Source organism: Durio zibethinus, chromosome 5, assembly GCF_047325235.1.
Source record: "Durio zibethinus cultivar Kanyao isolate XHJ-2024 chromosome 5, ASM4732523v1, whole genome shotgun sequence".
Taxonomy (NCBI): domain Eukaryota; kingdom Viridiplantae; phylum Streptophyta; class Magnoliopsida; order Malvales; family Malvaceae; genus Durio; species Durio zibethinus.
The window spans coordinates 20,069,706-20,141,794 of record NC_143166.1 but is presented as its reverse complement, the minus strand read 5'-3'; the positions used below and the strand labels follow the sequence as shown (position 1 = coordinate 20,141,794).

Sequence of the window (72,089 nt, the reverse complement as noted above, 5' to 3'; positions counted from 1 at the left end):
TTTCATTCTAAGATTTTACAGAATACATATTTAGTAAAAGAAGATAAAATAAAATCAAAGTTAAAAAAATACAAATATCTATTATTTGAATAGTTAAAATTAATTAAAAAATAAGAAAAGCAATTTTAATAATCATTGTTTGGTTAAAAATAAAAAAAAAATTCATTATAATATTTTTCTAATTATATCTTAAAATGTTTCATTTATCATGTGACTAATTTAAATTTTAATTATTTTAAATTAAAAAATAAAAAATTCAATAAAAGAGATTATTTTTTTAATTAATCCAAAAATAATATAGGTTTGGAATTAATTTTATACAATTATATTCTTCAAAATTAATTCCAATGAAAAAAATTTAAGAATCTAAATATATATTAGTAAATAAAATTAATTATAAACTTGTATTAATATTTCTATACAAGTTTAACAAGCTTTTATAAGCATAATTTCTCTAATTATATGTACTTTAAGTACATATATTTTTTTCTTTTTTTTTCAAAATTTATGAATAATAAAAAACTATCAAAATAAATAAGACCCAACATATATTAAAAAAAAAACTAAAAGATATGATTATTTATTCTTTATGGACAATATTAAGTTACATAAATTTGATAAAAAAAAAAGTTAATATTAGGCTCCATTTATTTCGTAGAAAGTAATTTTTGAAAAATGATTTCTAAAAATTATTTATATTTTTTAAATTGAAAGAAGTTTTCTATTGTTTGGATAAGTTAATGAAAAATATTTTTCGTTGTTTGGTTATTTTTTAAAAAATCTATTTTTTACAAATAATATTAATATAACAATTAAAATATTAAAATTTATTTATTATTAAAATATATTAAAATTTTTATTATTAAATTTCCAAAAAAATGTCCTTATTTTTCATTGACTAGTAAGTTGTTTTTCATTGACCAATCAATTTTTAACCAAACAAACACATGAAAATATGAAAATAATTTTTTAAAAGTCATTTTTCGCAAAACAAACGGAACCTTAATATAACTTGTCAAGTTTATAATACATTTTTGAAAATTGAGAGTATGAATTTATATTTAAAAAATTTTTGCTCATTTCCTTAGATTTTCTCCCAATTTGAAGTAATTAAAAATTGAAGCTTTTTATGGAAAAAATGGGATGCTCAACTCCCTTTCCATTCTTTTATTTTTATTTAAAATGAAAACCATATAAGGGAGAAGATGTTAGAAAAATAAATAAATAAATAATAAAAAATAATAATTTTGACTTTAAAGTGTGAAGAACACTTTCTTAAAGGCAATTATACCTATAGGATAAAAAAAAAACCTTAAACTCTCCGATTAGAAGTAATGAAAATGATTATACTAAAAAATCTATATATAATAAATGAACTGACATAAAATTTTATTCAAATGGTTATAATCATTTGTATAATCAAGACTTATATGAATAATAATCTATTCATATTTAGATAGTTATGACCATTTGTTATATAATAATTATTTCTATTCAAATATAATTATAGGCACAACATTTTATCCAAAAAAAATTTCAAGATTGAAATGGGTTTCAATTGTAAATTGGGTTTTAAATCAAGAAATGAATTTTGGGCCCAAAGATTAAAATCCTAAAATTTAAATTTAAATTTGATTTTTTTTTAATTTTAATTTTGATTTTGATTTTGATTTTTAATTTTGATTTTTAATTTTGATTTTTAATTTCTTGAGTCAAAGTCAAAAAAGTAAAAAAGAAAAAGGTCAAACAAAAAAGTAAAAAATAAAAAAAAATAAAAAAAAAGAAAAAAATGGGATTTTGAAAAGAAATCTTGGTTCTGGTTTAGCATATTCTGAAACTTAATGATTTAATGATTTTAGGAATTTCTTGGGCACCAATTCATGCAAAGAAGGAAAGATCACATAGAATATAAAATCACAAAAAGATTTTAGATTCAGTGGAAGTGATTATTTTTTCCAAAATGAAAGGGATTGAATCCCTATAAAAATAATTAGTGATCATAGAGGAGACACATAAGAAGCAATTGATAGACAACAAGTAATAAAGAACACAACAAACAATCAAGCAATAAAGCAATCAACAGCAATCAAAATTTTCTTGGTCTCTAGTTTTGGGATTTGAGTTTTCAATTTTTGGGTTTTAAGTTTCTAGGTTTGTCCTTGTTTCTGGGAATCTAGTGTGGGAATTTATTTTGGGAGTTTGAATTGTTGTTTTCATTTCTAGGTTTGATTTTTTTGAATTTTGGGTTTTTTTGGGCCAAAGGAAATTTGTTTGAATTTTGGAATATTTAGTTGAATTTTCTAGGATTTTTGGATTTTTCTTGTGTTTTTTGGAAATTTATAAGTTTTTCTATTGAATTTTTTTATGATTGTTTGAATTTTTTGCTAGCATTTACAGTGGGGAAAAGACAATTATCGATTTTTGGTTCTTGGTTGCTTTTAAAAAATTTGAATTTTTTAGCGATTGATTAAATTTTTTGGCACTGAAATTTGCACTTTTAGCCAATTTCTGGGATTTCTTGTTGGATTCTAAAAAGGTATTTTTTTTGGTTGAACACTTAGAGAAAAGGTAGAGGATTTTTCACTTGTAGAGACAAAAGAGCTTGGGCAAGTCTGAAGAAAAAGTCAAATTTTAGCTTTTATAGAACCATAAAACGACATCATTTTGAAGGCTGCCTAACTCACACTTAGACCTGAAGTAGATCCGCACACAAACCCAGTTGGAACCTAACTTGATTATAGGTTTTGGCTTTACTTTTTCTCTTATTTTCGATTTTGGTTTGTATTTTATTTTTTATTTTTTATTATTTATTATTTAATTGTTATTTAATTATTGAAGAGAAAAAAGAAAAAAAAATTGGTAATATTTTACAATTTATTTGCATGAATTTAGTTTGCTTGCACGATTATATTATTACTTGCATGATTTATATTATTATTTATATGATATATTATTATTTTCATGATTGTTCATATAATTGCATGATTATTAATATTTATTATTTGCATGACTATATATTTATTTGTGTGATTTATTAATATATTTGCACGATGGTGATATTTGCATGATATTTTATATTATTGCATAATATTTTATTACTATCTAATAACATGATTATATTATATTTGCATGATTAATATTATACTTGCATGGTTAATCTATTTGTATGGTTATTAATATTCTGCATGATATTTTTGAATGGATATTTTGGTATGATTTGTGCATGGTATGATTTTTATATTCATTGCATAATATCTTGGCATGATTTTTTTATATTGGTTTAATTATTGCATAATTGCATGATTTAATTCTTGATAAAATTTTTGTATGACCATAATTTATAAATAAAAGGGATTGGAATTAATTTATTTGCCTATAAAAAAAATCATCTTTGATAAGGCTTAGGTAAGATAACACAAAATTAATTTGGTATCAATTTTGGGCATAAAGGGATGCTAAATCCTTTTCTACATGTAACCAACTCTCGAACCTTAGTTCTATTAATGTAGACCAGAACCTATTATTTTAGAGACCCTTAATTTATACTTATAATAACCTTAAAAATGATAGATCCACATAGGTGGCCAATCATACATAGATAAAAAAGATTGCTAGCGATTCCATAATTTTATGTCTAATAGGTAAGTTCTTTCAGCCTAAATGTTATGATAGTTTGGTGACTCCATTGAAGACATTAGAGAGTCAAGCCATTAGTTAGTTGTGTGCTATCTTAACCCTTGCTTTGATGGTTTATTTTGTGATTATTTATAAATTTTCATGTGCAATAACCTGTTTGTTTTGTTTTTCTATTTGTTTGTTTTGCATATTCTAATTTTTTGTACCAATTTATTTGATTATTTGGCATGTCCTTTTACACACACCACTCTTGCATTCATGCATAAGTTTTATCTTTATTAGGATGGAGCAAGTACCTACACTCTCGTGAGGTGATAACCTCCGTGTGAGCTAGCAAAAACTCTCACTCAAATTGAATTATAATCGTGGCTGAGGGAACGATGATGTAGGGAACAATTTGGGAGCCTGTAGATTGTTAAACCTTTGAACCTAGCATGTACATAAACCCTTAAAGATCTAAACCTAAGTTAGAGCACTACTTTCCCTTTTGTTAGAAAAACCTATATGGGACACATGATGGGACAATTATTATTATTTTGCTTGTAAATTTATAAATTGTTCATTGTATATATTATGTTGACTAACCCCTTTTTCTTTACTTTATGTGTGTGCATGCATCACTAAATTTATCATAAAAAGTGATTGTCACAAAACAATCGTAACAAAAGGAATCTTAATTATATCCATGGAGAACCTATCAAAGTTCTTTGTGTGCCTGAAAATGAAGTCTAAGGAAAATTAGCTTAAAAAAGTGATTGCTTGCCAACCAATTATGTGTCTACTATGCTCGCCAGAATTCATCTCAATCTCAAACAGAATGATTTTAATTATTTGGTTAGTATTTGGAACCAATGAGGTATCATTGCCAAAGAGGCCTTTCAAAAGAAGTTTGGGGATATTGTATTACTTCTCCCAATCCCTATTAATGATTAGCTTATTAAAGCCATGGTTCAATTTTGTGATCTTTTATATCACTACTTTGTTTTTAATAAGGTTGATATGGTGCCAACTATTGAAAAATATTCAACTTTCCTTTACTTGTTTCTTCTTAATCCTGACAAGATATATTGAAAAAATAAGAAGATTGGTTACTGAAAAAAGTTGCTTAAATGATGGCCATAGATGTCCAAACTGTTGATACTTGGGTAAAAGGAAAAGTTGAAAGTACTAGTATTCCCTAGTCCATTATTTGTGACTTTATATATAAGTATTTCAACATTAAAAGTGGAATTGATCTGATGGCATTAGCTCTATATAAGATGATGGCATTTTCAAAAGTAATTGGGTATATTGATGTTTTAGTGATGGATTTCTTTGGTCAACTTGGTTATCCAATCAATTGCATTGCTGCAATCTTGGCTGAGACCATTAGATCTTTGAACCATGGTCATCAAAATAAAAGAAGGGCATTTTACTAGGTGTGCTAAATTGCTAACCATTTGGATGAAAAGTCAAACAAAAATAATTAAGGTAAATTTTGTAAACCATACTTCATTATAAGCACTCCTATCAAAGAATTCGATGAGAATGAATGACCTGTGAAAAAATCCAAGGAAACATGGTTTTCATTTCCATACAAGCTCACTAGCCAATATGTGATATCGAGAGCCCTTTGGATGCCTTATGGACTAGTGCTATACGATTGTGAAGATAAGCTTTAAGTTCCTTTCTTAAGCCTTTAGCGCATAGTGAGTGACTCTTCCATGATAGTGCAAAGACAATATGGTTATGAACAGTTTACTCCAGCCACCTTTGAACTTACCAAGATGGAATTCTCATAAGCTAAAGTTGATGCCTCCATGAAGATAGCCAAAGCCCTATAAGCTTGGAATTTGCTTTGAAGGGAAGATAAGAGACGGTGCTTAAATAAAGTTACCCTTATATACTTTGTGTGGCATATTGGGTGAGGTAAAAACATCACACTTTCTGAAGAAACAACTCTGAATGGCCAAACAAAATCACCACATTTTTATCTTCTATTGGTAGTGAAAACTGCTAAAAGAAAGCTTCAAGTTGAAAAAGATGAATTAGAGCTTGAAAATAAAAGGTTAAAAATAGAGCTAGAAGAAAAGATGGACATAAAAATGCAAGCACTTAGACAAGAAAAGGATGAATTGAAGAGTTTTTTTTTTATCTCAACATAACACAGTCCTTTACTAATTATGAGTTGGCCCAACTTTTCAAAGAAAATGGACAATTGTAAGTAGAGATGCAAGAAAAAAAAAAGCACTCATCGAAGCACAAAAGCACATCCAAGTGCTCAACAGGATAGAGGTTGAAATTGGAACACAAATGGGTGTTGTAAATGAAAAATATAAGTAGAGGAGAAATATTTAAGAAAGCATAACCAGTTGGAGTGCTTGCTTGATCAAATCACTATGGCTACTTACAAGGCCAATGACATGGTAGAAAAGGTTGAAAAATGAAAAACAAGGATGCCACCAGTGGGAGCACTTGGCCACGAACTACTAGATTTCCTTAATGAAGTGCAAAGCCAATATTGACATTTCATGGATGTAATATTGAATTTGGTTAGAAATAACTTTTAATTCAATAAAGATTTTTTTTGTTAACAATTGTTATATGGTAAATCCTCCTTATTACATGCATGCATACATATATAAAATTGGGATTGTTTCATAAGTATTTTTTCGAAGTGCATGATAACATGTCATCTTAAATTTTAAATTGTAGTAAATCAAGGTTCAAAGATAGCTCAATCTTCAAGAAATCTAAGGCACTACAACACTAAATACCAAGCAAAGATCATGGAAAAAGAATTAGCTTTTCATATTCAAAAGATCGAAAAAACATAAGAAAAGATGAAGGGTAATTAGAAAATATAGTTGAATTACTAAAGAATCTAAACAAAAGGAGAGAACTGGCTAAGAAGATTGGTTATCCACTATACCCACCTAGTTTTGGCCCATACCAAGCTTAAATATCTCAAAAGGCCTAACCTTAAATGCCATTCATAGAAGGATATCCTTATATACATTCTAGCATGCCCTTAACAATTGCCCATACTCACTCTTAAGGATACATGCCCCATATCCCTAATATAAAAGCTCCTAATTAGACTAAACTTCTTAATTTGGATGATTTAAAAAAATAAAAAAAGCTAAAAAATACCCTAAATCTCAATGAAAGATAGATTTAATTAAGGAAAGGCTTCGAGTTATGAGGGGATGGATTTTTATGGATCAATAGATGTTAATGAATGATGCTTGGTTCCTAACATGGTGGTTTCACCATAGTTCAAAGTACCAAAATTTGAAAAATATGATAGAGCTGCCCTATAACATATATGGCATTGTACTATCATAAAATAGCAGTGTACGTACATGATAAAAATTTACTCATCTATGTTTTCCAAGATAGTCTTACTAGTTCAGCTATTAGATGGTATGACCAACTTGATAGGACTTGCATCTATGAGCAGAAGGAATTAGCAAATGCCTTTTATTGCCTAATGATAAACATAACATAGATTTGGAACCAAACCATCTATCTTTACAAAGCATAAAGAAGAAAGATACTGAAAGCTTTAGAGAATATACTATGAGATGGAAGGATGTTACTGCCCAAGTTTAACCACTGTTCATTGAAAAAAAGGCTATAGTTCTATTTGTCAATGCTCTTAAAGTCTTATACTATGAAATAATGATTAGTAATGCCATTAAAAATTTTACTAATATAATGATTTCGAGAGAGATAATTGAAAATGCCATTAAGAATGAAAAACCTGACGGTGTTAATACAAAGAAAAAGGTTATACAAAAAAAAAGGAACAAAATGCTAAAATTTGTGAGAGGCAACAGACTAAAGGCTTCATCTCATCTTGACCTTATCTGATGTACCCATCATATTACCTTTCTATAAACTAACTTTTACAAAATCCTTATCTCTAAACAATTGCCATTCAATTCGTTACCCAACCATTGAGCAATCAAACAAAATTAAGGAATAATCAAAAGAGAATTCCAATCCTAATTTCTGACCTTTTGCCTTTGCTAATAAAGCACCAATTCCTCACCTCTGAGCCTTTGAAAACAACTATAAATCTATCAACACGAGCTATGATCCGAATGGTAAATTCGATTATCTCATAGGCCAATTGAACACTTAACTAAAAAGTGTAGACAACTGAAAAATAAGATCAAAGATCTCATCAATAAAGGCACATTGACCATGAAACTTATAAAACAATGAAAATCTGTAAGAGCTCGTATTGATCTTATCCCAATGTTATATACTGAGGTATTTTCGAAGCTTGTTAAAAATCACCTAGTCATACCTATTTAGTTAGAGCCTCTAAAGTTGCCCTATCCCATATGGTATGATATCAATGCTACATGTGATTATCATAATGGTAATGTGGACTATTCCATAGAAAGTTGTCTTGCTTTCAAGCACAAAGTGCAAAGCTTTGATTAGAGTAGGTGTGGTGAGTTTTAACAAGCTAAATGGGTTGAATACCATTTTAATCTTTTTATTTATCTTTCATCATTTTAATAAAATAACAAATGCATTTTCATTACATTTCTTCTTTTATTCCATTACCTTTTATATATGCTTTTCTTATTTCATGCACTCCAATGTTTTGAATAACGAATGTTTAGATAATCATAATAATAATTCAGGATTCAAAGATGCATCCAAAAATTTCAATTCATTGTAATCTAATAAGTGCTTTTATTTAATTCGATATCGGGTTGAGATTTTGTTATTGAAAATTTGGCAAACCGAAAATGGGTTTAGAATGTTCCATCATGAAAATATATTTATATATTATTATTTATTTTATTTTATATATGTATATTATATTAATCAAATTATTATTGAATATCATAATTTAATAAAATACTATATATTTATAGATAATTAAGATGCCATTTATTAAAAAATAATCCATACAATAAATTTTGTGAATTTCTTGCATGGGTAGAGTATTTGCGTTGTAATTTACTTTTTTTTTTTGTGGTTTTAAAATCTTTTTAGGGTTTTTTTTCCATTTTAAACCTTTTTATTTTTTATAACTTTTTTAAAAAAATGTTAATAGATTTGACGTTGATAACAAAACCTTATTAGATAGGATTCAATTTATCTTGATCCAATAAATGCATTTTCCTTAAAATCTGAGATCAAATCAAATTTTTTATATCAAGTCTGAATAAGATATGGGTTTAGGGCATCATATTCCATCCTAAATATGTAAATATATATTTTATTATTTACTTAAATTTATATTATATGTTATATTAATAAAGTTATTATTTAATATATTATTTTAAAAAACATATTTATACATAATTCATATGTAATTTATATTAAAAAATAATATTTTTATTATCATTATACTTAATAAAAATTATTAAATTTATTTTTTGCCAATTCAAATCAAATATGAATTATATATTTTAGACTTTAAAATTCGTTGAAACTATCACGTGATATTCGATTGAGTTTTTTTTTTCCTCATTTTTTTAAATCAAATTAATATCAAACATTTATTAAAAAAATGCCAAACATAAATTTTTTTTCCCATAGGCTTCTATCTTCAAAATCAACAACATTTTTATCTTTTCTTTCTTTTTTTTCTTTTTTCCTTTCTTCCACCATCAAATCAAAACTAACCAAACCACATTTTGACATTCAACACATAAACAACTCTCTTTTCCAGCCAGTATTTTAATCCGACTTGTTTTTTAGCTATTCATATGTCATAGCTTCCCACCTCTTCAACCCTTTTTTTTTTTAATAACTGTCTTTTATCTCCAAAAATTTTTCTTCCTTTATTCAATAAAAAATGACTAACGAAAGTAGATTTTTGAAATAATTACAAAATAAGGTATTACAATAAGATTATTTATCAATTAATGTCATAACAAATAATGATTAATGAAAAAATGTCAAAATTTTTAATTAATAAAAAATATACACTCATATTTAATTGAAAATAAAATTATAATATATGCATACTAAACATATTATATTTATATTTAAAAAATTATATAAAATTATCGTATAATAAATGAATGTCAATAACCTAAAAAATAAAGATAAATATGTATGTTTAAAAATTATGTTTGATAGTTAATTTATTTTAATATTTTTTCTTATATTTAATAATAAATATAAAATTGTAATCTTTTATCAATTTATAATTAACAACTAATTGTACATATTCTTTTCTATTAATTTTTTTATATTAAAATTTTCTTTTAATTAATTATTTTTATCATAATACAATATGTAATAAATATTTTAAATATTCAAATTCTTTTTTTATTAATAATATAAAATAGTAAATATTTATATTATTTACCCTATTTTATAATTCTTTTTAAATATTTATTTTATTTGATGTTTTCTTTTGTGTACATGTTTCATCCCCATTTTACTTATTACATCATAAATATTCTTCAATTAAATCAGCACCATGATAGATATATAGAACGACCAAGGCTATGAGAGTAGAAAATGGAAGAAAGTTGGTGCGTCATGTGGTACTCAAATCTTTCTTTTGTTTTTTTTTTTTTGGCTTTATTTACTCTTTCATTTAATTTTTCATTTTGTCTTCTTTCTTCTCTCGTTTCTTTTGTTTTGTGTTCTTTTTATATTTGGTGGGTAGCTTATTAACTTTTCATTTTTTCTTGTTTATTTTGTCCTTTGTTTCTTTTTCAAAAGTTAGATAAACAGTAAGAAAGAAATTGAAAGATCAGGAATAAGGTGGGCAACCCACCCACCTCTGACGGGTTCCAAACCGACTGAGCCCATAGGATCGGGTTTTTTTTTTGAAAATCAGATTTCAGATCGAGTCGGGTCGGGTAATGCTAAGAAGAGGTCGGGGTCGGGTCAGGTTCGGGTTTTAAACAAACTCAACCTGACCCGATCTGATATTATATAAAAATAATTTTTTAAATTAATTTTTTATTTATATATATTTATATAATTATATATTTAAATATTTATAATTTAAAAAATAATATTTTATATTTAAAAAATAATATTTTATTAATTTTAGGTCGGGTACAATTTATACATTATCGGGTCGGGTCGGGTCGAGTTCAAAATGAAAAAAATTTTTAAAAATTTGGGTCTGGTTCGGGACCAGCAAAAATCTGCCCCGACCCAACTCGTTGCCAACCCTAATCGGGAAGTAGATAAAGGAGAAATTAAAAAAAAAAAGAAGTAAGAAGAGGAAAAGGGGAGAGAAAGTGAGTGAAGTTGGTTTTTGATCTGGCCTTTTTCGTCGAAATGGTGATTGTTAGGGAATATCAATTTCCTGCAACGCAGAATGTGATGTCTATTAGTCGATGATGTAACCGAAGAAAAAAAAAGAAAAAAGTAAAAAATAATCACTCTATTTTAAGATGAAATGACGGTTATAAGTGTGATTTCATTTATTTTTCCTCTTTTATTGCTTTTTTGTATTATATTTATCTCTTTCTTCTTCTTTTCACTCAAAGATTCAAAAATGGGTTTTTTTAGAGTTTTAAAGTTTCCATTTTCAGTGTAATTGTTGTAATATGAGTAAGGGTGGGGATTTTTGTTAGATTTTTTAAAAATTTAGAATAACGTTTCTATTATGTTTTTTTCTTCTCTTCTTTCAAATAAAAAAACTAAGTTTGATTTGAATCTCCCAACATCAAGCCTAGGTCAACAGGAACATGAAAGTTTTTTTTTTATTTAATTTTACTTACTTCTTATGATGCTTAATTTATTTGTATGTAAATTTGATTCCATACAATACTAAGGGCTATCACAAATATTGGCAGATGAATAACTTCTTTTAAAGGAGAATTTGAGCTTGATAGGTTTGTAACTTACAAGTATGTAGCACAAACAATTACTTAGAAGTTTGAACTTAAAAGTTTGATAATTAATGTTGATTTTCTAATGCAATAATTAATGGTGTTATATGTTGCCAAATAAAATTAGGAGAAGGGAATGTGGAAAATGTAGAATTTTAGACAATACCATTATAGTTAATGGCCCTTTCATCTCATATTTACAATGGAAATAAATATGTTATTGTGGCAAATATAGCTATAAAGGTTAAAGTTTTTGGGAATATTATTCCAATCTAAGGAGAATGGATGGATGCCAATTTAACTCGCATAGAGAGGTAACCCACCTTTTCTAATATATTGTTTGTCTATTATTTTGTTCACATTGCTTAAGATGTTAAATGATTTGGTTTGAATAAATTGACAGTAAGATCACTTTAAAGAAATTTTGCTTTGATTTATATGTAGGCCATAACATAATAGTTCATCCTCATCTCCTTCCATCCTTATATGTTGATAGTATGAATTTTGGCATATAATTTCACAACTCATGACTCAATGCTTGTGGTCTTTATTATTCCTTTTTTCAAAATCTAGGTTTGTAGAATTTTAATCTCACTAAAATAGTACTAGAGTGGATTCTTTTTACTCAATGTCTGTCATAATATATAAAAATGTAAATCTATAGTTAGATTTAACAAATTAATGGAGTTGCCAGTAATCTTTTTTATCTAGGTGTGATTGGCCACCTAAAGAATCTATCCTTTTAAGGAGCTCCTAAGCTTGACTAAGGTCCTTAAAAGAATAGGTTCGGGTCTACTAACTAGAATAGGTTTTGGGAGTTCAGTTACATGTGAAAAAGGCTATAGCACCCTCATATGCCTATCCAAAGGATGGTACCATTTTATTTTAAATTTATCCTAGGGTATTGAGTCTAAAGTTTTAAATTTTTATGTTAACTATTGAAAATAATTTATAAGATTCTTCCATCAATCTGGTAGAATTTCTAAAAATATTTCCTCACTTCAAGAGTATTCAAGGATTCCATTTGTTTCCTTGAAGATGCTTCATTGTCGGAAAAAAGTTTAATTATTTTTATTTTATTATTTTTTTGTTGAAAATATATCTAATTATTTCACAATTTGAGCCAAATTAGAATTGTTTTTTGAAAATTTAAAATTTTCACCATTTGGGCCTATTTAGAAATTCTTTTTATTTTTTTTTGAAAAGAAAATAATATGACAATTAATTTTCTTGAAATTTCATTTAAATTCTTCCACAATTTGAGATAAATTTAAAGAAATTTCTTACATAGAGATTTCTTAAGAGTTTACCATTTGAAATTTCTAAAAATTTCATCCATGGATAATTATCAAATATTTTCAACCCAAATTTTTATTTTTTTCATTTTTTTTATGAAAATAAATATTAATTATTGTTATTGAAACTTTATCTAAATTATTCCACAATTTTGGATAAATTTAGATAAAATTTTTCACCTAAGAATTTTATAGAAATTTATCATTTGAAATTTCTATAAATTTCATCATTGGATAATTAATACTTATTCTAAAAAATATTTTCTTTTTTTATTATTTTTTTTCAAATTTAATAAAAAAACTAAAGAAACAAACACATAAATTAAATATTAAATAAAATTAAAAAAATACCAAAAAAAAGAAGTAGCTTGGCTAGAGTGGCTTAGATCGGCTTGGCTTCAGATTTAGAAAATGGCTTGGAGGCTCAGCTTGTGGCTCGACTTGACTGGAGCCAAAGGTAAGGATATGGGTTGAGGTGGGTTAAGGACATGGGTTGGGTCACCTAGTGGTAAAACACATGGATCCTGGGCTGAATTAAAATACCAAAATCACATCATTTTGGAACTACTATAAAAGGTAGCTCTCAACTTTTTCCTCAGATTTCCCCTTCCCTTTCTCATCTTTCCCCTTATTTTCTCTCTTTTTCTCTCTAGAACAGTTGAACTCTGATTGAATCTTCGTCAAATTTTGAAAAACGTCATCGGAATCTAGGTTGGTTAATCTGAAGTTCATCAAAAAATTTAATTGATGTTGGAATCTGTGCCAAATTTTGGGAAACCTATCGTAAAGTTCAATCGAAGTAGAAAAACTCGCCAAAAAATTCAACTAGGGTCAAAAATTTTTGTCGAAATTTAAAAATTTTTCAAAAAATTTCCAAAAAAAATTTTTTTCCCTAAAAAAACTTCAAAATTTTTTTCTTTCTTTTTGCTTGCAGTATTTCTGTGTGTTTGTGCTTCTGTATGATCTTTTCTGTACCTCTTGCCTTTGATCAATGTGGGTATTTATAAGCTGTGATCAGAAGCATTTTTTATCGATTCTAAGTCCTCAATTGATCAGAATTTTGTATTATCATAAAACCATTAGACTTATCCTATAAGAATTAGGTCCAACTATGATTCTATCTAGCCCTATTCACAACAAGATTCTTTACTTTTTTCTTTCTTTTTTTTTTCACCATCATTATCTCCTAAAATAATAATAATAATAATAATAAAAAATAAATAAATAAATAATCAATATAAAATTCAAAATGATAATGAAATAAAACAAAAAAAAATATGAATAAAAAAATCAATAAATTATTAACCCTATCGGACAAGACTTAATTGATTCAATCCTGGATCAAATTAGGTGTCTATAGTTGCCCTTTTTTTTGCATTTCTTATGCAACAAGAATTGTGCAAAGACGTAGACACCCCACATATGATCACCCTAATAAATTCATCTTTTTTTTTTTGAAAAAGTAAACAAAGTTTTTCTAAACAGAGGTTCAACGACTTTGGAAAATAAATAAAGCTCCTCTAAACAGAGGCTCAACAACTTTGAAAAATAAAAGCTCCTCTAATCAAAGTCTCAACAACTTTAAAAAATAAAAGGCTCATTGACAATCATGTCTAAAGGAGTCATAGATCAAGTCTAATGAAATGGAAACTCAAAGATTCATAATTTGAGTTCAAAATTCAAAGGTTCAGATTCACAAGAACCTTTCAACCTCGCAAGAATTCACTAAAATTTGATTCTCAAAATTTCAGTCTCACAAGAATTTAATTCATAAAATTACATATATGCAAGAATTCATATTTGTAAGATTTCAAGATTCGCATTTGCAAATTGCAAGACTCATATCCAACATTTAAAGATTCTCATTCGAATTCAAAGGTTCACCTAAATTTGGGATTCGTACCTAAAAAGTTTAAAGCTTTTCATTTGAATTTTGGAGATTCACATTTAAAAGTTCAAAACTTTTCATTCTAGTTTGAAGATTCACATTCGATGAACTTTAGGGTTTCACATCTCAAAGATTCTCATTTGACAATCAAATATTCATATTTGAAATTCAAATATTCTCATTTGAGGATTTCTTAAAGATTCTTATTTAAGACTCAAAGATTCTCATTTGAGAATTTCTTAAAGATTCTCATTTAAGACTCAAAGATTCTCATTTGAAGATTTCTTAAAGATTCTCATTTGAGGATTTCTTAAAAATTCTCATTTAAGACTCAAAGATCCTCATTTAAGGGCGCCTTAAAGATTCTTATTTGAAGATTTCTTAAAGATTCTCATTTAAGACTCAAAGATTCTCATTTGAGGATTTTTTTAAAGATTCTCATTTAAGACTTAAAGATTCTTATTTAAAGATTTTTTAAAGATTCTCATTTAAGATTAAAATATTCTCATTTGAAGATTTCTTAAAGATTCTTGTTTAAGATTTAAAGATTCTCATTTGAAGATTTCTTAAAGATTCTCATTTAAAGATTTCTTAAAGATTCTTATTTAAGACTCAAAGATTATCATTTGAGGATTCACAATTTTATCTTAAAAGACTTTAACCAAAGATTCAAAATTTCTTTCTCATATGACTTTCAAACTCAAAATTTAGTATGTAGTGAATGTCATGATCAATGATGCAAATGATTTCTTAATGATGCAAGTGCAATAATTGAGATCCTTATAATATTATATTCTCAACCATGATTCAAATGTTTATTGGATAATACAAGCCAAACCAAAGTTTCAAATTTTCTCCAAACAACAATGCAAATGTAATGCATGTAATGCGGATGTCAATGAAATTCTAATGTGGTAACATAAATCTCAAGACTCCACTATTTTGAGCTTTTTAGCACTAGCCATTTAGAACAACTTTCATTAATTGATACTTGATGGCAATTCACAGGCTTTTCAACACTAGCAATTTTAGAACAAATTTTATCCATTGATCCATACTATTTCCATCATAATTCATATGCTTTTCAGCACTAGTCATTTTAGAATAAATTTTATATTCTGATCCATGTTATTTTAATCACTTGATCACCATTAATAGATTTCTCAGCACTAGCTATTCCAAAATAAATTTCATCCATTACCCCATATCATTTTCATCATTTGACCACATCTCACAAATTATGTCAACCAATCCATCAACATACATGTGTCAGTGCTTTTTTTTTTGCCCCCTATCATCTTGGATTTTTTTAAAAATAAATGCAAGAATCTTTTATGCACATTATCATTCATTCATTATCATTTCAAATCATGACAAATACAATGCAATCATACATTTTCTTGATTCATTCTAGGGATGTAAGAATAAAAGAGCACAAAGTGAAGCAGGGAAAATATAATCAATGAGAAATGGATCTGGTATAAAACAAATAGATAAAGAAATGAATTCAAAGCATATCAATAGGGATGGTATTGAATGATACCATAATGTCCAAACAATGAATACTTAGACAACTCTTAACATTAATCCATAATTTTTTAAAAACTCATTCCAATGACTTTTGGAGTCATTTTGAGCTCATTGAGCTTTATCCCAACTTTGAGAGATCTTTGGATGTCTTTTACCTTTCATCCATGTGAACTGTTTATTCAACTCTCAATTTAAAGATTTACCCAAATTGCCCTTTTAGGTTTTCAATTTAAGTATTCCTTTTCTCTCCTTTCCATTTTTTTATTTTTTCCATTTTTTTTCTTTTACCTTGTTCTTTTTTTTCTCTTTCTCTTTCTCTTTTGTCATTTATTTATTTATTTATTTTCATCTATTCATGATATCTCTCACACATCAATCTCTAGAGCAATGTAGTATGATTCCACTATTCCATCATGATCATGTCTTAGCCCAACTATGATCATTCAATCGAGCATTCACATTTGATCCAAAAGGACTTTTAAAGGTTGTAATGTAGGTAATGGTGAAGGGGTCATTAAAAAAATGGATATAAGCGGCTCAAAACTTGTGTTTAAAGGGTTTAGAACTAAATGATCATTCATCATTTGATGTAACTTGGCATTTTACATCATTTCACTACTTTTTCCTTTTTCATTCATCTCATTTCTCATAAAAAGATTCTCATTACTTTACCTCAAATCATTCATGGCATTCATTTTTCTTCTTTCTTGCTTTTTTTTTTTTTTGCTTTCTGTCTTTGAGACCTTTTACTATCTTTTGCTCTTTTTTTTTTTTCAAAAATACCCCTCAGTGTGGAAGGTGATCCCTGGTTGGAGTTTTGTAGAAAAAAAAATCGTAATAGGCTTAAAGGGATAGCAATGAATGGTTTTTCAAATAGTAAAAGAAAGATGATCATTTTTCATCTCAAATATGAATGCTTTCCTTAAACATCATCTATTGAACAAAAACAAGCTCATGGATTTTTATAAATGACTGCACATCTTTAAGACATTTCTATTTCACATCAGCTTGCTTCTTTTTGCTCAAATAGTCTTCATAGATCAATGTGCATAAGTTTTCAAAATTAAATCCCATAATTATTATCATCATTTTCTAAACATTCATCATTTGAAATTTAAAAATGGGAATAAAAAGATGTGGCAAATAGCAAAGTATGGAATAATGACTTGGATGAAAGAGAAAATGTAATGAAATGCATCAACTTGTCTTTTATTGAAATGATAACAAATGAAATCTTATTGTATTAAAGAATTCCTAACATTACTATGAAAGAAATCTTAAAATGATAATCAGCTTCCAATCAGCCTTAACACCCTTTTTAAAATTATGCCCCTATGCAATTAGGTAAAAGATTTTTATTAACATCTTGTCCCTCTAATTTGTTGAAGCTCACTAAGCATTTTCAGATCAAACTTTGCACTTTATGTTTGAAAGTAAGGCAGATTTCAATAGAATGACCCATATTTCTATTATGATAATCGTATGTCGCATTAGCATCATACCACTTTTGATAGGGTGGCTTTAATGGTTCTAAAATAATTAGAGATACCAAGTTATTCTTGACCAGTTCTGGAAATAATTCAGTATAGGTCATAGGGATAGGGTCGATGTTCATTCTTTCTTGGTTATCTCGAGATCTCTTTAAACCACTTACTTGGTTGTTAGGCTTTGAAGCTGATGTAGGTACTTGAAAGGCTTATTGGTAAGTTGGTGAGTAAGCTGATTGTGGATATGGTTGGTAAGGGTAAGGTGAGATATTTTTCACAGTAAGATAGTATGGGGAGTAACCTTGTGGTGGATAAGGTTGATATCCCCTAAACTGTTTGTCAAAGCTCACGGCTTGAGCTTTAGTCTCTTTTTCTATGGTGTCTTCTTGATTTCTTCTCTTTTCAACTTGTCATTTTTAATGGCATTCTCAATGATTTTGCCTGAGATCACCATGTCAGCAAAATTTTTTGTTGCATTTCTTATCATCTTTTCATAATAGGGAGATTTCAAAGTGCTGACAAACAATATTATGGTTTCTTTCTCAATCAGAAAAAGTTACACTTGAGAAGCAATATCCCTCCACCTCTGGGCATACTTTTTAAATGATTTAGTAACTTTCTTTTTCATATTCTGTAAAAAAAAGGTGATTTGGGGCTAAATCTATTATATGTCAGTATTGATTAATGAAATCATGGGTGATATCACTCCAAGAACAAATGCGGGTCCTATCCAACTAGACATACCATCTAGTAGTGAGCCAGTAAGGTTATCTTAGAACATATGCATTAATAGTTTTTCATTATTAGCATGGGTTACCATTTTTTGATAGTACATGGTAACATGGGTTTTTGGGCACTTTGTACTATCATATTTTTCAAACTTCGACACTTTGAACTTTTAAGGAATAACAACATCCGAAACTAAATAAAGCCTAACAGCATCCATTGAACCATAAAAACCAATGCCCTCTATGGTTTGTAACCTTTCCTCTAGGAAGTTCATCTTCTATTCAGCTTTTGAGGCTTCTAAAGTCTCTTTTTCCTTGGGCTTTAGTTTTTCTTTCTTTTTTGGATCATCCAAATTAGGGACTAGTATTGGTTCTATAGCTTTCTCAATAAAGACAGGATTTACAAAACTTTGATACTACTCTGGATTTGAAGCCGATGGCATTCTAAGGTATGTATATCTTACTGGATATATGAATTGCTATGGTGGTGGATTTTGAGTGGACTGGGCTTGATACGACCCAAAACTAGGAGGGTACAAAGGGCTAGTCACCTCTTGTGATTGATGATCATGCTGGTTAGCATTTTCTTTGACATTATTTCCCTTGTTTAACTTATTCAAAGCCTCTAGAATCCTATTCAATTCCCTTTCAAGCTTCTCTTGGTTTTTTTTATCCTTTCAAGAAGATTGAAAATTTCTTGTTCCATCTATCTGGTTCAAGCAATTATGTTGTATTAGTGAATTGGGTTCTTGCTTAGTGAAGTTATCTTTGAACCTTGAATACCACAATTACGATAAAAAATGATATGCTATGCTTTATGTTTGGTATGTTGATGCATGAATGGAATGTACATTTTCATGGATGAAATCTTATATAAAAATGATGCAAATGCACAGTGTTACGTATGACAATGAAAATAATGCTTGACATGATAATGCAAATGCACAAAGTCAAACAAACAAAATAGTTAGATCACAAACTATTCATTCTTGTATCCTAACTTCAAGTTACATCTATCACTGGGTAGGAAGAACTCTATCCTAAAACTGATCCTCTTAGGTATTGATTATATGCAGGGTTAGGTGACTTTGACCACTAAAGGTTTCCAAATTGTTCCTTACATCGTATTCTATCACAAACTAGTAAGGCATTCCAATCCTCACCCATCATAGGCTATCAATGAAAATGATTCAATTTGAGTGGAAGTATTTCAATAGCCATTGTGGAAATTATCATCTCACGAAAGCGTAGGTACTTTACTTCCTCCTAAAAAAGACGGAGCCCAGGTATATAGCTCATGTAATATAAATGCATGTGATAATATGTGTGAAGGAACATATAGGTTTCATGCCCTAAAAATCAAGTGAGAAATAGAAAAGGAAAAATGTTAGTAAATAAATATACACTTTACAACCATTAGATTAAAAGATAGGATAAATTCAAAATTTATGGCCTGACTATCTAGCACTCTTCAATGGAGTCGCCAAACTGTCATAACATATAAATCTATAAATCTATAGCTAGACTTAATAAATTAATAGAGTCACCACCGATTGTTTTTATCTAGGTGTGATTAGCCACCTAAGGAATCTATCCTTTTAAGGAGCTCCTAAGCTTGGCAAAAAGTTCTTAAAAGAATAGGTTCGGGTCTACTAACCAGAACAGGGTTTAAGAGTTCGGTTGCATATGGGAAAGGTTATAACACCCCCACATGCCCATCCAAATGATGGTACCATTTTATTTTAAATTTATCCTAGGGTATTGAGTCTAATGGTTTCAATTTTTTATGTTAAATTTTGGAAATAATTTATAAGATTCTTCCATCAATCTGGTAGAATTTCTAAAAATATTTCTTCACCTTAAAAGTATTCAAGGATCTCATTTGTTTCCTTGAAGAGGCTCCGTTGTTGAAAAAAAGTTTAATTATTTTTTTGTTGAAAATATATCTAATTATTTCACCATTTGGGCCAAATTAGAAATATTTTTTTTTGAATTTCTAAATTTTTCACCATTTGAGCCTATTTAAAAATTATTTTTATTTCTTTTTTTTTTTCTGAGAAGAAAATAAGATGACAACTATTTTTCTTGAAATTTTATTTAAATTCTTCCACCATTTGGGATAAATTTAAAGAAATTTCTCACCTAGAGATTTATTAAAAATTTACCATTTGAAATTTCTAAGAATCTCATCCTTGGATAATTATCAAATATTTTCACCCAAATTTTTATTTTTTTTATTTTTCATTATTTTTTTATGAAAATAAATATTAATTATTGTTATTGAAACTTTATCTAAATTATTCCACCATTTGGGATAAATTTAGACAGAATTTTTCACCTAAGAATTTTATAGAAATTTATCATTTGAAATTTCTATAAATTCCATCATTGGATAATTAATACTTATTCTTAAAAATATTTTTTTATTTTTTATTATTTTTTCAAATTTAATTAAAAAACTAAAGAAACAAACACATAAATTAAATATTAAATAAAATAAAAAAATGCCAAAAAAAAGAAACGGTTCAAATCAACTTAGCTTTAGATTCAAAAGAGGGCTTGGAGGCTGGCTTGCAACTCGTCTCGACTGGAGCCAAAGGCAATGACACGGGTTGAAGCGAGTCAAGTGCTCAGGTAGCCTAGTGAAAAAAAGTGCGGATCCTAGGTTGAATTAAAATATCAAAATGACGTCGTTTTGGAGCTACTATAAAAGGTAGCTTCCAATCTTTTTCCTCATATTTCCCATTCCCCTTCTCTCTCTTTCCCCTTCTTTTCTCTTCCTCTCTCTGTAGAACTAGATGAACTCTAGTTGAATCTCCGTCGGATTCTAAAAAATATCACCGGAATCTAGGTTAGTTCATTAGAAGTTTGCCAAAAAATTCAATTGGTGCTGGACTCTATGCTGGATTCTGGGAAACCTGTCGAAAAGTTTAACCAATGTCGAAAAGCTCACCGAAAAATTCAACTAACATTGAAAATTTTCATCGAAATCTGAAAATTTTTCAAAAAATTTCAAAAAAAAAATTTTTTCCCCAAAAAAATTTTGAAATTTTTTTCTTTTTCTCTGCTTGTAGTATTTCTGTGTGTCTGTGTTTCTGTATGAGCTTTTCTATGCCTTTTGCCTCTGATCAATGTGGGTGTTTATAAGCTGTGATCAAAAGAGTTTTTGATCGATTCTAAGTCCTCCATTGATCAGAATTCTGTATTATCATAAAACCATTAGACTTATCTTATAAGAATTAGGTCCAACTACGATTCTATCTAGCCCCATTCAAGGCAAGATTCCTTGCATTTTTCTTTCTTTTTTTTTTCAATCTCCTAAAATAATAATAATAATAATAAATAAATAAATAATCAATATAAAATTTAGAATGATATGAAATAAAAACAAAAATAAATAATATGGATAAAAAAATCAATAAATTATTTACCCCATCAGACTAGGCCCAATTGATCCTGGCCTAGACTAAATTAGGTGTTTACAATGTCTATGCTCATTCCATACTCCCTATCTTGCATAGCATTTTACTTTTACTTTATATTATGTTTTTTATGACAAAATAGGCCACAAGAGTAGTATCATAAAATTATTGTAGGCCTTTAAAACTTCATTATTGTTTTATAAATGACAATCTACCTGTGCCTTACTGTAAATGATTTTGGCTTACTATGTATGACCTATCTCATTGTCTATTTGCTCCAAGGCAATAAAATATGTTTCCATAAATTTTTAAAACTTTTTATGTGTTTTGGCCTCTGTAGGGCCAATTTCTTTAAGCAAGAAGTTAGATTTTTATTGTCTGATCTCATCGTGGAGATAATTTTAAATATTTTATTCATGAGCACACTTAAACTCAAAAGGCTTCTTTTTGTTTTCCTCTATACACAAATAATAATTTGAAATTATCAAAGAAAAGGAAACATAATATGAATCCAGTTTCATAATAAATAATTATATTAGCTTTTTATCCCATTTTGGCCTAAGAGTGAATTGGGTGTGAAAGTTTTACCGTACATAACATTTGTATTATTCAACTCTTATCATAAAATGGAATTCATTGACTATGTAAAATTTTCATTTTCTTAGTGAACTTCATATACTTTCCAAATTGATTCAGGCCACTATCAAGTTTATCAGTGTTTGTTGAACTAAAAAGAAAAAAATTAGATACTGCAATCAGCCAACAAAGAGTGTGACCACTTAAGTAACCTAATGTAAACAGCAAACAAGGAAAAGTTTTAGCAAATACTTGATAATTAATCGATGGGTTCAATGTCTTTGATTTAGCTTTGAGATCTATTGTTTCGTCAATTGTTTATATATTTATTATTTCATTACATTACAGTTTATACATATTTTATATGTGATTGTTAATTGTTTATATATTTATTATTTCATTACATTATTGTTTATACATATTTTATTTGTGATTGTTATGTGTTTTAAATTATACATATGTATATATTTATTGAAGATGCATGTTAATGTAGTATTAAGTTAGATAAATAGGGTTACAAGACTTGAGAAGTTTGGAGACAGAAATGAATTTATTTATGAATTCAATGGATTTGATTGAACTTTACGAGTTGCTTGCTGTTTGATATTCCACTTACCAATAATTTAAATTTTTGTCTTTTAATTTCCTAGATGTGATAAGAGTTGTTAGATTAACAACTCCTATAATAAAAGTTCAGTGGAACAACATGCATTTGGCAAACAAAATATATATATATTCAGGATTTAAGGTAAATAACGAAAAAAACAATGTTTATGCATGTTTCATGCTTCATTTAAACCACCTTTTAAAAGTTGCTTGATTTAAATGATTCTTTTAAGAATCTTTTGTTGCATCATTCCATTTGCAAATAGTATTTTGCAACATAAAACCTGATCATTTGCTTTGTTCTAGAAAGAAACCAGTTGTTTTAGCTTAATAAACTCAGCATATGAACATAATATTGGAAATTTATATCATAATGCCTACCCAGCAACATTTATTGAAAGTAACAGAAAAATTGTATGTTATTCTATATCAGGAAAACAATCTTTAAGAAAGGCGCTAGGGCTAAAGAATGCTTTAGCAAATGTCCATATGTTACCGATTAGCATTTTTGAAAAAAAAAGTAAATAAAAAATGAAATTGTTAATTTATTTTAAGATAATTATTGTTTGTAGATGTCATTTTCTCTTTGAGGATTATTCCATGTTTCAGATGACAAGAAACAAGTAAAGATCATTATGGTAGTTTCAATCATTTTTGAAATAATTATCTTGGGCATAGTATTCTGTCTTACACTGCAAAAATATGGAAAAGAGGCAAGAATATATTTTTGACATCGCTGATTTTGTTTTTCTTCAAAGTTTTAAGTAGAAAGTTGTATTTTAATTTACATGATGAAGTGGTGAGGTGGGAGTTTAGCGACCTTTAAAAGAAATAAAAAGGTATATGATTTTTTTGACATTTGTCTGTTTCAGTATTAGCTTATGATAAAGAACAAAAATCACCATATTGCTTTCAGTCATTCCTGGCATGATTATCTTGGTCATTCTTTTGTGCTGCATTATGAAGAGAATATGAAAAAAAAAAAAAAAAAAAAAAAAGGTAAGTAAATGAACCTTATATTACTAGATAATCATTACATGTATTTTCAAATACATTTAGACTTGAAGAAAATTTGAAGTGAATTTTGTGATGGTTATTATATCTGATTGTTAAGTTTTAAGCACTTAAACAAACTGAAATATCTTTGCTGATACCTTTTCATTCTAAGTTGACCTTTGGTAGAGCATTAGAAGTTTATAGATTTAGATTTCTATTCAGGGTAAGAAATTGTGTAGGCCCCTACTTTCACTATGGAGATTAAGAGAAAAAAGGAGAATTGGCAAGATGGGTGAGTTAACAAACTTTTTTCTTAAACGTTCAGTTTCTTGGCTAGTTGATTTTCTTTAAAATCATTTGAGAAATCATAAATAGAGCTTTAATCTGGATTGGGTTTTTATATTTTATTTTATGAAATCCATTTGCAAAGTCTGTTTTATGTTAGTGTACCTTTATTATTATTTTATTGTTAATTGTTGATTATTAATATCAGAAGATTTGTAAATTTAGTGTGTGCGTGTGTCAGTTGCAGAATTCATCATTTCAGTGGCCTTTTTCACCAAGAACGTGCCTTTTAAATCATATTCACAAATCTCCTAGAGATGGTCGCATACAATTGATTCCAGCATATATTAAACACGTAAAAAACTAACTGTTTTTCAAAAACTTTAACTAATAAAAAATATTGTAGCACATTAAAACACGTAAAAAACCACTTACGTCTTTTTCTTATAAAAATGAAATAACAAAAAATTTGCTTCGCGGCAAAGCCGGGAGAAATTCTAATAATAATAAAAGCTTTTTTATGATTAATTTAAGAGAGTAAATAGTAAATCAACTATTTAATCGTTAAATTTAAGTATTTTTATTATATTATCGTTAATTTTGCCTTTAAACATTTTTTGGATTTGTTATATTTTTATATTTAAAAGTTATATTTCATTCCTACTGTTTCATATTTGTATTAAAAAATAATTATCATTAAGAATTTTGTTTTTTTTTTTTAAATAAGAAAAAAATGCAATTAAAAATAAGAGTAAAAATTTTAAATAAATTATTTCTATAATTCAACATTTACCATTATCAAACAATATATTTATATTTAGCATTTAATTTTTCACTAAAAATATCAATCAATTTTTATAATTTAAATTCACTACTTATAAAATTTAGTACTAAAAATTCTGTACTTTATTTTTTAAAACTTAATTATTTAATTTATCAAACAACATCCATAATAAAAAATGGAAATTAAATTTGTAAATAATTTTCAGCATTCGGATCTTGCTTATTTATTTGCATTTGTGGCTTTTTTTTTTTAATTTATCAAAGTAAATGAAAATCTAATCAATGATGGAATTTAAAGGAAGTTGCAAGGGAAATTAGTTTTCTTGGATATCCATTTGCTCAAAATCGATTTCAAAAAATTAACCTAAAAAATCAACGGCAAGTCAAAAGCATTAGAAATCTTGAGCTGGCTTTGAATAGGCTTGTCAATGAATCAAGCTGTCTGCCCAATTCGCAGTCTTGACCCAACTCGAACCTTGGCAGCGCTATCATTGAAGCTTGCGGACGTAGATTTTTTTTTTTTTTGGCCTTTGGACCTTGGCATGCTCTATTGCTCGAGTATTGGATTAATTCATTGTTTTCAATTTGATGACTCTTTAGGATGAACAATATAATTATATTATTAGAATATGTTTGGTATATAAAATTATGATAAGATAGGATAAGATAATATTATGAATAAAATTAAATTAAATAATGTTATCGTATTTTATATTTAATGTATGTAAATATTATCCGAGAATAAATTTTTTATATTGGTCAAAATTATTTTTCTTTAAAATTTATATAGTTTAAATATATTAATGTAATTTTTAAAAGTATAATAAAATATGTAAGATTAATAGCATGGATTAAAAATAAGAATTGGTATTTGATACTGTCAGTGTAAAATTTTAATTATGCAAATAAGTTAAAAAAGTGACATATTTTTTAAGGTATATTTAAAAAAATAAATGGGACCTTTAAAGTATAATCTAGGATTAAATAATCCTATATTAAGATGATGATTAATTTTTTTTACAATTCAATTCCTTCTTTTACATACAAATTAAACATGAGATAAGATGATTATTAACCTATCATATCCATTATCCTATACATCAATTGGATTATATTAAAACAATTAAACATATTGATGTGATGGATGGTCAATATACTACTACATTTGCTAGACCATGACAATATTTAAAATTTGAGATAAGATGATTATTAACCTATCATATCAATTATCCTATTCGTCAATTGGATTATATTAAAAAAATTAAACATGTTGATGTGATGGACAGTCAATATACTAATACATTTGCTAGACCATGGCCATATTTAAAACTTATCAATAATTTGGAGGGATAGATAATTAGGAGGGATAGATAATTACACATTTATTAGACCTTAAAAATATTTTGGACTTGATATTTTAAAAATAAAATTTGATTCTGCCTTAAACTTTTATAATATAGATTTGAGGATGAACACATGGAATTTTTTGTATTTATTTTGGTTTTGTGTATTTTGGTGTTTGATTTTCTTTATATTTTCAAATTCTCTCTCTCTCTCTCTCTCTATATATATATATATATATATATAAGGCTTTGCTTTGCTTTGTAGGTAGATATATATATATATATATATATATATATATATATATATATATATATATATAAGGCTTTGCTTTGCTTTGTAGGTAGATAGAAAAATGGAAAGATGAAAACTTGGAAGAGAAGAAAAATGAAAAGATGGAAAATATAATTTTTTCTTTCCATTATTGAACTTAGTTGGAAAGATGGTAAAGTTGAACAAAATGTAATTTTCTTTTCATCTATTATTTTGATAAGAGTTAAAAAATAAAAAGAAAAAAATTATATTATTTATTATTATAACTTTTTGTAAATTGAGATGAAAAGGAAAATTTTAAATATGATAAACAATCTTGTAAATATATAATCTATATTTACACCTTCCCTTTTTCTTTCATCTTTTCTTTTCAATTTGAAATAATCTGTATTTATGAATAAGTGTGGACAAGGGTCATCCTTTTTATTTTCTTCCCTCTCATTTTTCTTTTCTATCAAACACCCTCAAAATTCATTTTCTTTTCACTTTTCCATTTTCATCTATCCATCATTCTACTTTTTCACTCTACCAAGCACACTCTTAGTGTATTATTAAATTTACTAACACTTGTCTCCACTCTTATGATTTTATATATATATATATATATATTTCATTAATTACATTTTTTCTTTTTATTTGTGATCTGTATCTTTTGACGAATTTTAATAAAGGAGACAGTTGTTTTGTTTTGTCAATAATTATATATGTAGTATATTGTTAGTATGTTAGATTTTTAATTTGAGTGTTCAGATTCAATTATTGGCAATTTTAAATATAGAAAAATATAAAATTATTTTGTTTAATTATTTATGTCTAACCCTGCCTCATAGCAATGGTCACTTGCTAGTTTTATTTATGTCGAAAAGGCAAAAGAGAGAAATCTATCTAAAAGCTCTTCATGCTAAGGTGGAAATATTTCCATCGTCACACTGGCAACCAAATTTGTTTCCAACTGCGCGCACTTTATTATTCTTAGGTTCATTGCGCTCTAGGACAATTGGAATTGCAAGAATCAGTAAAGACAAACAAAGCGGAGACAGTTGGACTGGGCCTAAAGATTTTAATGGATAAGGTTGGGGCGGGGTTTAGGTCAGATCTAGATATTGCATTAGTATTTTTATGGACTCGTCTGATAATTGGACCTCATATTCAGCCCATTCCAGCCTCTATTAACCGAACTTCAGGTTTCTTAGATAATCCAATCCTCAAACAGCCGCGGATGGACCTCACTGCTTGGTGGTTAAGGTGCTCGTAGTCGTTTACATTGTTTGGAAATATTTCATATTTCCTTGAACATGTAAGCAACTAAGGGAGTTTAAAAAAAATGATTAAACAAGTGACGGACAATTATAATTTTCACAAGTGAGCTTAGGGTATAGTAAAAATTTTAAAACGAATAATCCACTGAAATCTTATTATCAAGTCACATATCCTTTAGGATATAATAAAAAATTTTAAAAAATAAACAAACAAATAGGACATACATAGGACAATCTTTTAACTATTTTTATAGAATTAAAAAAAATTCTATTATCAGTATCTAAAAACAAACTCTTTTTAAGCTTTAAAGATATGTTTTCCTCGATATAGAAGTTCATTTGGATAGGTTGGTTAAGGTTAAGATCATATGGGTTCAAGAACTTGACTTTTAAAGTCAAATTAAGTTAGGTATAATCGATCATTTGAGTCGAGTTAGATTTTATCTACTTTAATTAAGTTATTTAATATTACATTTGTTAATTTGTAATATATTTTCAGTTTCTATTTTATATCATAAAAATAATACTAAAATAGTAGATTATATAAAATATATATTTTTAAAACACAATAGTAGTGAGTGAATTCAAAAATTTAACTGTTTGATTATTTTTAAAAAAATCATCACTGTTATTTTTTCTAAGAACGGTTGATCACTAAATTAAATATATCTGTATTGAAAATCCTTAGGTTCCTTAATGCATGATAAAGCATTATCGTGATGCTTATTCAAGGGATGATGTCAACTAATTATATGTTATTTTTTATAGTGTCAAAAAATGATCTTTTATTTTATATTTACTTTTAACTCCTTTAACTTCTTTTATTATCACCATTTTTTCTTTTATTCCATTATTTAAATTTTAGAGATTTTTCAAAGGTCTTGCCAACTACCAACACGTTTGGTGAGATCTAAAAGAATTTCACAATAAAAGTATTCAAGAAAATTATTTATTTTTTAAAAAGAGATTATGTCGTTAAATTCATTCAATATATATTTTTAAAAAAATGATTGAAACCTTTTATTATTTTTCAATTTTTTTAAAAAATTAATTTTTGGTGGATTTTCATTCGTTTATTATTTTTTTATGTTATTTATTCTTTAAGTTAAACTCTTACTGATTTTATTAAATAACAAATGAAAATGCTTATCATGAAAAATTTCCTAATTCTCTCATCACTTGGTTAAAATTTAGAAACATATAAAGAAGTGTCATTTGTCATAACAATTGACAACCAAAATGCATGCAGTGCCACATAATAGAAAGTGATAAAGCAATCGTAGTAATACTAGCAAATGAAAATTTTTAAGATAACTTGAAGATAAGGGTACTATTCAACACGAACTCACGGTGGCATAATATACAAAGTTTTTATAACCAAATAGGATAGACGATTGATTTTTAAAAAATAAAAAAAGAAAAAAGAAAAGTTGGCATATCAACACGTACATAAATGGATATTTAATTAAAGGTGGAAAATTTTTATTACTAACATGTAGATCTAAACTATTACAATACGCAATGCTAATGTGGCGAAAATTCTTAATGATTGATAAATTGGTTCATCCTGTGAGTGAAAACATATTCTATGCACACTATTATTTTCTGTACAAATATGCGAGGTGGTTTCAATTAATCATCTTTGGTTTCAGTACTCCACTGGAGCACGCTAGCCTTTTTGTTGTCCAGACACAGAGAGGATATTTCTTTAATTAATTAATTTATTACATTGTAACAAATTAGACAGCTGTGGCAACTGTCATTTACTCCAAATGATATATTAAATGCTTAAAAGAGAACGTAAAAAAGCATACATCATATGTATGTTTATGCCGCATCATCAGGCATAGACCCAAATGCTCCTTCAACAACACTTCAATGAGGCTAATCACATCAAAATTCACTCCAAACAAACACATGTTTCTTACTTTCCCAGAAGCAAAGAACATCATTACAAATTTATGTTTTACTGATTCTTTTTTTTTTTTTGGTGTTGGACTTTTGCTTGGTATGAGCTCACCAAACATCCAAGCAAGTTTATCATGGTTTAATGTCATACTTGAAGAAACAAAAATATTAAAAAACAAAGCAAAAAACAAGAGTGAAAATCTCTAATAACCTCAACAAATCTCCCACCTTCCGGGACCACAAACCTTCTACCAATCTCCATCTTTGCTAACTTTTTATTTTTATTTTTAATGATTCTCATTATTCCAATTTTATATACGTCCACCATACCTATAACCTTCCTACATTAAGCATATTATCTTTAAGAAATTTTGAACATTAGTCTCTACAGAAACCAACCAATATGATGACCACCGGCTCAAGTTTTACCTGGTACTGGGCTTGAGGTGGCCCATGAACTTCTCCTGTTCAGTAAGTGCATGCCGAAAATGGCATCGATGGCCATAGGGGCAAACATCACCAGCAAGGACCATCCTGCAAACCTCAGTCTTATAGCGAGGGTGGCGGATTACAGGGCGAAGCTCTTCAATACCGTGAGCAAACTGGCAGTGATCTCCATAAGGACAGGCACCAGTCTCTTGCCATTTGTTGCAGAGTTCAGTCTTGAACATGCCTTGGTTGTACACTTCCAGTTCAAGTGGCTCTTCCTCCTTCTTCCCTCCTTGCACGTACACCTTCTGCTGCACGTTCACCTAAAAAGATTTACTCAGCCCTTTCATTAAGTACTAAGAAGAAGATCATCAACTGTAAACCTATTACTATTAGTATAAATAATATTTTCATTCCACATTCTTACGGTGGCAACAAACGGTTGGCCATACAAACAACAATATACAAATCTGACACATTTAAAGGGCCAATGGATTTAGCGATAGGAAATAAAAGAGTTTGATTTCTGACCAGACAGAAAAATGTGAGGCCCAGTTCATTCTCTTTTAACTGTCAAATTAAACTAAAGCAATGCAATAATCATCTTATGGTGCTAAAATAGAGGCCAATCACCGAGTCCTTTCAACTGTGCTCTCCCCAAAGCCCCTAATGATAAGAAAAACTAAAAAAAAAAACAGATGTCGTCCTCTGATATAATCGCACTCGGCGTCTAACATGATTAAGTTTAGTTAGTTCGTTGCTTCATTGCCAAGCCACAGTGCTAACTGCTAACGAAGACTTTCATTAAAAAAAAAAGGAATACTAAAAAGAAAATAAACATAGCTCTAGGAATAAATAAATAAATAAATATTTATACATATATACACACACACATATATATATATATATATATATATTACAATTACCAATTTACATTTACAACAAAGTAAGAAAAAAATTTAAAAGAAAAAGAAAAATAAACTCACCGCTCCACTGAGCTGAGACGCATTTCCAGGCCGAGTTGGTCCCCGAGTTTTTCCACGATGACTCGCTCCAGCTTGATTCATCATCTTTAGATATCCATTTGACCTAACAGATATGCTCTTAGGCAACATAACCCTCTCCACATCCACCGCACCTTCCATCACGCTTGTTGGACTCTCATCAGATACCTCTTCCTCCCCTACGCCTCCACCACTGAGACAAAGTCCTCGTAACGCATTCACCAAATCGAACGGCGTCGTGTTGTAATCGGACGATGCGAAGTGGTTCTGCACAGAGGCTTGGATCAGTGCGCTGAGTTGCTTGTTGAGATCGCGGTTGACTGACCGCAGAGAGGTATTCTCTTGGCGGAGTGCTTCGGCTTCTTTTGCAGCTTCGCGGAGACGTGTGAGGCAGAGGTTATGGCGGTTGATCATGTCTTGATGTTGTTGCATGAGAAGGCGGGGATGGTACAGAGCGAAGAGAGAGGCGGCGGCAGAGGCAGCGGAGGATGAGGTGGTGGAGGAAGAGTAAACTCCATCGCTCTGGTCATCGTTCTGTTGTTTGGCTGCGAGGTCGCCATAGACAGTTGAACAGTTGTCGTTTTGCATTTGCGAATGAATGTTCTGAAGCTTGAAAAGGCTTTTACAGAAAGCAGAAAATGAGTGAAAAATGAAGAAGTCTCGAATCAAAGCCCTAGAAAACAGCGATTAAGTGAGTAAAATTCATTGCAATCAAGCAAATTTGACTTTCACCTGAACCTTCGGAGAACACCTCTGGTTTTCTTCTGAGAGCAGCGAGAGGGATTTCTTTTTGTTTTGTTTGGAGAGAGAAAAAAAAGGGAGAGGAGATAATTTGAGAAATGGAGGAAGAACAAGAGTGGTTTATACAAGAGGGAATTGGAGGGAAACAAGTGGGCCACAGTGAAGTGAAGAGAAAGAAAGAAAAAAGAATTCTGAAAACCGTTAAAACAAACGCATAACAGAATTGCCCTTTGTCCACTTTTACACCTTTTTACTCAGTTCGCCCCTCGATTACAACCGATTATAATCACTCTGTTGAGGACATTTAAGTCATTTGATTAATCTGAATTATTTTCTAATTCTCTGGGCTGGAAGATGAAACGTCGTGGATCATGTGGACCGTTTGATTTCGATCAAGATATTTTGAATGGTGTACGAGCTTTAATGGAAATAACACTCTTAGTACTTTATAGAGATTCATCGTAGAGAGAGAGTCCAGCTCACGTTTGTGAGTTAACCCCGTCCGCAATCACATTTGCGATTTTGCATGCAGCAGCAGAGAAAAAAGCCCCTGCATTGCAGCAACGCACGATTCAGATCATAATGAAATGGCGTAAATATCCTCTTGGTTTGATTATATCTGCCAGGGTTAACCCCATAAGTGTTTTTTTTTTTTTTTCTTTCCTGGAGTTTTTGACATGGAGCCGGACCCTGTCCCAGCCTAGAGCAAGGGAGGGGGTGATCATCGTCAGATCATAATCGTTTAAATCCAACGGTTATTATAATTTTCTCAGCTATAGGACCCAATTTAATAAATATAAATCATTCCAAATTTAAAATTTCATGACATAAATAAAAAAACAAATATATACATAAGGGACCCCATTGTTTTACCTTAAATGAAAGGAATTTATATAATAAATTTAAATTTTATTAAATAATGAAAGAAATTTCATTTCAATTAAGTTGAGCTAATAATCATATATTTTTTTTCTTTTAACAAAGTTTTCCATTTGAAAAGGAAAGGAAATTAGTTACTGTGAAGAAGATATATGAAATGCTAAGGCCCGGTTGCTGTTAGAGACGCATTTCATTATATAATAATTTGCTTGTAATTGAAGTTAATTGATTGTAAGGAGTTTTACAAAATTTTCAAGAAGGTCATTTGGGAAGAGGGAAGCCATCATTCTTTTCTAAGAGAGAGAGAGAGAGTTTGCTTCATTCTCACAACTATAACTACCTCTTTTTGTCCAATTGTTCTTCCTTAGGCTATATTAGATCTAATTTCAAACTCTTTCGTGAATTTAAAAAAAAAAAAAAAAAAAACTACGAAATCTTCCAATCAAAAACTCATTTATGCTATTGTCATGGTTGTTAAGTTAGCCATACATTTCTTGTGTGTAGACCCTTAATTTTTAATTAACATTTAGGTTTGTCTTTCATTTTCATTTCAGTTCGGCCATGCCAATGCTTGCGCTCTTTGCCCACGTAGCTGTTGCTGGGCATTTATCAGGCAAAGGGCCAAACGGCGTCCCTCCAGTGAAGTTTTGTGAGATGAGAAGAGGATTATGGTATTTTTCCTAATCACCATCCCAAGTTTCAATTATGAGAGTGTGGTCCATTCCATATTTTATTTACTCATCAACCTGCTAACTTGACGGATGACACAGCTGCTCTATAGCTAAAAAACGTTAGCAGGATCTCTTATTTCACATCAAAAGCTGGTGTCCAAAATTTTTTTTTTAAAAAAATCCAATTCTTTTGTAATATATACGACCAACAAAACTCAAAAGTTTTTTTTTTTATATATTTTATAAGAATTAAACTCAAAGACCATAAATTTGGGTGGCTGTCACAGATCAGATATCCAATTTAATCAAAGGGTTTTTCACCAAATACTTCCTTGAGATACATACACATTAAAGTATCACTCGCATCAGCACGAGTCTTAAATCATTACAACTAACAACCAATGCACATATTCGGGTGTTTGTTAAGGACGGTATTACTTCAAAGACAATTAACAGACAATATCAACTTCCACAAGAGAAGATGCTATATCTACAGCGTTTTAGTATGACAGTTGAAGTTTAGAAAACCTTTTAAAATAAATCTGGTATGCAATTTTCATGAATACAAAAGCCTTTTTTTTTTTTCCTGTTAGGATCAGAGCTATAAATAGATTGCACTGAAAGAATTGGTCGAGTTTAAATAGAAGCGTGACTAACATGTGGAACTAACTGAATCTAGAAGTGGTACTATGTACAATATAAATACAGAGGACCTAATAGCTCCTTGTCACATTAGCATTGTCAGAATCATAGCCCTACGTCTTAGGAAATCGTCCTTTTACCCTCTTTCGCACATCAGCTCTAGCTTTCCGAGATGCAGATTGAATTTGTCTTTCATGCCTGAACATAGGTGATGCATCTGCTATAAGAAAGACTAATCAAAGAGATAGCTAGCCCCTTTATCTGCCCCTTTTATCTTTTGTGGGGTGGGGGGCAGTGGCAATATGTCTATCAGCATTTATTTTCTGGTGCATCACCATATTTAAAAGTTGGTAACTGGGCATGTGCATGTTTGCAAAGCCCACACACTTTTTGTACAAGACTTGAAGCTTGAAAAAACTAGGAATATCACTTACTAATTTTCAATAGAACACTGGTATATTTTGCTTCCACTGAATTCAAGGCTTCAATGCCCCAAAATACTTTGTCCACCAGTGAAGATATAGAGAAAGTACTGTTGTAATGGCGTCTTCACAAATTTTCAGGTTCAAACTTGATATTAATTCTCAAGATTAGCACATATTTCAGGTGACCTGCTGGTGTTTTAGCTTCTTATAATATCATAAAGCTACAACATTATAAATTGTAAGATAAAGTGATCAAGAGGTCATTTTGCAGTACAAACTTGTGGTAACCTATTTCTGGATTTACCTGTTAGAGGGTAGGATTTTGAAATTTTTTGAAGTGCTCAGGAAGATGGAAATAAGGCTGAGGCTAAAAACCACAAGTTATTCATTTTGGTTCCTAGTGGGTGCAGCAACTTTTAAGTACTAGGGGGAAAAAAAAAAGTCCACTGAACTTGTGGAAACAGCAGTGGAAGAATATAAAATCTGCAAGAAAAGAGAAACCTGATACTCAGAGTCGGGCCGCCTTCTTTTCTTTGTACCTCATCATGGCATTTTCTCTGGCTTCTGAATGCAAGCTGTCTAAGTCAGCTGAAATGCATGATGCTTCCCCCTGTGCGATAGGTGAAAATCTAGTATCAAGACATTCAGTACCACTGCTTTCAGCACCAAACCTTGAAACAGAGAAGGACATTGTTGAATTAGATGGTCGAATTGTGCAAGGAGAACCAATGATCCCCTGTAAGTTATGAATGTGGTCAGAAGGATCCATATTAATTTCTGTGTGAGCATACAGAACCACGTAAACAGATGAGGCCACAGAAGCATCCTGGCTTGAAAGGTACACATAAATGAAAGATTTAAAGGTACTTCAAAATTTTCTGCTCTAGTTTCAACTTTCCACATGCAAAGCAAATATAAGTCGGTATAAGAGAACGTAAACTTCTATCTGATTTTGAGATAACTTGAAGATAAGGTGTACTCTTCAACTTGAAAACACAGTTGCAGAGGTTTTTCTCTGCAATAAAAGTTGTGTGCATGTGTGTGTCTTTCTCTTTCTATAAATATAAGAGGAATTCTTTAACATGGACGACACATAGTGAGAGTACACAAAAGTATACATTGAAAGTCAGGTAGTATGGAAAATAATATATAATTACTTTTATTCAAATTTCTGTTCTATTTTTATAGTGTCAATGTTCTTTTTCTTGAAAAAAAATATGCTGAAAAAAGTGTTAACCTGTCTGTCCGTCTAACAATTCCTTTCTTTACAAATTATTTTGAAAAAATAAAATATTATCATTCACATAATACACAACTTAAATTATTAACTGATTATTTCTTCTACTTATGTGTTTAGTTTGGAAATAAGAAGGAAAAAAAAAAAAAACCAAGAAAACAGATGTGTTTAGAATTTAATCATTATTCTTGTAAGACTGAACAACAATCTCTCAATGTAGCTTGTTGAAAAAAATTATCTTTAGACTCTTGTAGAAGCATGAATAGAGTAATAGTTGTTAAATGTAAGTATTTGCATTTCCCTTCAATTTACTGGATCTTTGAATGTGATAATTCTAACATTTTCAAATCCTAAAGTAATAGCAGGCAGAGGATATCCATGTGTATTAGTAGGGTGTCCATAGACACCTCCAAAGATTAGAAAACAAAAAAATTCCAAGGAAAGTTTTCTTTTGGATACCCCAAAAATTTTTCTTATATTCCCTTTTCGCTGACAGAATTGATAAATCCGTTGGTAGTTCTTTAGTGGATAAATCCTGAATACCTCCGGAAAAAATCCTAGATCCGCTACTGATAGCAGGGTAGAACCATGCAACTTCTTCTGTTAATTTGTATTTTCTTTCTATACATATTTTCAAATTCTTCAGTGTCATTCATATGAAAAAATGTGGTTAAAAAGTCTAATTGCTCTTGAAGCTTCTTATACCTTTATAAAGGCCTCCTAGCAAAATATCTGCATTAGCAAGTCATAAGATAAAAAGAGTGCCATGATCCTAACCTTCATTGCTCTAGCATTACCATTATCTGATTTATTGAAGGACATATCCTTCTCCATATATGAACAACAGAAATCTTTATCACCAAGTAGTGCCCTGGTTGGATCTTGATCACCACCGAAAAGGTCTTCAAAGTTCCAGAAACTTAAATCAATATCAGGCATGTTAAAATCATCTTTGTAAAAAATGTCTTCATAAACTCCAAGGTCTTGCATATTTTGAGACCATAACTGCGAAATTCAATTAATGAACACAGTTCACTTCAAAGACTGATCATGTTCAAAACTCATACTTGTCGTCACTCCTACAATATAATCGTTACTATTACACGAACAGGAAAATCTTTTTATATGTACAAGGTAAAGACCACAGAATGAGAAACTAAAAAAAATTTGAGACCACAGTAAATGCTTAAAAGTAACCATGCATGAGAAGACCTAAACCCAGATCAAATTCCATAAGAACTTTCTGCCTCTTTGTTGTACAGCAAGGAATTTAGTATTTGCTTTTTATGATTATTTTATTTACAATAATTCTGTTTCTGTAATTGATAGTCAGACCTTTTCCCCAATATTTATTTACTATTCTTGTACCCAGAAAAAAAGCAGTGGTTATCTTTTTGTTTGTGTTATTATACTCTTAAATTCTTGTTGCTTTCAGGAAATCAATTTCACAATCTCAATTATATTGTTACAAGGGTGACAAAGAAATAAGAAAAGTGTCCATAGCATTAAAGTGATAACCAGAGCAGCAGTAATTTTGTGCTTATTAACATCAAAGCCAGAAAAAGTTAGGCTCCATTTGGTTGATGCTTTTGATATATGGTGTTTGCTATTTGCCTTTTGTTTTGTATTCATTTTTTTAATTTTGGCCTTTTGCTTTCTATTCATTTTTTTCCAAATAATACAAAAAAAAGTAGCAAAAACATCAAAGAAACGGTGCCTTATGACTTAGGGTAACTTTCAAAAAGCAAGAAATTAATTTAAATTGAAAAGAAGTTATTTGTTCTAGAATGGTTATTGCCCAAATTGTTATTAGGAGTTTTAATGGTCTATTTATATTTTTTTTCCCTTCCCATAACAGTGTCCAGCTTACGGAAACAACTTATGCATGAGTCACTCATAAACAAAAGCCTGCATCTGAGTGAATTGAAAGGGTCCAATGGCTCGGCCAAATTAATAAACCATAGCTTGCAGTCAACATAACCGCAATTCATCCTGGGTTTAGAAAATTGCCTCAAGTGATCACATATGTGAACTAAGTAACTTACTAACATGATATGGAATTTAACAAGAAAGTAGGCTACAACAGAACTATAACAGTCAAATAGCTCAGCACTAGTCTGATACCCAGTGCATTTGCCAATCATAAAAGAAGACTTCTTTCTGTCGTCAAGGAACTCCTATGTTCTATGAATGATGTATTAAAGTTGAACATATGGCTAATGATCTACAATTAACAATCCATTTTGATAATTTGTGATCAGTGGAACAAACCTGACTACTATGAATTGGACTTCTGCATTGCCAAAAAGATTCTCCATATAAAGGCATCCCATAAGATGAATATGACAATAAATTCTCCAGATAAGTAAATGACAAAGGCAGAGGATCTGCATGCAATTCCTCGAGTGAATTGTCACTTATGGTGGAGATTGGTACCAATCTCCTGGACTATTTTACCATCAGGATTTTTTGAACAGTTACATATTGAAGAAGATGTGTCAGCTTGTTCCAGGCCGCCAATAATAGGTAAATGGCTATGTCCCTCAGTGAGCTGAAGCTTTTCAGGTCAAAAATCTGTTGAAGAATAAAGGAAGTGTTTTACTGACATTGACCTTTGTTCATAACCTGCAATAAAACAAGGACACACTAAGAAGAGTAATAAGCTTCGCCCTTAGGAACCATGAAGTGAATGTTTTTAATAAATAAAATTATATTACATACCCTGAATAGCTTGAGGTTAATTTACTAGAATTAATAACAAACTCCTGAGATCAGCAAGAACTCCAAGTTTGAACTGACCTAATTGTTATCATGGTTTAAATCATCTGAATACATTTCGAAACCTACCAATTACCATTGGTTGTAATATGCCTTATGTTATCTGAGCAAGAAATGAAAAATCTATTCCACATCCAAAACTAAAAAAATCAAAGTGGATCAAACACTTTATAAATGGAAAGATCAACATGTGGGAGAAAAGAAAATAATATTTGAAAATGAAGAGAACAGTAGTTGAAAAAGAATGAAAAGAAATGCATTGCTATAATGTTGAACATTTCTGGTATATGATGTATCAACTATGCACTGGTCTTTTGCTACTGGTATATATTTGAAAATGAAGCCCTGTCATCATTGCACCACAAGCTAAGCAGCAGCAGAGTATATTATGGCTAATTTGTTTCAGTAGGTTTGCAGAATCAGCTCCTCCTCTCGATGCTATCACATGGCAGGCACCTCCATTCAATGCACTAACTGATAAACTGATTTGCTGACTAAATAAAGGACAAGTAGCTACTAGCTAGAAATACTCAACACATCAATTTTGATTAGGCCCTAGGTAGAAAACAAAAATCCCTTCTATGCCAAAGGCTGGCGAGAACCCTTCAAAAATTTTCAGTTGCTATTTCAAAACTCATTTTTCAAGTCATTCCATTTTTAGAGTGATAAATCTGTCTTTTTTTTGCAAGCTTTTAGGTACGATTCTTTTAATACAATTTTAAGTTTAAGGCAGGACATTTTGAAAAGCTATATAAAGGGTGAACTTCAGGCTATCTAATTTAAGTTGTTCAAATATTACTAGTTGACATTGCTTTAAATGATTCTGACCAAAGCGGTATATTGGAAGCAATTAATAAGTAATCTGGGCAAATAGCTTTATCTTTCTAACATATGTGAGTGTGGCATTAAAACTTATAACTGATAGTCTAATAAACTAGTTCAGTGTTCAGGATGATCCTACAGGTTTACAGAAAGACCTAATCTACGACTTAGAAAATTTTAGACAAAACTCTACTAGATTTGAAATTTTACTAATTATTAAGCTAAAACGCATAAATCTTTAGGAGGGAGGAACTTTTTGATATCTAGGATCTTTACCAATACTTGGGATAGCTAACAATGGGTTACATAAGCTTGCCGCACATTGCTGACATCATGTTGGGGGAAACTCTCGAGTTGTCAATAAAAATGTCAACGGTGCCTGCATAATAATAGCTGATTACCAATAGAGCAGTTAAACAGAATAGTAACAAATTATATAGATCTACTTGAAAACTAGTAAATCCTGCCAACTAACCTTGATATGTTGACTGTTTGATCCAACATTACGTCCTGCTGCAGGGATTGAAGTCACACTGGATTTACTTGAAGAGACTCCTTTTCGGGAACAAGACTGTCTTAGATTACCCAGTTTAACTGCATTGGGGATCATAGAAACAAGCGAATTGGATAAAGAATGATCTTGAATAACGTCGTTTTCAACCTCATTCAATTCAAAACCACACAATGCTGCAAAATCCTTAGCAGAAGGGCACCCTAAATAACTACTAACTGCATGTCTCTGGTGCTGGGAAGAAACATCATGGACACTTTTGTCACAACCTCGACACATGAACAGCCAATGATCCAAACACCAAACATAAGATGGGCGGTATCTGCATGAGTCACATAGAAGGGTACGAAGATGTCTGTTGGAAAGTGCGTTGGCTGAATGGACCTTTGCATCACAGGAAAGGCACAGATGTGCTGCATCAGCTTTACAATCAACAACTGGTCTTGAAGTTGTGCAGAATTCACAGATTTTCTCCATTTCAAAGTAAACTCCAAGATCCCAAAGTGTCTTCTCGTAAATATTCAAATTATCACTTCAAATTCATGAGCTTGATAATTGAGAAAAAGATGCTGTTCTTTTGATGAAGCAATCTCCAGCTACACTTTCCAGGATCTACAAAAATTCAGGATAACAACTGAGACATCTAAATGCTTGCATATGTAATCTAAGAGCAAAGACACCTTACAGTATGGAAGTTTCAAATAAAATAACCAAAAAGACCGGGGAACAGAGGATGAGATGATTCTAATTTATGGTTATGCCTGATAAAGAATGACCAGCATAAGAGCATATTTCAAGCGTCAAAGAGATCCCAAATACTAGAAATGCTTGCTTTCCTTCAACTTCTAAAAATCGGCTAACTTTGGACAAAAGCCAGTGGCATCCACTGATTTCTACTTTAACCAAAGAAACGTAAAACTTGTCACTCAACAAGAAAAACCTCCTGACCCCAGGTTTGGGTAGACTTCATAGGTTTGAACCATCACACTTTTTTTTGTTTTTTGTAAAAATAAATAAATAAATAAATATTGCAATTATAACTTCAAGAACTTTAATTTCTATTAATTCAAACAGCAAAATGGAAAAAATAAGAATCACCAATCTGACAAATTCAGGAGAAACTAATTAGAATTATTCTTTTTCGATCAACTCTTTTTTTCTTTTTTTTTTAAGAATTCTCCCTAATCCTTAAGCAGAATCAAACCTAAGCACAACCAAGTAATCTTTAACAAAAAAGAAAATCTAAATATAAGAACGCAGATAAACCTCAAATTTAACTCTATACATTTATTCAGCTGATCAATTATACAAAGAGATCTAAGAGGCAAAGATCCAAATTTGACAAATCCATGAACGGTACAAGTACCTTCGGCTAGTTTCCCAAGAAAAAGAAAACAGGAAATTGAAATTCCAAGAAAATTCTATATAAAAGAGAAAAAAAATGGTCAGCCTTTTGAGTTTGAGCTTCCGTTCTGATTAATTCTCATTTATCTTCGCATTTCTTTCTTTCTTCCTGTTTGGTTTGGTTTGCTCTTTCTTTCTCTCTCCATCTATCTGTCTTTACTTTGGGCTGACGTGTACGTTGAGAACGTTAACTTTTGCTGACGTGGATATAACACGTCGTCGATTGCGGGACCTACCAACGTTATCTATGTGCTGTTGAAGCTGTTTAATTTGGCGTTTCCCATGTCATGTGATCCAGAAGTTACCCGTTAAGCAATCGTCCATTGACGCGTGTTCGAAGGTTTCTATGCAATTACGGCTGCGAGCTACGCAGCAACAAAAGTACATACGCCCTTTGCGCAAAATATGTCATTTATTCATTTTTATTGAGTTAATTTTTTTTTATTTTAATATATTTAATATTAAATATTAAATATTTTATAAAATTAAAATTTTATGAATTTTAATATTAAAAAATAAAAAATCATAAAATATAATTTTAAAAAATAAAAAAAACTTTAAAAGTTAAAAAAATGAAAAAAAAAAGAATAGAGAGAGTACTTTTTAATTTTCTCTCTTTTTAAAATTATTAAAAATTAAATAACCATATTATTCTCTATAATAACAATTATTTAATACATCATCCATACAATTTTAAAATAATCTTCATCATTATATATAAAACTCAAATATTTTACAATAAACAACAAATTTTTTTTACATAAAATTTAAACTTATATATCCTAATTTTATTACATAAAACACTATAAATTTTTTATTGTCCAACATTTATTTAGATTATCAACTTTTAATTATAAATGTCAAGTCGTTTTTACATAAATTCTAAATTTATATCATAATTTTATTACATAAAACATAATAAACTTTTAATTGTCTAATATTTATTTGGATTATTGATTTTTAATTTTCTAATATTCATTTTCTTTAAAATTATTATTTGTTAAAATTTATTTAAGTCTTTGATTTTGTAATATTTATATATTTTATTTTTGATTTTCTTGTGACTTATAATTTTAATCTCTTTAGGGTGAAAATTATATGAGTATCTTTCATGTCTCAATTACACATTTTTCTCTTAATTCTTATAATAAGGGGATGAGATTTGTTAGATAAAAAAAAATTACACCAAAATATTTATGATTATTTTTACTTCATTTCACTATATTCTTTTGTTAAATACAGGTATTGAATGATAATGATTTAGTTATAATAATAAAACTTTTTTTTATGTATAAATTTTTGCTTTTAAAAGGCACATATATATAAAAAGGAAAAGTGAAAATATTAATATCAAATACTATAAGGTTCATAAATCTTGCTGTTGAATTTTTTTTTACTTTATTATTTTTAAATTTAATATTTTTATCAAAACAATAATTTAACTTGATTAAGAAAAATAAATATATTTATTTTCTTGTATAATAATTGCTTAAAACATGGGCTTCAAAAGAAGATTTAATAAGAAAATTTTTATATAATTTTTTCTTCTAAAAAGATAAAAATGCATATAAAAACTATTTGAAAAAGTGTTTATAAAACATATGAACTTGAATGGAAGCTAGGGGTTTAATATAACGTTAATAAATCCTACAAATTATTTTCTACATATTGTTAGCTTTATAGGTTAGATGGTGATCCAAGAGGAGGGTGAATTAAATTTCTCTAAATTCTTCCCAAATAAATGATTTCAATATAGTTGAATGAAAATTAAAATAATAAGCACTTTTGATGAAAATATAATGCAAACAATAACAATTAATGAATCTAAAATCAAATATAAATAACAATAAATTATAAGGAGATAGGGATAAAGAAATCAAACACAATGATTTATCAAGGTTCGATCCTTCTACACAAGGCACCTACGTCTCTCTTCTTGGTTGTTTACACCAAGGTTTCAATCCACTATTCTTGAATTGAAAATACAACCTATCTTTTTCTTTCTAAGGCTTAAGATAGAAACCTCTACCCTTTGTAGTATTTTACCCAATTTAACTACAAAGCTCTCAAGAGGATACCTCACCTCTTATTCTCTTCCACTCTTATATATTAAAGACAATTTTACAAACAACAGAACAACCTCTCTAAGGCTAAGTGTTTGCTAAGTTTAAGTGCAAGAAAATGATGAATGAACAACAAATAAAAATTGGATACAATAAATACAAAGATATGGACTTTGAAGCTTTAAAAACTCTTGATTCTTTGAGAGAATGAAAATATAGCTTGTTGGCTTTTGTTCTCTTGATTCATCAATCTTCTTGGTGTGTTGGAGTGCCCAATTTATAGAAAAATTGAAGAGGTAATCGTTGGAAGTGTTTGGGAGAAGAAAATAGCCGTTAGAAGCACTAAAAAGTAGACATTGAAGTGTTTTCGCCCAGAACCGATCGATCCTTTCCATGAGGGGATCGATCCTGTTAGTGGCTGGGTGGTTATCTCATATTCTGCACTCTACTCACTAATTTGATCATATCTTGAGTTATACAAATCCAAATCACAAACCGTTTGAAGATTTAGAAACTAGACTTAAAGTGCTTTCTATCCAAAGTTCATCACCTAATTCACTATGTACGAATTATAGTGAATTTTTAAAGTTATGCCTTGTGCAGTTTTTTTGATAGCTGCAGAGTGTCTAGTAAAAATTCAAAATCTTTTCTTAGAAAATTTGGATTTTGATTTTGTTTGATCCATTAGAAAGTAGACTCAAAGAACTTTCTAACCATATAAAATTCAAATATTAAGACTTTGTGAATTAATACAGAAAAATAAAATAAGGTCAATGTTGGAAAACTTTGTTTTTGTAAAACAGCTTTCTTAAGTTAATCTATTTCTCAAAACCAATATTATCAAAATTGTATTAAGTCCAAAATGAATAAGTTCACTTTAAAAACAACAATTGGACTTTCATTTAAGCTCAAATAAATAATCTTTAAAGATAGATTTGGTTTAAGAAATATGACACTAAGAAAGGTTTGTTTAAACTTTGAAAATCATATTATTTAATACCAAAATATAAAACTTAAGAACATGTACTAAATAAATCCTTTTTCAAAATCTTGATCAAGTTTATTTAGCTTTAATGTTTTGTCATTTCAAAATAAGGATCAATTCAAGGCTAACAATCTCTCCCTTTTTGATATGACAAAACTTAAAGATAAATTTGCTTGAAGAAGAACTTTTTTTGAAACATTTAAAATTTTGAAAGACATTTTGGAAAACTCCCTCTTAATTTATGCATCCTAATGCAATGGCAAAACTCCCTCTCAATTTATACATCTCAATCCAACACAACTTAACAAACATATGCTAGTCAAATATATGAAATAAGCACAATCAAACATATGCATGTCAAGCACAAGCAAATTTGTTTATATGATATTTCTCCCCCTTTTTGTCATACTAAAAAGGCATGAGCATATTAATGAGCAAATAAACACAAAGAGGCATCATTAACAAATATATTCATAAAACATTTCTTCTCCCTTTTGTTTATGCTTTATATACCAAATGTTTAAGCTCCTATATCAATTGCAATAAGAAGAAATATCTTTAAATTCTCTCTCCCTTTTTGTCATTTCAAAAGAAAAAGAGATCAATTCAAGGCATGGGACAAAATGCTTGATACTAATAATATCAAGAGTATTTTGAATGCATGTAATCAAGTATAATATGCACAATGAAGTTCACACACATGTATTCAAGCACAAAAGCATAAGTGTATCCAAATTTGGCATTTTAGCACAAGTTATCAAATTTATTACATGAAATTTATGAGCAAAGGATAATGAATGATATGCAATCTACTCATAAATCATGTTATCATAAGATGTGCTTAGAACCTAAAACATCAATAGCAATTAAGCATAAATTCAAGCACATGCATACAAGCTCATACCAATTGTTAAAGATATGTCATCAAGAAACATACCAATTGTTATCACAAAACAAATCAAGCAAAATTGTATTATAAGATTTCTCTTCATTTTCAAAATAAGGATTAATCAATTTAAGGCATACACAATTTTGCATGAAAGGTACAAGCTATATCAAGGATAGGCACATAAATAATCATTTATGAAAGTAAAAAAAAAAAATCTTTAGCAATTTTGATACCAATTGTTGCCAATTGTAAGCAATTTTATTCAACAACTTTCATAGAACAAACATACTTTAAGCATATGAATTATTTATTCAATACATGCATAAATGATAATAGTAATCTTTCATAAGCTATCCTATCCAAACGAGAACCAAAAGCTCATATCATAAGTACTAATGAGCAATGAGGTTCAATTATCATCATGTCATAACAAAGATTATATAAGCATGATTCTCCAAACATGATGAGCACATATGTTATAGCAAAGAAATAATGAAAGCATAATTATTCAATTATAATCCAAATTATTTCAAAATTCAAACATATTTTTCAATCAAAACCATACAAGCATATGCAAAAGCATTTCAAATCACATATAGCAATATGCCAATAAAGATACAAACATTTAGACATAATGTGGTACATGCTATCTCAATGATCTCAATCAATGAACATGCATATAAATTTCAAATTTGTAAGTTCATAATCCATGAGTCAAGGCAATTTAAAGATAAAAAAAAATCAATATATTCAACTCATATCCATGTCCAAAAATTCAAAGAAATATTCATGCAATAAAAACTATTAATCGAAGCAATCAAGAACTAGGCATGAATATTAATGAAGGTGAATTAATCAATCCAAGCTTTTAAAAATGTTAAAATAATATCTACCAAGTGGCTTGGTGATTAATTTGTGCAATGTGTTCATATATTTAACAACAAAATCATATATTTGCACATATTAAAGCAAGCATGTATATGTACTCAAACTCAGACATCATATCATAAAGTTGATACATTTACCTCCATCCATGTCAAGCTTTGTTGTTGTGCTCATTTGGCTTTGAATTCTCCAATCCACTTTATTTGAGCAAAACTAGGCTTTATTGATGAGGATGACATGCTTTGCTTGCTATTCTTGAAATTCCAAAAATGTAGGCCCATTCATGTTCATTTCAAGTTCTCCTAGCATAGATTTAGAAAATTTTCTTGATAAAAGATTTTCATTAAAAGTATCAAGAAAATCAATTGATAAAAATTATACCAATTGTTAGAAAACAATTCTAAATTCTAAGTCATTATAGGCAAAAGAAAATTTATTCACTAAGCACAAGTTGCCAATTGCAAGGGAGATATATACTTAAGCTAGAGGCCATATATCAATTTAAATATCAAATAGCACAAGAATGGCACTAAAGCAAAAATTCTCATGTAATGTGCAAAAATCAAACCATTTAGATCATTCATGAACACAAAATAGACATATTCAATATTCATGTATATTTAAGAACTCACCAAAGAATATGCCAAAATAAATTTTAGGCCATATGAAAACTAAAAACTTAAGGAAGACATATTTATCATAAAAAAGATATTCAAGGCATAGAAGCACAAATATGTCTACACAAATTATAGGCCATAATCAACAATGACTTAAGCTAAAAATAAGCATCATAAGAAATTCATTTACTTAAGTCATGTTGCAACCATGTCAAGTCAAGAAAAATCACATTTATCATATATGCACACACTTGACAAGAACAATAGATGAACCAATCACACATATCATTTACAAGCAAGTAGTTCATCATATTCAAAATCACAAATCAAGAGATATATCAATTAAGCACAAGATCCAAAATATTTCACAAAATTAATGAATCAATTTAGCACAAGAGCAAGTATATAAAAATATTTTGAAAATCAAGAGATAAAAAATTTAAGTATTTTCAAATCATAGGCATTAAAGTCAAGTTGAACCAATCATCATATGAGCACATATCTTGACCAAAAACATAAATGAACAAAGAATCAATATATATCACTTAAGCCCATAATGTTCATCAATTCATCAACACAAGAGAAGAAATAAATCTTGAATTAATAAGGATAAAGAATTAAAGCATATTTCAGGACTATTTCATAAGAAATCAAAATATGAACAATCAAACAACAATATTTATAATTTAAGCACAAGATGTTCATAAATTCATAAATCGAGAGTTATAATAATTTAAAATATAACAATCAAGTTTAAATCATATATCAGAAGATTCAAGCATTATAAACAAGTTAGGCAATTTTAAACATCATGGTCATATAAGCATATTTAACAATCACAAATCAATAAAAAATTTATCAACAAAAGTATGCTTAAGAAATTTAACTCCACAATCAATTTCAACAAGCATCTCAAACATACTTAAGAGCAAAATAAATGCATATTGAATGCAAGCTCACATTTTCTCAAGATTATGCAACATATGTCTTGTAATCAATGTTAACCAAATTTTGCATAATCAATCAAGCATCCAAATTTCATCAAGAATAGGTAACCAAATTTAAATCTTCTTCAAATAAAAGTTTAGAGGTTACCCATCTCCATTGTGTGTCTAGAGTATTTAATCTTCAATCTCACATTGTAGTTCCTAGCTCTAGCATACCTACAAGAGACAATCTCATTTGATTTTTGGTATCCAAATTACTTTGGATCCTTGAGAGTTAGTCACCAAGTCCCTTGTTCCTTTTGGAACCCATGCTTGCCTAATTCTAAATGGGACTTTTCTTCTAATAGGACAAGTATGTGTAGTATGACCATGAAAATTACAAAAATTGCATTTAATCATTTTACTACTTAAACTCTTGTTTAAAAGCTCTTGTTTTTCATTCATCAAAACTTCAAATTTCTTTCTTAATTCTAAATTCTCTTTTTCTAGAATTTCGTACCTATTTTGAGAGGTTTCAAAATCTATTTTCAATTTTTCATTTTCTTTTTCCAAAGCATTTTTTGCATTCATTAAAAACTCATTCTCTACATTAAACTTTGAAATCATTTTCTTATATTTCCTCTTCATTGATTCACATTCAACATATAGCTCATTATAAGTATCTTGCAATTCATCAAAAATATATGAATTTGAATAAATAGAATTAGAGGTTACCTCTGGATCTTTAAGAGCCATGAGACATGATGCATTTCGGTTGGATTGTTATCTTTCATGTATTTCATCCAACTTCTCCCATATCTCATTTGAGGTTGGACACTTTGATATCAAGTTGAATTTGTGAGAGTCAAGAGCTCCATATAGTAAGCACTTGACCTTGGCATTATCAATCATTTGCCTCATGTATTTTGCATCATTTGAAGGAGTTCCAAGCCCTTTTTCAATCACATTCCAAGCTCTAAAATCTTGGACCATAATTGATACCTTCATCCTCCTTGTCCATTCACAAAATTCAAATTTATAAACCATAGGAGCTTTGAGGACTTCCTCACCATCTTGGAACCAAAATTCAGCCATAGGATTTTTTCTTAAGGTGGTTAAACCTACAAAAAGAGACCAAAGCTCTGATACCAATTGTTAGCTTTATAGGTTAGATGGTGATCTAAGAGGGGAGTGAATTGGATTTCTCCAAATTCTTCTTAAACAAATGATTTCAATATAGTTGACTGGAAATTAAAATAATAAGCACTTTTGATGAAAATATAATGCAAACAATAACAATTAATGAATCTAAAATCAAATATAAACAACAATAAATTGTAAGGAGATAAGGATAGAGAAATCAAATACAATGATTTATAGAGGTTCGATCATTCTCCATAAGGCACCTACGTCCTCTCATCTTGCTTGTTTACAACAAGGCTTCAATCCACTATTCTTGAATTGAAAATACAACCTATCTTTTTCTTTCTAAGGCTTAAGATAGAAACCTCTACCCTTTGTAGTATTTTATCCAATCTCACTATAAAGCTCTAAGAGGATACCTCACCTCTTGTTCTCTTCCACCTTTGTATATCAAAGATAATTTTGCAAACAATAGAACAACTTTTATAAGGCTAAGTGTTTGCTAAGTTTAAGTACAAGAAAATGATGAATGGACAACAAATAAAAATTGGATACAATAAATACAAAGATATGGACTTTGAAGCTCTAAAAACTCTTGATTCTTTGAAAGAATGAAAATGTGGCTTATTGGCTCTTACTCTCTTAATTCATCAATCCTCTTGGTGTGTTGGAGTGCCCAATTGTAGAGAAATTAAAGAGGTAGCCATTAGAAGTGTTTAGGAGAAGAAAATAACCGTTAAAAGCACCAAAAAATAGACGTTAGAGTGTTTTCACCCAAAACCGATCGATCATTTCCATGAGGGGATTGATTGGTTCATGTTTTGAACCAATTTTCCTTTGAAATCATGAACCGATCGATCCCTTCCATGAGGGGATCGATCCTGTCAGTGGTTGGGTGGTTATCTCCTATTTTGCACTCTACTCACTAATTTGATCATATCTCGAGTTATACAAATCCAAATCACAAACCGTTTGAAGATTTAGAAACTAGACTTAAAGTGCTTTCTATCCATATAAATTTCTCACTAATTCACTGTGTACGAATTATAGTGAATTTTCAAATTTACACCTTGTGCAGTTTTTCTGACAACTATAGAATGTCTAGTAAAACTTCAAAATTTTTTCTTAGAAAATTTGGATTTTGATTTTGTTTAATCCATTGGAAAGTAGACTCAAGGAGCTTTCTAACCATATAAAATTCAAATATTAAGACTTTATGAATTAATACAAAAAAAAAAAAAAAAATTCAATGTTGAAAAACTTTGTTTTTGTAAAACAGCTTTCTTAAGTTAATCTATTTCTCAAAAACAATGTTATCAAAATTGTATTAAGTCCAAAATGAGTAAGTTCACTTTAAAAACAGCAATTAGACTTTCATTTAAGCTTAAATAAATAGTCTTTAAAGATAGATTTGGTTTGAGAAATATGACACCAAGAAAGGTTTATTTAAACTTTGAAAATCATATTATTTATTTAGTACCAAAATATAAAACTTAAGAACATGTACTAAATAAATCCTTTTTCAAAATCTTGATCAAGTTTATTTAGCTTGAATGTTTTGTCATTTCAAAACAAGGATCAATTCAAAGCTTACACGTATTCTTTGCAATTTATTATTCATAAAACAATATCTTAACTTGATTAATAAATGTTTTTATTTCTATTTTTATGCATTTATTTTTAATTAAAATGTGAGTTAGAGCGATAATTTATATAGTAAAAACTATTATAAGCAAAACAAAAGATAGATAATATTTATATTAGGTATATACAAACTCGATTGAATTATAAAGGTTTAATGCCAATTTAAAAAATCTCATGGTTAGTTAAATTTATTTATTTATTTTCATATTTCATTTGTAAATTAATTCTTATCAAAACAGTTTCTTAAATATTTTTTTTTCTATTTTTTTCCCTTACACTCGTAGTTGAAAACACAAATTAGAGTGATAACTTCTCATAATAAAGCTTTCATTTGAATTCCTACTTTAAAAAATATAAAGAATGGCAACATAAAAATATTAATATTATAATTATATGTGAAATTGGATCAATTATTAGGGTTTAATTTTAATTCATAAAACCCACATGGACTAAATTTATTAACTTTTTTTTATTTCTTTCTCAAGTCAACTTTTTTGAAAGAAGCTATTAAATTTGTTAATGAGAATAGTTCTTTCTCATTGCAGCATTGATTAATGGGTATAAAATCAAGTTCAATATCTTGTATTTCTAGGTAATTTATGTTTTTATTAACTAGTAAGAAGAAATTTTTTTTTTACAATTTTCCTCCACATCCATGACTTAAAACTTAGGTTTGAACTACAAATTTGCATATAAAATTTCATTTATAAAAGGCACAAGTATAAATTTTCCTATTAAAATAAATTTGAAGTCAAATGAACACTAGAGATTAATGTCAAATTTATAAATTTCATCATTTAAATATCATAGTTTTAATTAGAATAAAATAAAACACCTAGTGAAAAAGTAATCTAAGAAAACTTTTCTACCTATTAGGCATTGATCTCTTCTTTCTTATGAGATTAATACTTTCATTAAAGGGATTGTTTTTTATATTTAAAAAATAAATAAATCTAATAGTTGAATAATGAATTTTTTTATCTTTTCACATTATATAAGTATAATTTATTTATTAAATCTCTTATATTTTTCTTTTAAATTTGCTTGTATCTCATTCTTTTAAAAGTTGATCAATCTTCGAGTTAAATTCTAATATTGGTAATGTTCAACATCCATAAAAATTTCTTAAACAAAATTTAGTCTATAACAAATAAAAATATATACCATGTAGAAGAATACTTTTAATAATATTCCAACGTTATAAATATTTTTTATTACTCAACTAGGTTTTTTTTAACCCCTGTGTTGCAAAATCAATTTTTTAATATATATTTAGAATTAAAATTTGAATATATCTCTGCAAAATTATAAATACCATATATTAAATAAATTATTATAATGAAATTTATATTTGTAGGAATACTATTGTAAATATATCTCTCTATCCATTAGCAAGTTTATGCATTTTTTATTCATGTTAAAAAAATTATTAAATACATATAAATATAAATATATAAAAATCTCATTAAATGAAGCTTAAAAACATATATATATATATATATATATATATATATATACACATATGCCTATTGTTAAAAGCCAATAAGCAAAGAAAGCAATACACAATTAATATAATATATATCTTTTTAAAATGGTGAAAAATAAAAAGGTAAGGAAAATAAAAAAAATACAATCAATTATCACAATTAAGAAATAGATATTATTTTATTAAAATAAAAAAATGAAAAGGCAAATAAAGCTCAAAAAACACAATCAATGATTATGAGTAATTTAATTTTAAATAAATAAATACTATTTTTAAAATTATGAAAAACTAAAAGACAACAAACCCAAAAGACACAATCAATTATTATAATTAATAAATAAATATTATTTTTAAATATTAGAAAAATGAAAAGGTAGAAATAAATAATAAATAATAAATTATCAAAATTAATAGATAAATATTAGTTTAAAAAATGAAAAGGTAAAATCAAAAGGCAAAAAAAAAAAAAAAAAAAAGAAGAAGTAATACACAATCAATTTAATATATATCTTTTTTAAATAGTGAAAATCAAAAGATAAAAAAAAAAGCACAATCAATTATCATAATTAATAAATACACATTATTCTAAAATCAAAAAATAAAAATGTAAATTAAACCTAAAAACATTATCCGTGATTATAATTAATCTAATTTTAAATATGTGAATATTTTCTTCAATATTATAAAAATGAAAAGAAAAGAAAACCCATAAGGTATAACATATGATTACAATTAATAGATAAATATTATTTTTAAAACTAAAGAAATAAAAAAGATAAAAAAATACATAATTAATTATCACAATTAATAGATAAATATTATTTTTAAAATCAAAGAAAATGAAAAGGTAAAGAAAGCAAAAAAGACACAATTAATATATAATATTATTTTTTAAAATGAAGAAAATGAAAAGGTAAAGAATGCTTGAAAAAATTAATTATTGTTAGCCTTAAATTGATACTTATTTTGAAATGGCAAAACACTAAAATTAAAAATTGGAATAAGTTGCTTTGAACTCAAAATGAAAATTTTCCCAATAATTTTTTCTAATGAAAAATGACTTAGAGGCCAAAACAAAAATTTTCTATATTTAAGACTTGTTTTATACAAAATTAGAAAAGAGGGATTGATCCTTCTATGGATAGGATTGACCCTTCCCAAACAAAAACTAAGACTTTTACTTAAAACCCAAAAGTAATGATCCATTTAAAAATGGACCGATTTGTTTTTTTTATATAGAGAGGTCTCAAACTTGAAAATTACAAAAATGGATGGACCAATTTTTTTATATAAAATAAGTCTTCAATTTGAAACTAGCAAAATGGTTCAATCCCTTCCAAATATAGATCGATCGATTTTTTTTACAAAACTTCACTGATTCAAAATTGGCCAAAATTGATTGATCCTCTCATAAAAATGGATCGATTGGTTATTTTTACAAAAACACGTTTTGGCTCGAATGGCCAAAACTAATTGTTCCCTTCCAAAAATGGATCGATTGGTTTGGCCTTGACAGCCTCAAGCGATCAAATTTTTTTATATTTTGCAGAGCATTTAAGGCATTAAATGAAGGCAATAGCTCCTTTCTCCTTTTTACATATATAAAGAGGTCTCCTACCATATTATGAGTTATTAAGAGCCAAGTGAATTTATTGCTATCCATTCTTCATCTTCTTCAAGCATTAAAGAGTAAATTGAAGTGTGAAAAAGCATAACTTCTCATTTTATATTCAAATGTTCTTGCTATTATTCATATCTTTTATTTGTACTTCAAATTAGCAAACATCCAGCCTTAGAGAAGTTTTATGTTTGCAAAAACACTTATGTCCAGCCTCGAGATTGTAAGCTTAAGGGAAAATATATCCCTTAGTGATTCTTTGACACATTTAGAAAACCCATTAAGAGGTTTATTAGTTCATTGTACCAATAGCTTTTGGAAGGGCTAGTTGTAGCATTAACTTATATAGTAAATTAAGCTTCTTGGCAAGTGAGGCAAAGGGAAAGGACCTAGATACCTTGTGGAAAGATCAAACCTCTATAATTTCCTATGTTTGATTCTCCATCTATACTCTTTTACTTTTCAATTTATTTTGCTATCATATATATTGTCTTTATTTGCTTATAAATTTATTTTTGTAATTATTGATTAATTTGGTATTCAAATTGTTAAAATTTCTAATTAACCAATTCATCCCCTTTTGGTTTATTCAATACTTTGAGCTAAAAATTGGTATCAAAGCTAGTACTATATTTTGTAGGTCTAACAACCAAGGAGTGATCCAAATGGTTCAAAGTAATGTTGTGATGAGTGGAAAAAAACCATCAATAAGCTTCAATCAAAATGAAGATCAATAAGCAGTATGTTTCATGGCAATTAAAATAATTGCCACATCCTTTGGTAATAAAGGTCATTCTATTTTAAGACATCTTCTTTTGTTGGTGACAATTATTCTTATTGGAAAATTAGGATGATACTAATCATTCAAGCTAATGACTGTAAAGTATGGAGGGTAATTTTAAATAGTGCTCTCATCCTAAAGAAAAAGGTGAAAGATAAAGAAGTCATCAAAGAAACAAGCCAATAAGATGCAAATGATTTTAATATGGCTTAACTCAATGCTAAGGCAATGTATATACTTTTTTATGCATTGGGTCCCAGTGAATATAATAAAGTTTCCTTATGTTATAATGCAAAAGAAATTTAGGACAAATTAACCATCACTCATAAAGGTACAAATCAAGTGAAGGAAATTAAGATTAGCATGCTTGTTTATGACTATAAACTTTTCAAGATGAAATTGGAAGAGAACATTGATGAGATGTCAAATCATTTTGTCAACATCATCAATAGATTGAAGGCTCTTAGAAAGATATGTTCTAACGTGATAATGGTGAAAAAAATCTTGAATATTCTACCAAAGAGTTGGGAGGCAAATTGATGGCCATTGAAAAGTTAAAAGATCCCCATACACTTTTATTGGATGTACTCATTAGTTCTTTTTTAACCTATGAGATGAAGATCAAACGTAGACAAGAATCAACCAAAAAAATTGGAATAACCCTATATAGAGTTAGCAATCCAAGAGGAGCTAAATTGGATTTTCTCTAAATTCTTTTCCAATAATATATTTCAATATATTTAAATGAGAAATTAACAACAATATGCTATTTAATGAAAATATGAGGGAATTAACAACAATTAGTGATCTTGAAGCAAATATAAGCAACAGTGAAATTAAAGAGAATAGGGATAGAGAAATCAAACTCAAAGATTTATAGAGGTTTAGTCTTTTTCCAAAGGCACCTATGTCTTTTTCCTTAGCCTCACTTGCCATGGAGTTCAATCCACTAATTGAAATGCAATAAACCTCTCATTCTTTATCTTTCTAATCTAAGATCGCAATCTCCAATTCCTTACCTTTCTAAGCTAAGGTAGTAGTCTTTATAGATTATTCTTACCTTAAAAAATGCTTCTCCTTAATAGAGGCATTAAAACTTGAAAAATTCTTACCTTAAAGTGATTTCTTTCATTTCAACTAGATCATCATTAATCATCTTCCAATGTCCCTTCTCAAGATTATCTCAACATCTAGTTTTTCTTTCTTGTTTTCCAAAATTTTGAAATTCAATTTCAAGGTTCAAACTTTAAATTTTCTTCTTTTTTGATCATGCATAATGAATGCAATAAGTGCAATGCATGAATGCAGTGAATGTAATGAATGCAATATGCAATCCATTTATCTTTTCAATTGTGGTAAATCAGAGAGTTCTTAATCTTTTTCCATATCTTTTCACTTTCTTTAACTTTTCAACACTTGTAATTTTCAATATGGGCTATTAAGTAGTCTCACCCATTTTATCATCCAAATCCAAAGATTTTTTTTTTCATGTCTTCTCTCATTTTCAGCTTTTTATTATGCTTTTCTTCATATTTTTTAGAACTAACTAGTAAACGTGTCAATTGATTTGATAGAAAATTAGTTTCATCATTTGATCTCAACATTTAGAATGTACCATTTCTATTTATAAGCCACAAAGATCAACATGCTTTTAAACTTCTTTGATCATTCTCATTTCATTATTTATTAGCCCCAATCATCTTTAACTTTTTAGAAATAATGGAAGGGTCTTTTATATTAGTTATTTGTTCATTCATCATTATTCCAATGTAATGACAAATGTAATCCATCACATTTCTTCAATTCAACCTAGAAAGGGAAAAAATGGTGAAGAATAAGAAAAATCAAATAAGGGTATTCATTACAAAAACAAGTTTGGTAAAGAACAAATAGGCCAATGAATCATTCCGAAGTAAATCATTAAGATAAATGCTAGGAAAGGTTCACCACATCTAAGATTATGAATATTCAGACATTTCTAAACAAATTAATTTTGAATTCTTTTTCAAAAGATTATTCCCTTGATACCATTGATCATTAAGCTCATTAATCCAGACATTATACATATTTCATCGGATCCTTGTTAAAGCTATTTTCCCAAGTCTCCATTTTTACTTAAACTGCCTATCATAACTTCTAGGTTAGGAGAACCTATCCATTTGACACAAAAACTATGGAATCCACCAATCTTTCTTACTTAGGTATGATTGGCCACCTATGTAAATGTATCCTCTTTTAGGTTGTCCTAAATGTAAACTAAAAGTCCCTAAAAAGAATAGGTTCTGGTCTACATCATCAAAACTAAGGTTCGAGAGTTAGTTATGTGCATGGAAGGTATTAGCAACCCTTTACGCCCAAAATTGGTACCAAGTTAATTATGCGTTATGTTACTTAAGCCTTATCAAAGATAGCTTTATCTTGCAAATAAATCAATTCCAGTTCTTTTATTTATTTACAAACATGGTAATACAAACATTCTATCAAGAATATCAAGCAATCATGCAATCATGTAATAAATATTAAATCATACCCTGCAAAAATTATCATGCAAATATATTATAAATCATACCAAATATCATGTGATAATATCATGCCTAGATCAAGCTAAAATTTTCATGTAAGAATATCATGCAAATATATTAATTATCATGCAATAATAACAATCATGTAAATATACAAATCAAACATAATCAAACAAATATGTTAGTAATATAATCATTCAATTACACACACAATAAAGATAGAAACATGCAATTAGATATCATTCAAAATTAATAGAATATCATATCATGCAATAAATATAAAATCATGCAAATAAATATATTAATAATCATATAATCACACAAATAAATAAATTAATAATCATTCAAATAGACATGCAATTAAATATATAATCATGCAATTAACAATGTAAAATATGCCACTAAATATCTAATCATGCAATTAACAATGTAAAACATGCAATTAAATATGTGATCATGCAATTAAATATATAAATCATGCAATTAAATATACAATCATGCAATTAAAAATATAAAACATGCAAATATATATATATATTATCATGCAATTAACAATATAATCATGCAAATATATATTATCATGCAATTAACAATATAAAACATGCAAGTAAACATTTAATCATGTAATCACACAAATAAATAAATTGATAATCATGCAAATAAATTAATAGTCATGCAAATATATTAATAAATAAGACAAATATATTAATCATGCAAATAAAATATTAAGCAAATAAATTATCATGCAAATATAATATTAGTCATGCAAATTCATGCAAAAATGAATACTATGTAATAAATATAAAAATAAGAGTAAGCAATTAAATATTATAAAAGTTATGTAAAAATGACAAAAAGAAAAAGCAAGCACTATCTCAATGGATCACAAGTACCAACAATTTTTTTTTTTTACCTTTCAAAAATTGATGCTTCATATTATAAATCTTAGCCTCATTTCCAAAAACTCCAACTGGATCTTCTTGTAAAATTTTTTTACTTGATTGCTTCTTCCTTGTTGATTCAAAACTTTGCCCAAATTTTCTCTCTTTTCAATAACCTTTGTTTGATCTTAAAGTCAATTGCTATGAGGCTCCCCTTTTGATATTAGATTCAAGGTTCTTATATTGGGATTGAATTCCTTTTGATTTGGAAGAAATTAATTCAATTGAATCTAGGATTTCTCTCTAAATTTTATTCTTTGTGCAATCTTCCTTTTTTCAATAGCTTAAGTCCAAGTCTTTCCAAAATTATTCAACCATTAAAATTGAAATCTGAGATAGAATCCAAGATTTGAATTGAATCCAAGATTTTTCATGCAAAATCTCACAATTTTTTTCTTTTTACTTTTTTTTTAATTTTTTTTACCAATTTACTTTGACTCTTTTGACTAAAAAGATAAAAATTAAACTGAAAAAATTAAAATACAAATGAAATTTAGGGCGTAATCATTGGCTTTAAAATTCACGTTTTCATTTAAACCTAATTGCACAATCAAAATAAAAAATCGAAGCCTAATGAATTTCAAAAAATTACCAAATAAAATAAGATGTCTACGCTACCCTTTCAAGTTTTCAGTTTAAGTCTTATTTTTTTTCTTTTTCTTCCCTTTTTTCTATTTTTTTACACATTTTTTATTTCTTTTTTTTTTCTACTTCTTTGTTTCATTTCCTTTCCTCTTGATTCATCAATGACATTTTGATCAAAATTCCAAAAATTTTAGTACAAGTCTATCCTAGTTTAATTCATAGTTCTTCAATTTGAGCATTCATATTTGATCAAAATAGATGTTTAAAGGATATAACGTAGGCTAAGGTGAGGGGTTTATGTAAAAAATGGATAAAATAGGCTCAAAATGTATTTAAAGGGTTATAGACCAAAAAATCATTTCTCATCACGAGGAACGCTTTGGCTTTTTGCCCTATTCTTTATTAATTCTCTCTTTCTCTTTTTTTTTCTTAATATTTTTTTTATTTGCACTTTTTATCTTTTTTCAGGAAAGATTTGAGCACCAAAAAGTTTTTTTCTTTTGCCTTTGAAATCATTAGGGACCTTCACTTTTTTTTTCTTTTTTTTTCTTTTTGTGATCAAGCCTTTTTCAAACTTTGTTTCCCAGTGTGGAGGGTGATCCTTGGTTAGGGGTTTTTCCAAAAAAAATTCAACAGGTTCAAATGGGATCGCAAATGGATAATTTTACTTCTTGTGTGAAGGGTAGAAAAATATGATTATTTCTCATCTCAAATATAAATACTCTCAATGAAGAACATTTATTGACTAAAAGCTAACTTGTGAGTGAACTATCACAAAAAGGAACCATATACTACATCACTTCCATCTATGAATGAGTGAAATTCCATGCTAGTTTCATGCTTTATTTTACTTCAATGATCCCAATAGATTAAGAGTCTTAACTTATCAATCCAATCAATATGGACGATTCTTTCAAAATCGAATCCTAAATTATTGTCATGATTGTATGAATATTCATTATTCAAAACATGGACGTGGGTGAAATATAAAAGGCATGTATATCAAAGCAATGAAACAAATGAGAAAATGTAATGAAAATGCATCGTCACTTTGTTGAAATGATGAAAGACAAATAAAAAATTGACATAAAAGACTCAAATGTTCCAAACTTGCACTATTTCTTAAAGTTTCTAAGGTGACAGACATTTATAAAAACTCTTGCAAAATTATGCCCTAGTGTGGTTAAGTAAAGGGTTTTTGATGACATATGTCCATGCTTCTTGATAAAAATTGACCAATTCATTTTTGACCAAACTTTGTACTTTATACTTTAATGCAGTGTAATTTTCTGTAGAATGGTCAGCAATCCCAGATGATAGTCACAAATAGCATTAGCATCATACCCTTCGGGGTAAGGAGGCTTCATAGGTTCTAAATAGGCATACAATAAATTGTGAGAGGTTTGTCCCAAGCCTGTAAGGTTTTTTTTCCCCTATTGCATTACCATGTCTTCTTTAACTTCCTTATAAAACTTGGTTTAAAAGACATCCATCATCTTTTGTAGCTTTTGATGAAAAGTATCACAATGCTAGATGGAATGCCCTAAAGCCCCTTTATGATATTTGCAAGACTGGTTCAAATCCATCATGTCACAACAGTTTTTGTGACTTAAGGGTACTAGACAAATCATGTCTACCTTAACCAAAACTTTAAAAAATTTTCCAATAGAGTTTTGACATCATCGATACTTTCCTTAATATGGTAAGTTTTACCATTATTTATAGCATTAGTTATTCTAGCATGAGTTGGTAAGGGATTTCTATTGATGTTTGGTCCCCCTAAAGGTATCAAATTTTAAGACACCCTGGTCAATGAGATACTACACCTTGTATTTCAAAGTAAGGCAATTTTCAGTTGAATGACCTATATTTCTTGCATGATAGTCACATCTAACAATAACATCATACCATTTAAGGTAAGGGGGCTTTAATGGTGCCACGTGGTACAGTACTATAAGGTTACCTTCTACTAACTGAAGGAATAGTTTAGTATAGATCATAGGGATAGGATCAATCTAGATCTTTTCTTAGGTAGCTTAAGGCACCATTGAATAACTGGCTTGTGCATTTGGCTGGGTGGTAGGAAAAGGGGGAGGCCAAGTAGGGGGGTTATGGGTTAGACATTAGGTTGATAAGTGGTGTGGGGTGGTAAGGATAGGTGTTTGGTGAAATGTTATGGGTGGAATGGTAAAGGTCTTGGTATGTGGGGTATAGAGGATATCGAGGGTACCCTTTGAATTATGGCCCTTTACGCAATACAAACTAAACATCAGCCTCCTTTTTTTAGGTGTAACTTCTTTCTTTGCTCTAGACGTTTCACCACCTTCTAGCTTCCCATTCTTAATAGCATTTTCAATGATTTCCCTAGACATTACTATATCAACAAAATTCTTGGTGGGATTGCTAATCATTCTCTCATAGAGGCTTGGGAGTATTGACGAATAAAATCATGGTTTTTTTTTTTTGGTTAATGAAGGTTGAAGTTGGGCAACCATATCCCTCCACCTTTGAGCATATTCTTTGAAACTCTCACTTACCTTTTTCTCCATTTTTTGGAGAGACATATAATCTGGTGCCATGTCTATAATATGCTTATATTGTGCAATAAAAGTAATTACAAGTTCTCTCCATCTATGGGTGTGAGATCTATCCAGTTGCGCATACCATCTAATTGCTGAACTAGTAAAACTATCTTGAAAAACATGGATGAGCAATTTTTCATTATGAGCATATGTAGTCATTTTATGATAATAAATCCTGACATGTGTAATAAGGCATTTAGTCCCATCATACTTATTAAACTCATGCACTTTAAATTTTGTTGGAATCACCACATTAGGGACTAAACAGAGTCTAGTAGCATCCATTGACCCATAAAAACCTATCCTCTTGATAGCTTTAAGCCTTTATTCAATAATGTCCAACTTTTAGGTTTCAGATTGTTCTTTAATTTCAATAAAGCCAATCTTCAGCTTTTCTTTCTCTTTATGATCATTAATATTTAAAACTTGTGTAGGATCAAGCATTTTGATGTCAAGAGCAAGGGTAAAGGGAGCAGGAGCAACAGTTATTGGCATGTTAGTTTGCTTATAGGGATAGCTTATAGTGAATGGCATTTGGTGTTGGGCCTTTTAAGATGCTTATGTTGAACATAGGCCAAAACCAGAGGGATATAATGGATCAACCTCTTTTTGTATCACCATCTCTTCCACTTTTTTTCCCTTGCTCATATTTTTCAACAATTCAGTAATCTTTCCAACTGCCCTTTCAGTTCTTCTTGTGACTTTTCTAGCTTTTGGAGGCAGAGAGTGTATTCTTCTTCCATAAGCCTTGCCTAATAGCTAGTATTGTAACATCTTAGATTGTTTGAAGATTGAGCTATCCTTGAACCTTGATTTACCATAATTTTTAAAAAAATTAGGATGACTTATTATCATACACTTTGGAAATATATTTATGTATGAGTGCAATAAGGAGGATTTACCACATAACAATTATTAACAAAGAAAATCTTTATTGAATTGAAAGTTATTTATAACCAAATCTAATATTACATTCATGAAAAGTCTAAAATTTATTATGGAAAGAAATCCTTAATTTGTCGATATTGGCCTTGCACTTCATTAAGAAAAGCTAGTAGCTCTTGGCCATGTGTTTCCACTGGTAGTACCTTTGTTTTCCATTCTTTTACTTTTTCTACCATGTCTTTAGTGTTATAAGTAGCCATAGTGATTTGATCAAGTATGCACTTCAATTGGTTATGTTTTCTCACATATGCTTCCTTGGCTTGGTCACATTCTTCATTCATAATGCCCATTTGTGTTCCAATTTTGACTATTACCCCATTGAGCATTTGGATGTGCTTTTGTGTTTTAGTGACTACTTTATCTTTTTCTTGCATTTTTGCTTGCAATTGTCATTTTCTTTCAAAAGTCTAGCTAACTTATGATTGGTGGATGATTTTGTAATGTTGAGATCAGATTAAAGATTTTTCCATTCATCCCTTTCTTGTTTGAGTGCTTAAACCTTTTTGTCCATTCTTCCCTCTAACTCCCTTTTTAGCCTTTTTTTTTTCAAGCTCTAATTCATCTTTTTCAACTTGGAGCTTTCTTTTAATAGTTTCCACTGCCAGTAGGGGATCAAGAGGTGGTGATTTCATTAGGCCATTTGGAATTGTTTCTTTAAGGATATTAATATCTTTTCATCACCTATTGTGCCACACAAAGTACTTAGAGGTAATCTCATTTGAGTGTCTCCTTCTATCTTCCCTTTAAGTCAAATTCCAAGCTTGCAAGGCTTTGGCTATCTTTATGGAGGCATCAATTTCAACATATGAGAACTTTATTTTATTAAGTCCAAAACTAGCTGGGATAAACTATTCATAACCATATTGTCTTTATACCATGGTGGGAGAATAACTCACTGCACCCCAAAGGCCTAAGAGAAGAACCTAAAGCTTATCTTCACAACCATACAACACTGATCATAAGGCATCCAAAAAGCTTTCCATATCACATCTTTGCTAGTGAGCTTGCATAAAAACATGATCCATGCTCCCTTGGATTTTTGTGTAGGCCATTTATTCTCAAAGAATTCCTTAATAGGAGTGCTTGTAGTGAAATAAGGCTTACAAAATTTACCACCATTATTTTTAATATGACTTTTCATCCAAATGGTTAACAATTAAGCGTATCTAGTAAAATGACCCTCTTCATGTTGACGGCAATGATTTAAAGGTCCAATAGTCTCAACTAAATTACAAGAATAGGGTTGATTTGGTAACCAAGTTGATTAAAAAAATTCACCACTGTAACATCAATATAATCCATTAATTTTGGAAATACCATCACCCTATATAAAGCCAATGCCATCAAATCCATTCCTTTTTTAATGTGAAAATATTTGTTTATAAAGTCACGAACAATAGACCAAGGAATACCAACACTTTTGCCTTTTCCTTTTACCCAATTATCAATAGTTTGGACATCTACGGCCATCAATTGAGCAAACATTTTGCGATAACCAATTTTGTATATTTCTAACATACATTGTCAGGATTAAGAAGATCCAAGCGAAGGAGAGTTGAATATTCTTCAATAGTTGGCACCATGTCAACCTTATTGAACATAGAGTAGTGATATGAAGGGTCCTAAAATTGAACTATGGCCTTAATAAGCTTATCATCCACAAGGAATAAAAGAAGTAATGCAAGGTCTCCAAACTTCTTTTGGAAAGTCTCATTAGCAGTGACACTCCATTGGTTCCAAATACTAACTAAATCGCTAAGATCATTTCATTTAAGATTGAGATGGATTTTGGCAGGCAGAGTAGTTACATAATTGACTGGCAAACAATCACCTTTTTTAAGCTCATATTCCTTGGACTTCATTTTCAGACTCATAAAGAACTTTAATAGGCTCTCCATAGATGTAATTAAGATTCTCTTTGTTAAGATTATTTTGTGGTAATCACTCATTATATAAATCTAATGATGGATGCATGCAAAATAAAGTAGAGAAAAAGGTTAGTTAACATGTACAAGGAATATATACAACGAACAATATAAAGGGTTAATATGTAAAAATATATACAAGGAATAACACAAATTTACAAGAATAATAACTATCCTATCATGTATCTTATTTAGGTTTTTTTTCTATCAAAAGGAGGGCAGGGCTCTAACCTAGGTTTGGATTCTTAGGATTCATGTATATGCTAGGTTTAAAGGCTTGACAATCTAAAGGCTCCCAAATTGTTTCTTACATCATGATCCATTATAGACTAATAGAGCACCCCAATCTTTGCCCACCATTATAGGCTTAAATGAAAGGGGTTCAATTTGAATGGGAGTTTTCGTAAGCTCACATGAAGGTTATCACCTCATGAAAGTGTAGGTACTTGCTCCTTTCTAATAAAGGATAAAGTTTAGGTATAGCACTTATGCATGAATGTAAATGTGGTGTGTGTAAAGGGACATACCAAATAATCAAATAAATTAATGCACATAAAAAATTAAAATTTGCAAAACAAGAAAACAATAACCAATAAGTTAGTAATATCAAAATCACAAATAATTATATAATAAAACCAGTAAAGCAAAGCTTAAGATAACACATGATTAACTAATGGCTTGACTCTCTAATGTTCCTAGTGGAGTCGCCAAACTATCATAACGTCTAGGTTGGGAGAACCTACCCATTAGACACAAAAACTATAAAGTCGCCACAAATCTTTTTTTACCTAGGTGTGATTGGCTACCTATGTGAATCTATCTTCTTTAAGGTTATCCTAAGTGTAAACTAAGGGTCCCTAAAAAGAATAGGTTTTGGTCTACATCATCAAAACTAAGTTTTTGGAGTCGGTTACATGCATAGAAGGTATTAGCATCCCTTTAAGCCCAAAATTTGTACCAAGTTAATTATGTGTTATCTTACCTAAGCCTTATCAAAGATAGTTTTATCATGCAAATAAATCAATTCCTATCCTTTTATTTATTTATAAAACTTGGTGATACAAAAAATTCTATCAAGAATATCAAGAAATCATGCAATCATGCAATTAATGTTAAATCATACCATGCAAAAATTATAATGCAAATATATTATAAATCATACCAAATATCATGTGCTAACATCATGCCTAGATCATGCTAAAATATTCATGTAAGAATGTCATGCAAATATATTAATTATCATGCAATAATAACAATCATGTAAATATGCAAATCGAATATAATCATACAAATATGTTAGTAATATAATCATGCAATTATGCACACAATAACTATAGAAACATGCAATTAGATATCATTCAAAATTAATATAACATCATATCATGCAATAAATATAAAATCATGAAAACAAATATATTAATAATCATACAATCACATAAACAAATAAATTAATAATCATACAAAATTGACATGTAATTAAATATATAACATGCAATTAACAATGTAAAACATGCAATTAAATATATGATCATGCATTTAAATATATAAATCATGCAATTAAATATATAATCATGCAATTAAAAAATATAAAACATGCAAATATATATATTATCATGCAATTATCAATATAATCATGCAAATATATATATATATATATTATCATGCAATTAGCAATTTAAAACATGCAAGGAAATATAGAATCATGCAATGACACAAATAAATAATTTGATAATCATGCAAATAATTTAATAGTTATGCAAATATTTTAATAAATCAGACAAATATATTAATCATGCAAATAAAATATTAAGCAAATAAATTATCATGTAAATATAATATTAGTCATGCAAATTCATGCAAAAATGAATACCACGTAATAAATATAAAAATAAGAGTAAGCAATTAAATATTATAAAAGTTAAGTAAAAATCACATAAGAAGAAAAGCACACATTACCTTAATGGATCACAGGTTCCAATAATTTATTTTCCTTTCAAAAACTGATGCTTTCTACTATAAATCATAACCTTCTTTCTAAAAGTTCCAGTTGGATCTTCTTGCAAAAAATTTTTGCTTGATGCTTCTTCCTTGTTGATTCAAAACTTTGCCCAAATTTTCTCTTTATTCAATAACCTCTTTTGATCTTGAAGTCAATTGCTATGAGGTCCCTCCTTTTAATTTTGATTCAAGGTCCTTATATTGGGATAGAATTCCTTTTGATTTGGAAGAAATTAATTCAACCGAATCTAGGATTTCTGTCCAAAATTTATTCTCTATGCAATCTTTCCTTTTTTAATAACTTGAGCCCTAGGTCTTTCCAAAATTATTCAACCATTAAAGTTAAAAGCTGGGATAGAATCCAAGAGTTGAATTGAATCTAAATTTTCCTTGCAAAATCTCACATTTTTCTTTTTTATTTTTTACTCTTTTTTTTTTACCAATTAACTTTGGCTATTTTGACAAAAAAAAAAAACAAAAATTAAACTGAAAAAAAATTAAAATATAAATAAAATTTAGGGCATAATCTTTGGGTCCAAAATTCACTTTTCAATTAAACCTAATTGCTTAATCAAAATGAAAAATTAAAGCCTAATGATTTTCAAAAAATCCCCAGACAAAATAAGGTATCTACACTGCTTTTTTGGGTTTTTAGTTTAAGTCTTTTTTTTTTCCTCTTTTTTATTTTTTTGCACTTTTATTTTTTTGCTTTTTTGTTTACATCTTTTTTCAATTTCCTTTCCTTTTGATTCATCAATGACATTTTGATCAAAATCCTAAACAAACCCATTACAAGTCTATCCTAGTTCAATTCCTGGTTTTTCAGTTTGAGCATTCATATTTGATCAAAATAGACTTTTAAATGATGTAACGTAGGCTAAGTTGAGGAGTTTATGAAAAAAATGGATAAAATAAGCTTAAAATGTATTTGAAGGATTATAGACTAAAGGATCATTTCTCATCATGTAGAGTACTTTGGCTTTTTGCCCCATTCTTCATGAATGCTCTTTTTTTCTTTCTTTTCTTTTTTTTTTTCACATTTTTTCTTTCATTTTTGGTTTTTTTTTTCATCATTTTTCAAGAAAGATCCAAGCACAAAAGAGTTTTACCCTTGAAGTCATTAGAGGCTTTCATTTTTTCAGTTTTTTTTCTTTCAAACTTTACCTCTAGTGTGGGAAGTGATCCTTGGTTAGGGTTTTTTGAAATCAATAGGCTTAAATGGGGTAACGAATAGATAATTTTACTCTTTGTGTGAAGGGTAGAAGAAAGATGACCATTTTTCATTTTAAACATGAATACTCTCTATGAAGAACATTTATTGACTAAGAGCAAACTTGTGAATGAATCATCATAAAACCACATACTGCATCACTTTCATATTTCAATGATTGAAACTCCTTGCTCATTTCATGAAATCTATCCTCTTTTAATTCAACAATCCTGATAGACTAGGAGTCTTAACTTATTAATCATATCAACATGAATAATAGTTTCAATATTGAATACTGAATTATTTTCATGATTGTCTGAAAGTTCATTATTTAGAACATAGGGTGGGTGAAATATGAAAGGCATATAAAAAGGAAATAGAATAAAGGAGGAAATGTAATGAAAATTCAATTGTCATTTTATTGAAATGATTAAAGATAAAATACTAACATAAAAAACTCTTAAATATTTATACAGACTGGCATTATTTCCTAAAGTTCCTAAAGTGACAGGTATTCATAAAGACTTTCTCAAGATTATGCCTTAGTATGGTTAAGCAAAAGGTTCCTAATGACACTTGTCCATGCTTCTTGATCAAAATTCACCAATCTAGCTTTGACCAAACTTTGCACTTTATAGTTCAATGCTATGCAATTTTTTGTAGAATGCCCATTAATTTGAAGATGATAGTCACTAGTAGATTTAGCATCATAACACTTGGGTTAAGAGGTTTAAAGGGTTCCAAATAAATTGGTGCAAGCAAATGTTTCTTAAGGAGTTAAGGGAGTAGCTCATTGTATGTTATAAGGATTGAATTTATGGAAGCTTTTTCCCTTTTCACCTAGTTCTTGGGTTGAGCAGTTGGATGATTTATAGGGTGGCTACATGACTGGTTGATAAGCATGAGACCTTCGAAAGATGTTGTTTACTGGTACATTAGATAAGGATAATATAGGTTGAAGCCTCCCACTTATTGCCCCTTATGAATTATTGCTTGACCATTTTCTTCTTTCTTTTTTGATATAGCCCATTTCTTTGCATTAACTGCATAACCACCTTCATGCTTGCAATTTTTTATAGCATTTTCAATGATTTCTTCAAAAATTACTATATCAATAAAGTTATTGGCAGCATTGCCAATCACCCTCTTATAGTAATGAGCTTTTGAGAATATTAACAAGTAGAAGTGTAGTCTCCTTTTCAATCAATGAATGTTGAACTTAGGCACCAGCATCTCTCAATCTCTAGGCATATTCTTTGAAACTTTTAGTATCTTTCATTTTTATAGTTTATAAGGATAGATGATTTGGTGTCATGTCTATGATGTGCTTGTATTGGGCAATAGAGGCCTTTGCTACTTCCTTTTAGCCATGGACACGAGTGCTATCCAATTGTACAAACCATTTAACAACTGAACTAGTGAGGTTGTCTTGAAAAACATGGATAAGTAGCTTTTCATCATGTGCATGCACGGCCATTTTGTGACAATACATTGTCACATATGTATAAGGTATTTAGTTCCATAATATTTCTCAAACTCAAGCACTTTGAACTTTGGTGGAATCATTACATCAAGAACTAGGCATAATCTAGCAACATCCATTAACCCATAGAAATTTGTTCCTTCAATGGCTTAAGCCTCTTTTCAATGAGATCCATTTTCTAGAGCTTTTTTTTAGTTTTTATGGGGCCTATCTTTAGTTTTTCTTACTCCTTTGGGTTATCAAGATTTAGAACTTGTATAGGATTAGATGTTTTTATGTCAAGTACATGGGTAATGGGAGTAGGAATAGCAGTTGTTAGCATGTTAGCATGCACATAGGGATAACTTTCAGTGAATGGCATTTAGGGCTGGGCCTCTTAAGTTGCTTGTGCAATGTATGGGCCAAAGCCAGAAGGATATAATGGGTTAGTTTTGTTTTAGACTACCACTTCTTCCACCACTTTCTTCCCCTTAGTCATATTTTTTAGCAACTTAATAGTGGTTTCTAGCTATCCCTTCAATTTTTCTTGTGCCTTTTCAAGTTTTTGCAAGTGAAAAGTATTTTCTTCTTCCATGATCTTTGCTTGGCATATAGTGTTGTAGCGCTTCAAATTTTTTGAAGATTGTTATCCTTAAACTTTGATTTACCACAATTAGGGTACATATTTAGAGATATTTATGAAATCATCCAATAATGCATGAGAATGAATGCACGAATGCAATAAGGAGGATTTACCATATAAAAACTGTTAACAAAGAAAATCTTTATTGAATTAAAAGTTATTTCTAACCAAATCCAATATTACATCCATAAAAAGTCTAAAGTTTATTTTGGAAAGAAATCCCTTATTTGTCGATATTGACTTTGCATTTCATTAAAGAAATCTAGTAGTTCTTAGCCATATGTTCCAACTAGTGGCACATTTTTCTTCCATTCTTTGACCTTTTCTACCATGTCTTTGGCTTTAAAAGTAGCCATAGTGATTTGGTTAAGTAGGCAATCCAATTGATAATGTTTTCTCAAATATGCCTTATTTGCTTGCTTGCATTCTTCATTCATAGCCCATATTTGTGTTCTAATTTCAACAATAATCCCATTCAACATTTAGATATGCTTTTGTGCCTCAGAGAGTGCCTCCTCATTTTCTTGTAACTTTACTTGCAACTGTCTATTTTCTTTTAGAAGTTGAGCCAACTCATTAGTTGTGGATGACTGTGTGGTGTTAACGTCAGTGAACAAAATTTTCCATTCATCCCTTTCTTGTTTGAGTGCTTGGATTTCCACTTTGAGCCTTTTGTTTGTAAGTTTCAAATCCTCAAACTTTTTTTTCAAGCCAATAAGAAACTTTGCTAAGCTTTTTACAAATGTAATTAAGATTCTTTTTGTTACAATTGTTCTGTGACAATCACTCCTTGTGATAAATCTAATGATGCATGCATATACAGTAAAAGAAAAAGGTTAGTAAGAACATAATATATATAAGAAACAATATACATTTACAAGTAGAATAGTATTAATGTCCTATCATGTGCCTTATTGAGGATTTTCTAACACAGTGAAGGGTGGCGCCTTAACTTACATTTAGAGCCTTAGGGTTTTTTGTATATGTTGGGTTCAAAGGTCTGACAATCTAAAGGCTCTCAAATTACTCCTTACATCATCGTTGATTATAGACTAGTAAGGTACTCAAATCCTTACCTATAATAGGCTACTAGTGGAAAATGTTCAATTTGAGTGAGAGTATTTCACTAGCTATATCGAAGGTTAGCACCCCACAGAGCATGAGTACTTTACTCCCTCCTAAATGATCAAAGATCAAGTGTAAAGCTTATGCATGAATGCAAGAGTGGTGTGTTTTAAAGGACATGGCAAGTAATCAAATAAATTGATACACAAAAAATAAAATCTGCAAAAACAAAGAAAATAAGAAATCATAAACAAAAAGGTTAATTCACATGAAAATCATAAATAATTACATAATAAAAACCATTAAAGCTAGGCTTAGGATACATAGAACTAACTAATGGCTTGACTCTCTAAGTGTTGGTATTTACCCTTTAAGCCGAATCATATTTTGGCTAAGATATTATCATATTTGTAGTACTTTAATATTTTGTATCTTATAAAGGTCTTATTTCCTTATCATTGAACTTATATACATATATTTTAATGTTGATGCTTATATGATAAAATCCTTATAATATAAATAAAGCTTTGCAAGAGAATTATAATGAGATTATAATTATGAGATTGTCATTGCATAGAAACTATATGTTTCAAAATCCTAGTTGATGCTTTATCAATAAGAAGACATTGATAGAAGTTGTTAAGACTAATACATGGTTATGCTCTTACTTATAAAGCAAGCAACTAATCTCACAAGTTTAAGTTGGGTAAACTTGAGCTAACATGTGGGTGCATGTTACAAGAAAAAATTCATTAAACATGACTCGATATGAGAAAGCTATATAGTAGTTCACATTGTGTCTATCGCTACATTCTCATGTGATGGTTGTATAAGTGATCCTTTGACTTAAGATTACTTATGATCTTATATGATGAATGTTATACTTTGACTTTACTTTACTTATGGTTCTAACCAAGAATGCTCTAGCCGAGTATTGTTGGGAATAACTTAAGGCATATAAAGATGCATGAAGCAATCAAGATGGGATTCATCACTTTGTTGATTAAGAGTATCTCAACTAGTCTTAATTGAATTAACTTGAGAAATATTTGGACAAAGTGAAATAAGATTTTAGAATTGTTCTAAAACTTATTTGTGAGTTAATGTCATGGACAAGACTTAACATAGTTGAATAAGATTTAGTAGACAATAAACCATACTCATTGTTTAAACTGAGATACCATGTAATGAAAGGATATTAATTATATACTAAGATAATTCTGGATAGGTTGTCAAGCCATATTAACTTTTCTTAGCAATTAGGGGTCATGGCAATGAAGCTAGCATTAATCATGATCTATAAACATAAGATTAGCTAATTGGAGAATTGGTGATGAAGATAAAAAGTTTGTTTCATCTTTAGCCTAATACTAAGGGTTACAATGCAAGTGTTTATTGCTGACAAGCTAAATAACCTAATGGGTCACACGCTATAAGACAATGGTGAAAGATTAAAATTTGGACAAATTAAGTTAGACTTAATTTGATTTTGGTATGACCAAAAATAGAGGAAATAAAAACAAGAGAAAGAATTTCACTTGTTTGGTTCATTCAGCTAGCATAGGGTTAATTGTGAAAATTTATATTTCAAGCATTAAACCTAATGTGGCCAAATGCTTCCCCCAGAAAAGGAGCATCAAGCTGCCTCTTCTTGTAAAGAAAGATCTAGAGAAGAAACAAGAAAAAAGTTTCATTCTAGAAAATACAAGAGGTCTTGAAAATGCTTACTAGCTATAGTGTGGCTTTAAGTTCACCAAACCTTAGAAAGGTTCTTTCACAAGTGTTTGTGTGGGTCACCATT

General features: G+C 29.1%; 1 protein-coding gene and 1 pseudogene across 4 annotated transcripts; both read right to left on the bottom strand.

Moving 5' to 3' along the window:
• Positions 1-29,561: 29,561 nt before the first annotated feature.
• LOC111282642 (Zinc finger C-x8-C-x5-C-x3-H type family protein) lies at positions 29,562-32,352 on the bottom strand. Of its 3 annotated transcripts, none has more exons than XM_022870817.2 (3): positions 31,996-32,352; positions 31,246-31,882; positions 29,562-30,570 (listed from the first exon to the last, which is right to left on the bottom strand). In XM_022870817.2, exons 2-3 carry the CDS (start codon positions 31,849-31,851, stop codon positions 30,256-30,258), a joined length of 921 nt encoding a protein of 306 aa, XP_022726552.1. In that variant the 5' UTR covers positions 31,852-31,882; positions 31,996-32,352; the 3' UTR covers positions 29,562-30,255. The 3 variants fall into 3 exon arrangements, with proteins under 3 accessions (XP_022726552.1, XP_089616970.1, XP_022726550.1); XM_089760844.1 differs by having other exon boundaries at positions 29,562-30,567; XM_022870815.2 differs by having other exon boundaries at positions 29,563-30,582; positions 31,996-32,350.
• Positions 32,353-34,117: 1,765 nt separating this feature from the next.
• On the bottom strand, positions 34,118-41,498 carry LOC111282500 (putative zinc finger protein At1g68190; annotated as a pseudogene). Its single transcript, XR_016342179.1, has 6 exons — positions 41,336-41,498; positions 39,934-40,581; positions 38,130-38,483; positions 36,636-36,863; positions 35,134-35,357; positions 34,118-34,394 (listed from the first exon to the last, which is right to left on the bottom strand). The product of XR_016342179.1 is annotated as a putative zinc finger protein At1g68190 (transcript).
• Positions 41,499-72,089: the final 30,591 nt, after the last annotated feature.

Bases quoted from the DNA above. Each gene is read 5' to 3' on its own strand.
- LOC111282642 (XM_022870815.2), bottom strand. From the start codon at position 31,851: ATGCAAAACGACAACTGTTCAACTGTCTATGGCGACCTCGCAGCCAAA. The intron at 30,583-31,245 runs GTGAGTTTATTT...AAATCTTTTTAG, and splicing joins CGTCTCAGCTCAGTGGAGCG to GTGAACGTGCAGCAGAAGGT.